This window comes from Python bivittatus, unplaced genomic scaffold (genome assembly GCF_059951505.1).
Source record: "Python bivittatus isolate LINGU-HERP-01145 unplaced genomic scaffold, Pbiv_v1 ctg000020_np1212, whole genome shotgun sequence".
NCBI lineage: Eukaryota > Metazoa > Chordata > Lepidosauria > Squamata > Pythonidae > Python > Python bivittatus.
In genome coordinates, this window is record NW_028277030.1 from 48,801,914 (window position 1) to 48,874,002 (window position 72,089).

General features: G+C 40.7%; 1 protein-coding gene across 7 annotated transcripts; it reads left to right on the plus strand.

Moving 5' to 3' along the window:
- Nucleotides 1-4,370: 4,370 nt before the first annotated feature.
- Nucleotides 4,371-33,323, plus strand: LOC148217054 (uncharacterized). 7 transcript variants are annotated; one of them, XR_015795744.1, is made up of 9 exons: nucleotides 4,371-4,475; nucleotides 8,266-8,351; nucleotides 15,802-16,139; nucleotides 18,323-18,590; nucleotides 18,943-19,048; nucleotides 22,574-22,622; nucleotides 26,439-26,696; nucleotides 27,694-27,762; nucleotides 28,545-33,323. XR_015795744.1 is itself a non-coding variant. In XM_088138351.1 (7 exons), exons 4-7 carry the CDS (start codon nucleotides 18,503-18,505, stop codon nucleotides 26,549-26,551), a joined length of 330 nt encoding a protein of 109 aa, XP_087994477.1. In that variant the 5' UTR covers nucleotides 4,371-4,475; nucleotides 8,266-8,351; nucleotides 15,802-16,139; nucleotides 18,323-18,502; the 3' UTR covers nucleotides 26,552-33,323. The 7 variants fall into 7 exon arrangements, 1 of the variants encoding a protein (XP_087994477.1); XR_015795742.1 differs by having other exon boundaries at nucleotides 26,439-27,762; XR_015795743.1 differs by having other exon boundaries at nucleotides 27,694-33,323.
- The last annotated feature ends 38,766 nt before the right edge of the window (nucleotides 33,324-72,089 follow it).

Here is a 72,089-nt window from a genome sequence, read left to right on the forward strand (position 1 = left end):
GTTGCCCAATGCTTTAAAGCCATAGCCTGCCCATTTCTGCAATGCTGTCTTGAGGTTTTGCCATTGTACCACATCATTTTCTCTGGCATCAGTCACATCATTTAAATAGCACTGGGTCACTGGCTCTTGTAGCACTTGGTCCATGGCTCTCTCCTTAAGTGCTAGGGCAGATACTACTCCAAAAATAAATCTGTTCTAATTATATAACTCCTTGTATATATTTATAGTAAGTGTCAGCCCTACAAGCTAGGCTTAATGAGAAAAAAGACAGAGCAAGACTTTCTGGAATGTTGCTTTATTGTTATGGGATACAATAAGAGAATCTTGAAAGCCTGCCAGAGTATCCCTGTGAATATCTCTACAGTATTCAAAGAGAATCAAGGTGGAGTTATTCTGAATTTCTTTCTCACCCCTTCTTTCCTAGGACTGAATTGTCATTTACTTAACAATTCTTGCATTCCTTCTTCAAGATTATTTTTGTATTCCTCTACAGTAAGAAACACCTTTGAATCTTCCTCTTCTTCCATCTGTGAATGAGATCTATTTTGCTGAAGTGTTGTCCCAGTGAGGCTAGCAAAAATGTCCCCAATTCTTAGCAAGAGGTATTTGTCAACATGTAATACAGGATTAATGGTCACTTTAAAGTCACCACAAACAGTTTTGTCCTCTTTAGGTACTGGAACCTGAGGTCTATCCTTAAAAAAAAAAAAAAATCCTTACTTCCATCCAATCAAGTTTCTACCTTTTTGTGTATGGCATATGGAACAGGATGTGCTTTGTGAAACTTGAGTGTAGCATTTCTGGGTTTACCTTTCAGAACTCTCATGTTTTCTGTGCTATTTCATTTGTTTAGGAGGAGGAACTGTTGCATTTTTGCCCATGCCTCTCTCTCCTTCTGAGTCCCTCTTTTTGTCTTTTTCTGAGTTTGATTGACACATGACATTAGCAATATCTGTGTGCAAAGATAGCGAGGGTAGGATGGCTTCTGGCAGGATGTTTACCCATAACAGCTTCAGAGGTGTGCTTTTCCTCTAGAGACTTTAATTTTTATCTTAGAAGCATGTAAGAGTCCTAACCAGTAAACAGGCATTGTTTCTTCCAAGAAATGGTGTCATTTCAGGTCTGGCTGATGCAACCAAGATGGTTTATGAGTTGTTTTTTTTAGTGTTCCTTGTGTTTGGCCCAATTAGGAAGGCTTGATGAATGGCCTTTTTCTAATATGTATCCTGACAGATCTAAATGAATTCCCTCTCATTGCTCGCACTAAAAGGTATTTTAAAAACTACAGCATCGCAAAATTGATCCTTCTTTCTCCCAGCCTGCAGGTCTTTTGGACTTGTTGGAGTGTTCAGGCACTGGATGCTTTCAGTGCAGGCACAAGATTGTACTGCAGATTGAATTTGCATAACTTGACATCAGTAGAATTTGAAATTTGAATTTTATAAGAAGCAGATTGTATTTATGATACCGGTGACATACTTCTCCAATAGTAAACTTTCCTTCATATTACAATATCCTTTGTACTGATTCAAGTTTTATTGAGACTCAATAATATATTGTTTAATTGATCAAGTTCTATCTAAATCAACTGTTTGTTGTTTGTGAGCCGCCTAGAGTTGTGCTGTAAGATAGGTGGCCATACAAATCTTTCAAACAAATGAACAAACAAACAAACAAATAAAGGAATCTTTACAGTATTCAAACAGAGTCAAAGTGGAGTTATTCTGAATTTCTTACAGAGATTTAAATGTAACGTAATGTAATTTCTTAAAGAGATTTAAATGTATTATTTCTCAGTGTTGCAGGAATATGGAACTTTGCCATCAAGAGCGGGGAGAAACAGTAGGAAGAATGAGAGAAAAGAAGAGGATTCTAGAGGTTGCTCCAACAGGATTATTGGAGCAAACTCATTTCTCTCCTTTTTCCTACTGTTTCTTCCCCTTCCTGAAGGCATGCAAAATCTATTATTTCACATTTACCATTCCAATCCAGATTTATCATTACAGTAGTCAGAGTTGGGTGGTTATCTCAAACAGCAAATAATTGGTAGTGTGAAGTGGACAGTGGTGGCATCTCGCCCCCTGGTTGTTTCTCTGTTTTGGAGGACAGGACTGAGTACCATGTAGCCTGCCCTGTGTTTCAAGACTAATCTGCTGTCTTATATGAGGTAGAAGATGCTGATGTACAACCCAAATGGAATGTGGGAAGGAGTGCCATTTTATCCTGAACCTTATCCAAAAAAGACATCAGAGTTGCTCCATCTGGGCTGTACCTGTTCTTTCCATAGGCCCATATGATACTAACTTCCTGTAAATGGTCAAAGGTTTGAGTAGGTTTTTGTTTTTTGTTGCTGTTAGTCAGCTGTTATCATTGTAATTCAATTTTATTTATAAGATGCCTTGGAAGGATTTGTCACTGGAAAAGCAGAATGGAAATAATAGGAACCAACAAACAACTAGAAGGCATTATTCAGCTCAGTTTTCAGTCACTTTTCTTTAACGGGGTAATTTCTGTTGGTAAAGGAGCTTGAAAAATGTCTGAGTTATAACAAGTTCATCTGAACTGAATGAAATAATGGAGAAAAGATGGGGAAAAAATCTTCAAAACAGCAAGATACAGTATCAGCTGAGGCTGGATTATGGGCAGACTAGGTGTAGTATCCACTGTAGCAATCTGATGACTATATTCATTTATGTTTTGAAGAAAAGCTAGTGGAAGCTGCCAATCTGAATGAAGGAACAACAGGGAGCGAGCACATCTTAACCTTTTTTCCAGAAGCTATTTTCCAAATTCAAATTATCCTTCTAAATGAAAAAGAAGTAATAGTTAAGTTTAAGAAGACTGTCTTGGCATGAGAATGTTGCAGAGATCTTGGTAGTACTTATAGTCTCAGTGTGGAGCTGACACATTCCTTGGTGTTCATCAAGCTCCCTGCATAAATTTATTTTTTAATCTTCTTTGAATTTACAAAAGAATAGAACGTTAGTATGTTTGAAAGCAAAGAATCACCTTCCATCTGCATTTTTGATGATGATGATGATGATGATGATGATGATGATGATGATGATGATGTTGTTGTTGTTGTTGTTTTGGTATGGGTGCCATGCCAAAAATACCTTGGATGGTACTTAGAAAATCTGCACATTGACAAAATTTCCATCTGTCAACTACAAAAGGCCACACTGCCTGGATCTGCACATATACTATGTCGATACATTACAACATCCTAGATTCTTGGGAAGAACTTGATATGAATGAAGGCCAACTCCAGCTAAAGAACTGGCAGCTGTGATTTCACGATGTTGTTTCTATTATTATTGCCCAGTAAGAAAGTGGAGGCTTCCTGCTTATTATTTTGGTCAACATTTTCTCTCCAACCTGATCTTCTCCAGATTGTTTTGACTACAACACTATGAGACCTTATTAGCATAGTCAAACATCAGAGATGATGGGAGTTGTAGTCTAAAAATCTGGAGGTTGGGGAAGCTGTTTTAGAGAAAGCCAGCCCGCCCTGAATAAGCGTTCTTCAGAATTACTGACCATATGAAAGCAGTGCATACTAAAGCTATTTTGAAAAATGAAACTTTAATTAATTCTCATTTTTTATAGCCTTTTCATCCAACATTATTCCAGACTAATCTGGAAACCTTGTTTCTAGAAGTACAATTAGGCATGGGATATATAGGATTACTCCCACGTGCTATGAGAACGATGGCACAGGTCAGGTGCAACTGGATTGTTACAACTAATGACTCATAACATATTGTGAAGGGAAATTTTATGTTCTATATGCCTCTTACATGCTCCTATCTAGGTCAGTGATGATTCCTGCATATCTCTGCCTTTGCTTACTGGTTATCTAGCCACATTAGTCTTAATTGCTTCACCATCTTCCCCAAGTAATGCCACGAATCATGATGTATAAATTCTCAGAATTGTAACCTTTGTAACAGCAATAAATGGTCTTTGATTCACAAACAGCATATCTCCATCAACAGCAACATTCTCAAGAATACTGATATGAATGTTCAAATGGCATTCACACTTTTCAAAGGCTAAATACCTGCATTACAGAATGTTCTGTTTCTGGATACAGGAATGCTCAGATTACCCTCATCTGTACTCCTTATCAACTATGAAACAATTCTTTGTCAATTGTCAAATATATGTACGTACTCATCTTCAAGCTCTGTTAAGTGTATATAAGAACTCTGTGGAGCAATCTCTAACATTCTTTGCTCTGAACTGCGAGAGGCCAGTGACTTATTGCTACATACGAGCTTTAAAAAAAAAAAAAAGTTGGATCCTCTCCAATTGGCATGTTCTTAGGTGAGTTTTTCACCACAACATATTCAGTGTGTTTCAGTCAGATTGTCAGAACAGGCTGCTTGCCTCCAGTCCTAGGAAGCAATTTCTCAGGAGCTAGAATTGAAGATCTGGCTGAAGGCCAACGTTTGAATTACTGTAGGGCAGAGGTAGGTGAGAAGCACTATTATGCCTTGTCAGAGATCAGCTGTTGTTTTAGATGGTTATTGAGTAACTATGATTTGGATAGAATTAGGGGGAGGCAAGATGAAGCTTGTGGTTTTACTTAATCTACTTTTCTTTTTTATTTAAAAAAAACTGCATGAAAATAAATTAGATAACAGAATTTAATGTGAAACAGTGTTATTTACAAACATTCATTAAGCATAAGTCATGCTATGTAAATTTAACATGATGAGCAAAATATAATTCTCTGGACTTATTGTAATAACATTGTTTTTATATAGGTAAAATGTCTGCATTAGGTAGGAATAACAATATATAAAGTTCACATTGGAAATGTTTGGAAATCAAACAAGCAGTGCAAATTCAGAACATATGGGCAGGCTCAAATGAGTTTAGAATCTGATAAACCTTTTTCCTTCCAGCTCCTTATATTTCCAGTTAATCTAAAATAACCATCTATTTTTATTGGACAGCCTTGCTTTTATAATTGCAAATAGCTCTGACAAGATTGCTTGAGGCATGTACTGTATTGTCATTAGGATTCTGTATTGCAACAGGGCTATTGCAGAAGATACAAAGAAATGCTTCCAGATTAAAATTTCTATACAAAATAAACACTTTGGCAATCTCAAGTGTTTGTCATACACAACAGTAGTAACCATTTCCTTTTGAGTATATTCATGATTGCCTTTCCATGAATATTTTTCCCCTTCTACTTCCAGACTGGATTGCTCTGAAGGGGCTGATGCCTACTGATATTTATTATAGAGTGTGGATCATTGGGAATTTGCTGGTGTTCTTCTGCTGAAAAATTTGAAATAGCTCTTTAGCAGGAAAAAGGTTAATGTTGTCAAGTTACTTTTCCAATTTTCCTTCTTTGCTTTGGTTTATTTTATCCAGGCAGAAGGCCTGGCTCACTTTCAATAAGTTCAAAGGAAAATGGCTCCCCACATGGCCCATTGGTGTGGCCCATTCCCACTGTTTCCTTTGCCAACATAAGAAGTTTCCTTTGCTCCTCCCCCATTTTCTTTCCACTTATAGGCTTAGTCTGGAAATTCCCAGACTCATCACTGCTGGTAGAGACCCAAGGAACTTATGTGGCAAGGAGAAGTTATTTCTAGCTTTAATTGGTGTGTTACTTCCATCTTTTTCTGAGGCATGTGAGTGATAACTGGGTCACTGCAGTTCACGCATTGCTAAACTCATGTTTAGATTAGATTAGCCAGCAAGCTTCAGCTGGTAAAGGTAAAGCCTGCCTCCAAGAGCCAGCATTTGACCCTTTTGGCTTCATAGATGCAGTTCAAGCCTTACAAAATGCTGTAGCTACAAGGTGAAGTGGAATGTCTTTTTCTGGCACACATTTCCCCAGGGCTGAGGCAGCTGCCTGACCTCAGAGCTACAGCACCTGCTATAAGGAGACTCTGAAAATCATGATAATCACTAGATGGCTGCAAAGAGCCAGCATTTGCTCTCTTTGCTGCCATCTAGTGGCTATTTGAATGTTAGCAGCTCAGTTTTTATTCTTCATTTCACTTATCAATCAAGCATGTTTATACACACACACTGTGTGTGTGTGTGTATTTGTTCATTCATTCCATGCTCCCAGACAAGTCAGCCTGCACTGATTAACAACAGTCCAGTCAATAATAGTAACCATACAATTAATACAGAGGCAAAAGTAGCAAATACCATCAAACAAAAATATTCAGTAAAACTCATCTGCTGTCATAAAAAAGCCATGACATCACCATAAAAATCCAAGGGACAAGCCAAAGCTTATGAATCTCTGTGGCAATATGGTCAGCCTGTCAATGTTGGCATTTAAAGACAGGAACTATTTGGAAACAAATTATTTAGTGGAATGCCTTTCCTGTTCCAGACTGGAAGGATTGCTAAGGAGGGCTTTCTGATTTTACCATGACCTGCAGAGGATATGCTGCCCATCTGGGGGAGATAGGCGGTATATACAGTACTGTGCAAAAGTTTTAGGCAGGCGTAAAAAAATGCTGTAAAGTAAGAATGCTTTCAAAAATATATATTGTAATTGTTTATGTTTATCAATTTACAAAATGCAAAGTGAGCAAACAGAAGAGAAATCTAAATCAAATCAATATTTGGTGTGACTGCCCTTTGGCTTCAAACCAGCATCAATTCTTACACTTGCACACTTTGTACACTTGCACAAAGTCAGGGGATCTTGTAGGATTAGAGTTAGGTGTATGATTAACCAATTATACCAAGCAGGTGCTAATGATAATCAATTTCATATACAGGTTGAAACACAGTCATTAACTGAAACAGAAACAGCTGTGTAGGTGGCTTAAAACTGGGTGAAGAACAGCCAAACTCTGCTACTAAGGTGAGGTTGTGGAAGACAGTTTCATGTCACAGGTCTTCCACCATGGCAAGACTGAGCATGGCAACATGACACAAGGTAGTTATACTGCATCAGCAAGGTCTCTCCCAGGCAAAAATTTCAAAGCAGACTGGGGTTTCAAGATGTGCTGTTCAAGCTCTTTTGAAGAAGCACAAAGAAATGGGCAACACTGAGGATCATAGATGCAGTGGTTGGCCAAGGAAACTTAATACAGCAGATGGAAGACACATCATGCTTACTTCCCTTTGACATTGGAAGATGTCCAACAGCGGCATCAGCACAGAACTGGTGGAAACCAGTGGGACCCAGGTACACCCATCTATTGTCCAGAGAAGTCTGGCCAGAAGTGGTCTTCATGGAAGAATTGGGCCAAAAAGCCATACCTCCAATGTGGAAACAAGGTTAAGTGACTCAACTATTCATGAAAACATAGGAACTGGCAGAAAAATGGCAGCAGGTGCTCTGGACTAATGAGTCAAAATTTGAAAGATTTGGCTGTAGCAGGAGGCAGTTTGTTTGCCAAAGGGCTGGACAGCAGTACAATAATGAGTGTCTGCAGGCAACAGTGAAGCATGGTGGAAGTTCTTTGCAAGTTTGAGGCTGCATTTTTGCAAATGGAGTTGGAGATTTGGTCAGGATCAAAGGTGTCCTCAGTGCTGAGAAAAACAGGCAGATACTTATCCATCATGCCGTACCATCAGGGAGGCATGTGATTGGCCCCAAATTTATTCTGCAGCAGGACAATGACCCCAAACATACAGCCAATGTCATTAAGAACTATCTTCAGCGTCAAGAAGAACAAGGAGTCCTGGAAGTGATAGTTTGGCCCCCACAGAGCCCTGATCTCAACATATCGAGTCTGTCTGGGATTACATGAAGAGACAGAAGGATTTGAGGCAGCCTACATCCACAGGAGATCTGTGGTTAGTTCTCCAAGATGTTTGGAACAACCTACCTGCCGAGTTCCTTCAAAAACTGTGTGCAAATGTACCTAGAAGAATTGATGCTGTTTTGAAGGCAAAGGGTAGTCACCCCAAATATTGATTTGATTTGGATTTCTCTTCTGTTTGCTCACTTTGCATTTTGTAAATTGATAAACATAATTACAATATATATTTTTGAAAGCATTCTTACTTTACAGCATTTTTTCACACCTGCCTAAAACTTTTGCACAGTACTGTAAATTTAATCAATCAATCAATCAATCACCTGCAATGGGCCTTCTTTGTGATGCGCCCTCGCCTTTCAAATGCTCTCCTTTTCAGGAATGTTGGAGCTCCAAAATGTGGTGTCTCTTAGATATCTGCTAACACTTTTGTTTTCATCTAGTTTTTTTCTTTAAGGTTACTTAGTTTTTCATTGTTAATTTGTTTTGTGTTTTAATTGTCTTGATACAGCATCCATGACAATCCGGGCAATCAACATGGTGGTTCCATCTCCAGCATTCTGAAGCACTGCTGCTGCTCTTCAGCCCTGCTTCCAGGTACTGTAACTGTGACAAGCTTCATCCCCATAGCAAGGACCTTCCCTTTTGCAAAGTCCTCTCTGCCAGTATGGATCTAACTTTCTGAACAGCTAAAGAAAGAGTGAGTCTTCTCTCCCTCTTTCCATCTGCAGGCACTTCAGCCAATCTACTGTAACCACTGGTATATGGCAACACCAATCCATGATGCAAGAAATGTTGCAGCTGTTCTTTTTTTTTTTTACCCTCTTTCTTTAAAAACAGCATCAGCAACAACATGCTTTTAGACTGGAGTTCCAGGGATGCTTAACAGGTCTCTGGGAATATAAAAGCCAGCAAAGTGTCACAAGAACTGAGCCAGCACAGACCTTAAGGTAGCACTGCTATGATTTATATAAGCCAGTTACTTTTTATGCATTACTATATATATCCAAGAAAGGGCAAGTTATTCAATGGTGAGTAAATAAACTGAAGCATAGATGCAGTCTAGAGAGAAACAAGGAAAATAATTTCTCAAACTATATTTATCCAGTGAAGAAAGTTTTTTAATGGGGCAGATTCAGGAGGAAAAAAGGGTATACATACGTTGCCCCCACCATTATGCTAGATGATGATGTCATCAGCTGCAAGACAAAAACCCTGTAAAATGAAGCTTAGTTGGCAGGCAGAGTATGTTTTGTTATCAATTCTTAGCAAGGATTGCAAATTTACTGTGCGTAGTGAGATTGCTTTGTTTCAGACAGTTGTTTAAAGTTGATATAATTGTGCAGAAGAGGGATGATGTGTCAAGTTTTTCTGGGACGGAGATATGCCTCTTCCTGTGTACTAGGAAGGTGGATTAATTTACTTGTCAGTTGTGAAGAAGGAAAGGGGGTAGAAATGATATATATGAAATCAAAATCATTACCTGTTAAACAGTATTCTTATTAATTGTAACTGTAATAATGGTTTGCTGTATTGCTGCTCTATGTGTTTTTACTTGAGAACTCTAGCATGCTTGTACTTTGGGGGAAAATAATGTCTAAATCAAGACATGTGATTGAAATACTCTTTTGATGCTAGTGTTCCTGAACCTAGTAAATTAAGCCGTTTCACCAGCACAATTCTAATGTTATAAAGATAATAATAAGCTGGAGATAGAAGATCTTTGTATTTCCCAATTTTTTTCTAATTCTTTCTCATTGATCATTCTAACAGAGATCAAGCAAATGTGGACAAAGAAAATAGTAATGAGGCCAATGTTAGTGTGTTTGGTACCATACTAAAAGATTTAAAAAACACTTAGACACAATAGGAATGGATAGCATCTCAACCCATCAATTACAAATTTGCACACTTGGAATAGTGCATGTGTTCTATCCATCTGTATTTGTTCAGAAGCCCCCCATATGAAACTCAAGAAGGAAAAGGAAAAAAAACAAAGGGTTTCTTTTCTTCTGTCTCGTTGACAACTGTTATTAATTTTCCCAAATTCTAAAGAATGTGGTTTCATATAAAAATGGCCCTCAGTCATCCACTAGGTTATGTATTTGGTTATTACTTCAGAGCAGATGAGATGTCATCTGAATATGGAGGACAGTGTCATCTATTCCTTGCCATAGTCAGACCCTTTTCTGGTCAAATGGCATATCATGAGCATCTTTGTAAGGTCAGCAGATCCTATAAGATGGTATGTTCCAGTTGTCTGTCAATTCTGAGGATTTTCAGGAAATGCTTGAGGATTTTCCCAATGATTTAACAGGCAGTTCTATCTGCACTAGGTTGATATCTGGTATTAGAAGGTGAGTAGAGCACCTGATGAGATGGCTCCTGCAAGGTCTGTTCCCAGCTGCCAATCATGAATGGTTCTCAGAGGAGCTATAGAAGATGAAGGAACATAAGACTAAAACTGAATATGTTCAACCACTGGAAAGTGCCACTGTCCCACAGTGGTGATAAGAGAGGTGAAGCATGTGATTTTTTTCTTCTGTATAGTGTCCACAGGCTGATGGTTCTATTTAGGGAGTCCCTTTTGGGGAAAGACAGGTGGGACATAATGCCTCAGTAAGTGTTGTGTTGGATCCATGTGCCTCCTAATTCCTTTGGATAGGATGTGTATGGCTGAATTTGGCAGGCAGTTAATGCCTCTCTACGGAAGGGCGAGTTGCCACCTGATTTGAAAGAAGTAGAGGTGCACCCTTTGCTGAAGAAGCCAACTCACCTCTGCCATATTGGACAATTCTACCCAATCTTCATATTGCTTAAAAAGTGATGGGAATGAGCTAAATAGGATCCTAGAAGAAGCAGATCACATTAATCCTTTCCAGTCAGGATTCAGGTTCACTTATGGGAGAGAAACAGCATTAGCTGTTCTGGTGGATGAACTTCATCAGGACCAGGATAAGGAAAGTATGTCTTCTCCTACTCCTATTATACCTTCTGATGGCATTTGATATTATTGACCATGGTACCTTTTTGGATTGCCTGCAAGAACTGGGGTTGGAGATACTGTTTTGTGGTAGTTCCACTCCTACCTGTATGGGTGGTTTCAGTCAATATTTATGGGGGAAGTGCAACTGAGGTTATGGTTGATCTGAGCAGAGTCACATTCCCTCTGAAGGAACAGGTCTGTAACTTTGTGGTTTTCCTGGACTCATGACTGCTTCATGAACAGCAGTTAGAGTCTATGCCCAGAGACTGCCTTTGCCCAGCCACAGCTGGTATATCAGTTATGACCCTACCAGGACCAGGAACTCTTGGTCACGTGATTAGACTACTGCAATTCACTGTATACCACCCAGAGTTGGTTGGTTAAGGTGGTGTAGAATTATTGTAAAATAAAAAAAAAAATGGCAGAAAAGTTGGAATAGGATTTCAACTTAAGAAATTGTGGGGTTAATTTTCTGTTGCTAAGCAATGCTCCTTTTCCAAAATGTTAGGTCTCTTCTTAAAATGTAACAGCAGCCTACTTTACAATATCCTTGTTGGATGAACAGATCCCAGATAAAAGAAGCACTTTGGAACATTGCACAGAAGAGTTAATTACTGTGGAAGAAAGAGGTCAAATGAACTAGGTGACATGCTGGATGTAGGTCAATCTGGTGTCATATGGTTTTTGGTTTTTCAAGATGAAGACCATATGGGCAGATATGATATCCTATTTCCTCTAATATTAAGAGATAATCACAAGATTCTACTCCAACACAGAGAAATAACAAATTATAAAAGGACATTTGCTTAATGTTATCAATGCTGTAATCATAACAATTCTGCTACTAAACATGAAAGAGAGAGCCACAGAATATGTAGAATGCAGAGTTCCTGTGTTTAAGATAAGCTTTTATTTTATAACTGCTTTCTTTATTGAAATAAAATGCAATTTTCTTGGGGTGAGCGAGGGGGAAGACATTTTGATGCCTTGCCCAAGGAGAGTTTAGATAAGATGGGAGGTGGGGAAAGGAGGATGAGAGCCTTTTAAAAGGAAAAATAGAAAGATGGAATCGGGGATTTTTTTAAAAAAACCTGCTACAGGCATTTTTAAACAGAGGAGGCATTTTATATAATTTTGTTTGTTTTTCATCATAAACCTACAGTTGCTGACATGCACTAGGAAATACAGCTGCAAGTTCTCATTGACTACTTTGTTTAGTTAGGCTTATCCTACTGAGGTTGCAAGAATCTGGATGACCACTGCAGCAAAGATAGACAGAAGACTAACTCTTGGCTGCAATATAGTGACCATTTGGATTTTGCAGCCCAGATATGGTAACCCTAAATGATCACATTGCATCTTGAGTTTTTCCCAAGGAGCTCAACGATCCAGGAGGTTATGATGAGATATATTGGCTTTATTTAACATAATATGTTTACCGATTGTTAAGTGAGTCATGGTGAGCTCAATTTTCTGAATTGTTATGACACACAAATCCATAACTAGGCAAAGAGGTTGGGCCTGCATAATATGCTAGGCTAAAATATGATTGGTAATTTGTGGTTCAGGGTGAGATGTGAATGTAACTCTGGAATCCCAGGCTGAACTGTACTGCCAAACAGGGATATCAATCCCAATATTGCCAACCCATGTAAAATATTGTTATGGGATTGGGGTTGATTGAGATGAGCAAAGGATCCCTTCTCCCTTTGTAATTGTTGGGACTGGGATTTCTATAAGGCTCCCTTTCCTGCATCAATAATTCCCAATATGTGAAAAATGGTGCTTGGGTTTAATGTCCAAATGGACACAGGTCACTCAACCTGACACCTGCTAGGTGGATCAGCCTGTAATTCACATTATGCACTGCAATGGTCATGTAAGCTGATAATTATGAAAGTTGTAGTCCAACAATTCCAGAGGGTACCAGGCTGGGGAGGCTGCGGTAACTGCATAACTATATATATAAAAATACTACAAATATATCAGTATACTCTCTTCTTGTTGGCTTTTTCTGTCATTAATTCCTAAGTTGCCTGTAGTGGGTAGGCAGTATTTATTTTGAAATGGGTGGAAAGAATAGAAAGGGCGCTTTGCTCACTCACCAATTGACCTTTAAGAAACAAGTGTGTTGACTTCATGTATCTTCAGAGTTTGGGGTGCTGATTTTCCCATGCAAATTGGGGCAGGCAGGAAGGCCTGTGGAGATGGATTGGTTTACTCTTGCCTGCTAGTCTTCACTGGCAGTAGCTTTTCAGGGTCTCTTACAGAGGCTTTTCCCTTTCTACTTCTACCCAAGCTGACATCCTTGGAGAATAACCCAATTTTTCTGCATCCTCTTTGAAATCCCTTCTCTTTTATCCCTTCAGTTATCTCATGTAATCCTCCCAGAAAATCTGCTTTAACCATCAAAGCCTTGTTGTCTATCACAGCCTGACAAAGCATACTGGCTCTCAGAAACGTTTAAGGACTTCGCATACAGCCATTTGCAGAAAGGCATATGAATGCCAAACTAGTTGCTTTTTAAATCTAGCTTAGGGCTGGATCAAGATTTCCTAGGTTCATAGTTCCTGGTGAATTTATACTGAAGAATATTGTTACTGTATTCATACACTTGTACCTCATTCTGTTTTTATGTAATTGTTTTCGGAATGGAAAATTTTCAGTCTCATTCATGCAGCTTTTTTTTTTTTTTTTTGGTGCTGTTAAACCCAAGATTATTGTGTTCCAGAACATGTTACTTCCAACAAAATGAAACAAGCATGAATGATTAAAGGTTGGACAGCAAAGGTTATTTTATCTGCTGATGAAGTAGAATCATTGACCTAGAATTCAAGTAATATCTCTGAAACAGTTTCTAAAGCTTGCAGTACACTGTTCCATTAAGACCTTGCATTTACAGTAAAAGTAAAATAAATGCATTATGTTAAATGTTTTATATACAAGCCAAAGGAGATTCTTAATCCTGTGATCAGGACAAAGAAGCACTGAAGAAAACCCCAGGGTAGTAAAAGCATGTATACAGTCTCTTACCTGATGCAGTTCTTTGTTTATTAAGAGTACTGTACTCTTAAGTTAAGATCCAGCTGATGGAGCCCAAAGTACACTGACCTTGTCAGGATTTATCTTCATTTCACTGGACCTCATCCAAGCCAAGTAGTCTTCCTGTGCTTTTATAACTTTACCTGATTTTGATGAAAAAGAGAGGGAATTAGAAAATGGCTGGTGTGGGTCTTCCGGGCTGTGTGGCCGTGTTCTGGAAGTTTTGTTTCCTAACGTTTCGCCAGCACCTGTGACCGGCATCTTCAGAGAGCAGGAGCACAGACAGGAGCAGTTCTCTCTGTGCCTAGGATGATGTGACCCTTTTGTGGGTATTTATAGAGATCTGGGGGGGGGGAAGGGGGGGATTGGGGGGGGGTTACTGAGTGGCTGCTTGTTTTGGTGTCAGAATCTGTGTGTATCTTCCTGGGAATTAGGCAGGGTTTTTTCTTCTATTGAATTGTTAACGAGGGGCTGCTGGGGGTGATTACCAAGTTCATTGTGTGAACTGTTCACATGTCCTGGTGGTTGAGCTGAGTCCATTGACCTTTTGCAGGCTGTATTTTTCAGGATTGGTAGCCAGGTTTTGTTGATTTTTAGACTCTCCTCTTTTTTATTGAAACTGTGCTGGTGTTTGTGAATCTCAATGGCTTCCCGGTATAGCCTGGTATAGTGGCTGTTGGTGTTGTCCAGTATCTCTGTGTTTTCAAATAGGATTTTGTGTCCAGTGTGCTTGAGAGCATGTTCAGCTACTGTAGATTTTTCTGGTTGCTGTAGTCTGCAGTGCCTTTCGTGTTCTTTTATCCTGGTATGGATGCTGCGTTTTGTGGTCCCAATGGGTGGTATGCGGTATACTCCTGCAGCGGTGAGGGGATCCCTTTTGTCTTTTGCTGATTTTAGCACTTCTTGTACTTTTCTGGTGGGTCTGAAGATTGTTTGGAAATTGTGTTTTTCCATCAGTTTTCCCGTGGATACCAGGATAAAGGAACACGAAAGACACTGCAGACTACAGCAACCAGAAAAATCTACAGTAGCTGAACATGCTCTCAAGCACACTGGACACAAAATCCTATTTGAAAACACAGAGATACTGGACAACACCAACAGCCACTATACCAGGCTATACCGGGAAGCCATTGAGATTCACAAACACCAGCACAGTTTCAATAAAAAAGAGGAGAGTCTAAAAATCAACAAAACCTGGCTACCAATCCTGAAAAATACAGCCTGCAAAAGGTCAACGGACTCAGCTCAACCACCAGGACGTGTGAACAGTTCACACAATGAACTTGCTAATTACCCCCAGCAGCCCCTCGTTAACAATTCAATAGAAGAAAAAACCCTGCCTAATTCCCAGGAAGATACACACAGATTCTGACACCAAAACAAGCAGCCACTCAGTAACGCCCCCCACCCCCCCACCCCCCGATCTCTATAAATACCCACAAAAGGGTCACCTCATCCTGGGCACAGAGAGAACTGCTCCTGTCTGTGCTCCTGCACTCTGAAGATGCTGGTCACAGATGCTGGCGAAACGTTAGGAAACATAACTTCCAGAACATGGCCACACAGCCCAGAAGACCCACACCAGCCATCGTATGCTGGCCGTGAAAGCCTTCGGAATTAGAAAACATTATTACATGGTGGAACTTAGTAATTATTTTTTTCATCAAAATCAGGTCAAGAACCATCAGCATCATAATAGTACTTGACCTCCATATCATGGAGATAACAAATATCATGGGGGACAACAGAGATCCCTGCACAACAGAGCTATTTCAGGGCCAATCAGAATTCCCAGGCATAACTGTTTGGAACTCACCTCAGAGCTAGGAGTGGGAACAACTATGAAACTTTTCCTCCAGATCCCATCCCACAGATCCACTGCAGAATGATTGTATAGCCAAGGATATGAGAAGGTGCCAATATGTTGTTCTTCCTCCCCTGCTGCTACAGAACTCAGTTTGACAGAGCAGTGAGCAGAGATGTTTGCCTCCACAATCCATTTCCTTTCTCCCACAGGGACTTATTTCAGCCATGGCAGTTCTCCATTGACCATGAGTGCCAGAACAGAGATGTATTGGTGGGAGAAGAAGGCAGATGCCATGCTGGGCCTTGCGTTTGCATCTGGAATGGTGGAGATCTTGACTGTCATTACCCCCTTTCTTCAGTCTCAATATAGAAGAAACACCCAGGAGACTGCAGAGAGAAATGTACTGCCAGTCAGGTGTGGAGCAAACTTAGAAAGAGAAAGAAGGCTTATTTTTCAGCTCATTGAGAAGCACAATGGCAGGCCACTATTTCCCCTTCCATACCATGGAGAAGTGGCAAGCCCGGGAGGGTAGACCAGCCACCCTCAGGTAAGGTGATTTCATCAGTCTTTTCACTTCTGCATCTACTGACTTCATGGAGTGATTACATCTCGGTGATCTATTCAATCCAATTGCAATCAACATTAACTGTGTGGGTTTGTCACACAGTGCCAAAAACCAGGGATTTTTTAATACTTACCAGTAATGCCATTTTAGTACCCTGGTGTGAAGGTTCTGCATTCGAGCAGGCACAAGGTTAATTAAGTATATTTACTGCAGAGCATTTGGAAGCCGTATTTTCAAAGACATTCTACATTCAACAGCATAAATCTCCAGGATTCAGTCCAGGGACTCTTCCTTCCACCTTTCTGAGTCAATGGCCCTGGTTTACCAAATGGCCTTCTCTGGTGGGAGAACCAGAGATTCTCTTCTCACCTGGGCAATTTACACAGATGGCAGAGGTGTTGCACCTTGTACATGCTGCTACCTGCAGATACAGGACATAGATTTTGGAAAGGCACTTTTGCACTAGTACTCTCAACTAATTAACATGAAGACTTAATTTGTTCAGGAGTTCCAGGACAAACATCCCCATCCAAGGTGCTCATTACACATTGCAGAAAACATACACATGTGCACTGTTACTATAAGGTTACCACAGCCCTGAGGTTGCAATTCATCACTGCTCTCTATTACAGAGTCCATTCAGCTACTGCAAACTGATAGAGGCTTGAGACATCAGTCTCCACAGTTTTGAAACAATGTGGTACACCCAGAATTGTCTCTGTTGGGAGTTCATGTTGCTGTCAGGTCAAAATTCAAACAGGGATCTATATACCCACCTTGGGCACAGGTGTGTTGAACTTTGTTGTAGGCTGCCAGTCGTGTGTAGTAAGGAAGGACTTTTGTGATGGAGTTGTTCATAGTGCTGTTAACTGTTATTTCCTTTTCAGTGTGCCAACATTTCCTCTAGTTACCCTTAATTTAGTGTATGGCACAGAGAATCATGCTGCTGGGGTGCATAGACATGTTCACCTCAAAAAATGGAGCAACTTTCCACATGTCTTGCACCACCCTGAGTGTTCTCTGACAGAAGATGCATGATTACAATAAGCTCCAATGCATTCCTTTCATGATATAGTAATTTTATTAAAAAATACAATTAAAAAGATAAAAACTAATACAAACTAAAAAAATAAAAGAATAATAAAAAAATAGAAAGTGCAGAAAAGAAAAAAACAGAAAAATAGAAAAGAAAGATAAAATAAGAATATAGTAAAGAAAAAGAAAAGAAATATATAAAGAAATGACTTTCCCTTTCATCACAAGTATAAACAATTTTAGTAACTTATCACCTTCTCTTAAAATAAAACAAATGATCTCTTCTTCCCATATCCCATCTCTTATCTATAAACAAATCCTTAAAGCCTTGTTGTTTCAGTCCTGGTCAGCAAAAATCCATTAAGGGTTACCAGAGATAGCAACATATCTATTTTAACTTTGATCAAATAAACCAACTTTATATTTATTTATCATTTATTCAGGACTATATTTATATTGTTTTTTTAATTGATTTTATCCTTTCTGTAAACCACCCAGAGTCATTTTTTAATGAGATGGGTGGTGACAAATTTGATATATAAATAATAAATAAATAAATAAATGTTCCTTCCTTTTACTTTTAACAATCTTGATCTTTAGTTCCTTCAAATAATATCCTAGAACTTGATTTCTTTCTATTTTTTCTTTGTCCCTTCTCACAAAATTCTTCAAAGCTTTAACAAGCCTTTTTTGTAAATCCAATATAGGAAAATTATCCAGGTCACTCTCTTGGTTTGCTATTTGTATATCCCTTTTAATTATTAAAACATCAGCTGGCTTCTTTTGTCCAGTGTAGCATCTTTTTCCATATCATTCTTATAGCCTATCATTTTTAAATCCAGTTTCAGATCAGTCTCAATCTTCTCAGATATAACTTGTTCCTCTTCCATAACAACTTTTAAACATAGCCTATCTATAGAGGCAGACTCTTTCTAACTCTTAAAATTAACTTCTGACTCCATTGTTCAAGAATATCCTTCAATATGTCCAGTGTTAAAATATTTTGCTTCATTCCATATTAGTAAGTCAAATTTGTGTGTTCTTCTCCTTTAATTGTAATCTTTCGTTCCTTTTAGTTCCCTCTAGTGTCCAACGTTCAAAGTCTCATCCTATCATTTTTTTTTTTTTAGAGAATTCAAAACAAAAGCATTTTCCAAGGAAGAAATGGCAGACTGAAGACAGCTCCAATAAAAGAATGAAGAGCTAGTGAGAAGACCGGCTCTTCATAATTCCTCTCCAGGCAAGGAGAGGACTTGAGATTGCCCACAAGTGCTCCAGACAGTTAGTTCCTACAAGGAGACCACAAGACAATGGTTTCTGGTGGGTTTAGAGCTCTGGGAGATGAGGGAATAACCATCTTTCTGAAACCGTGGTCAGCGCCTTCAAAAAGGATACTGGGTTTGTATACTTCCTTTTCTAATCACTTTTGGATATTGCTTGTTAACTGCTTTTAGGTTCCTATTAGGAATCTTTGTTTTGTTTTACAGCATTGGGTGAGTTTCCTTCAATCCTTAGTGAAAGATGTTTTAAATACAAGTTTAAGAACTTAAAAAAATTCTTTTGGAATAAACAGCAAAAGGGTGATTAGAACTTTGATTTTGGAAAGTTACAAACAGACTTAAGGGTCCAGATGGATTTGAAATAAGATTTTGGAATTAATTGTAAGAATCCTTCCCATGGGAAAATGCTTTTGTTTTGAATTCTCTTAATAAGTTCCAATGCATTCCTAACCACTGTGCAAAATCCACAGGCCACCAATGTCAGGGCAGAAGGCAGATAAAGATGCTATCCTTGTCTTTGCCTGAGGGAGCAGATGATCAGGCAGGAGAGGTCCTGCCAGAATCACACCCAATGAGGTAACAGCCAGTTGGTTTTTGAGCCATTAGCACCTGTTTGGTTGCAAGCCCAGCATATTAATCAAAAGCAGCAGTATGGTTGGAAGTAAGTGTTGTATGCTATATGCCCTTCAGACACAGCTGTAGACCTTGGCATCTATTGCTGTGCAATCTGCATGTGATAAGTAATAATTCCATGTCCCAGCAGGGGTGAAAGGAGAGAAGGCGAGTTCTCCACCACAGTTGTAATTTTCTTCTTTGGAGGAGACACAGGCATTGACGTCTGCTGTAGATAACAGGTCACCAGCTGCAGTCTTCCATACTCCTGAAAGCTCCCCAGGAATCAGGCACTATTGGCAGTTCCCAGGGCAAAGTAAGGCAGCAACATGTCCTTCCACAGGCATTCTTTTGCTACATGCTGTGAATCCCCACACAAGGCACTTTTCAAATATTCTGGAGACATATCCTCCACCCAAGGCACCAGTTTACCATACCTTTTCACTTGGCAAATTTAAGCTGGGAGGAGCAATGTAGAGCCCATGAGAACTGTGCATTCATTCTCAGTCTTTTGAATAATTTCAAATAGGAGTCAAACACACTCATATCTAAGGCAACTTTTAAACTGGGCAAGAAAGACAGGAGGACCAGTGGTGGGAAGAGTTTGCCATCTTTGGGTGCCTTGTCTCCAGTATTCCCAGTAGGGCAAAGCAGCAGAACTCTGGATGCTGGTCTCTGCTGGTCTCTGGAGGACCACAGGGTGTCAGTCCTCCAAAACACCAAGCATTAATGGCTTCTATCTTTGTTTTACTCACTCCACATTTGGCATGTACAAAAGGCACCTAAAAAGTAGGAGAAAGGGGGCTTCACCATTCTGCCCTGGGCTAGCCCCTTCAGCTGTACCAAAAGTGACAAAATCAAATCAAATCAAATCATATCAAATCTTTATTATGGTCAAATATCAGCATAAGGAGAGTGGGGTACAGTCAATTAAAAAGCATAGAAAATACATCAGAGTCTAAATAATAGTAATAATAATAATAATAATAATAATAATAATAATAATAATAATAATAGCTAAAAGGTATAAAACAGAAAGTATATATCTAAAAGGAACCTACAAGGAGGGGTAGGAGAATTAGATGGGTGTAGGGGAGCATAAAGGTTAGTATATGGCAGTCTATATCTTTCAAATTACAGAGCACTCTAATATAACAAACTAGATGCTCATTAAGACTAGTGTATGACACAGGTCATCTTCTGATGAATTTTAATAGTTGCTGCGCAGAACCTGGCAACATTATATGCTGTAGCAGGGTTGGTATCTGAAAGCAGTAGGGAGGCATAGAATTGTCCTGTGTGCCCTCTGGGCATTTATGCAATAATGGCGAGTTGAGGCTAGTCCAAATGTAATACAGACACTGGAGAAGCACATGCTCTGTTGTTGCTGTGTGTCCAGAGTCACAGAGGCATTGTCTGTCTGGATGAGGAATCTTCCTGTATTAGCCTTCAAGGATAGCTGAGGGGAGGGCATGACATTGTGCCACAGTAAAGGCCCTCCAGTGGTTAGGTACTTTGAGTTTAGTTAAGTATGTCATAGGGGAGGCAGAGTACCTGTTGGATTCACTGGCAATAAAGGTTGGGGACCTGGCTAGATCCCACTGGGGCTCTGTGCCTACTACACACTGTTTGATGAGTGCTTTGGCCTGATCATATCCCATGCTGAGTAGAAGACCTGGAGAGAAGCCCAAGGATGAGATTTTAGTTGCTACTGCCTGTTTCCACATGGACTGAAAATCATCCCTCATAGTTAATGGGGCAATGCCAAGGAGAAAAAAGGATAGTCTGAACCAATAGCTGAGTATGGTCACCCACATTCTAGCCTCCACTTTTATGAGGCCTATCTCTAGTTGCATGGTGGCATTAGAGACACATTTTGGGACCTGAAGGGCCAGTCTTAAAAATTTGGATCGTAGAAGTTCTAATGGTGCAAAATTGGAGAAGGGGCCCAGCTGGGACCATAAAGAAGTTGTAAAAGTGACAAAGGAAGACATTTCCTGGGTTGTCCAGGCAGAGGAAATGAAGTCCAAATTCCTCAAGTTAAAAGAAATTGAGAAATCAGAAGTCAAAAAGAAGGACTGGAGAAAAGCCAAAATTAGCCCTCTGAGATTCTTTGGAATAATTGACTATGACAGGAGTTAAAGGCAGGACACTTAAGAAACCACCAGTTGAGAGAAGGCAGAAGGTCTCTAGGCATGTTTTCCCCAAATATTGACATAACAGGAATATGTTGCAGCTTTAAACTGGCAAGTCAGTATTTTGAGCACCCTAAAATGAACATGCTGCAAGATTGAGAACTGTAATTATTAAATTTGCATCCAGTGAAATGGGTCATCAAACCCAAAGACATTTTGTTCAAGTTTTGATCTGAGTTATTTGTATGCACTGGAGCATAGGTTAGTAGAAACCATGTTGACTGAACTAGGAAAACGCACTCAGCATACAGTATGCAGAATTCCAAGTGAAATTACACAATCCATCTTCCTTTTTTTGACCTCTTTTTGTACAGTGAGAGCTGTATATTATCTCATGGGAATGCAGAACCAGAGACTGCACAGAGTAGCAGAGGGCTCAGACAGACACAGAAGACTGGTTTATCCTACCCAAGCCTATCCAAGTTCTTCCCACCCTCCCCGTATCCACAATGCCAAACTTCTAGCACTTTGCTAATATTTGATATCTTGCAATATATTTAACTAAATGGAGTTTGGGGAGGGAGGCTGGGAAGAAAAGCAATGGGTCATGTCATCCACTTTGGGCTGTTTTTTGTCACCAGCACCTGGCAAGTTTCTGATCCTAACCAACATTAGGACCTTAGCCATTTTCACTAGTCAGTTTCCAGGCAATGGGGTGTGTATTGCTTAATATTTCAGGCCCAAAGATGGATTTAGCAATTATTCTCTTTGGAAACTCATCGGCTATATGCTCAATTTTATATATTTTTTGGCAGTTTTTGATTTAAGATAAAAGGAAAAGTGCTGGTGTGTGTGTGTGTGTGTGTGTGTGTGTGTGTATCAGAAGCTGTACGTTCAAGGCTTGCTTGATGCTTTGATGTCCTTTCCGCTAATTGTTCATATGAAGAGTTTGTTACTTTGCTGCACCTCCACTAACCCTCACTACGCCATCTGCCTTGATCTTCAGCTCCTCTCATCTTCAAATGAATCCTATAATCAAAAGCAATAAAGTGGAAGAAGCAGAAGAATGATCTGCAATTGATCCCTTCTATAGGGTTGGAAGGACAATGTATTCAAAACAGTGGTTCTTCCTTGAACAGATGCTTTGATATCTAAAGCAGGAGAACATATATCTGCAGTCACATGATTGCCTTCACAATGTGTTTTTTTCAGTGGTGTTGCAAAATTATTCTCTTTGTGGAATTGAAGGCTGAGTGAAAAAGACATGATGGTCAGATCTAAATCTGGGCCCTCCAAAAGGGCGTGCTCTGTAAAGATATTCTATTAATGAATCATAATTATTCTTATTTTCTAGATTTACAATGCTGCAAAGATTACAAAAGATCAGGATTGTCAGCATACAGGTAGGAGTGTGTGTGTGTGTGCGTGTGCATGAGTGAGCGAGAAAGGGGGGGTTGAAAAGCAAGAAATAAAACATGCCTGAAAGATTATACAAGAAGGTCATATCTGTATATAACATGAAAAGGTCAAAAGCTGCTAGAATCGCAAACCAATTAGGAACGTTTAACCCCTCAATAATGTAGACTCTGTCAGTCCTGTCCTTGCACATTTCCCTTGTAACGTTGGAGATTAGAAGTTTAAAGGAGGGGGACTTACAAACAGAGCAGCCAATTTGTGTCTGAGATCTTTAGACAAGGACATCTTTCCAGCCCTCATTGCTACAAGAGATTGTCCCTTTTTTCCATGACAGTTTGGGTATTCTATAAATAGGAAGATTTTGAGATGGGTATATGCCTCCATCTCCTACAAAGCTATCTCCTTGTGCATTCTGAAATGGTAAAGTCACAGGTCTACCCAAACCTGTCAAGCAGTTTGATAAACTACTTGTGACATTTAGTGGAGGGTGGTTCTTTCCTTAATCTCTGGAACTTGCTGTTATTTTTTTTTAACCCAATTCCTTCTAAAATCCAGAATGAATTTTGCATTTGTGCGTGTGTGAGTGAGCGAGCAAGAAAGGGTTTTTTTGGGATCATTTCTCCTATTGCATAGGGTTTTGTGTGAACATTCTTCACCATAGTAGCTGAAGCTTTTTTATTGCCCACCAGTTTAATACTAAATTTAGGAGAAGACAGGACACCTCTGAAAGCTTTCTAAAACCATATACAAGAACCAAAGTAACATAGTGGTTAGAGCACTGACCTCTCTAAAAGCCCCAGTGCATAATGATTTTCCCCAGCTTTGCTCCTGACCACTGACTACATAATACTGATTATGTAGAAACCAGCACTGCTCTTTTTCAAACTTGTAAAACTCTGGTTTTTCACTTTTACAAAACCAGGGCTTTCATTCCTTCCCTTGATTTGGTGCCAGATGAAACTCACAGGTCCATCCTATGTTTGTGAGCCTTGGTACGCCCACATGCTCCCCCAGCTACCTTCCAATCCACCTGGTTAAAGCAAAAGACCTTGCTGGGGAATGTGGCTGTGCCAGCATGAAGACTGCTTCTCTCTGCTGGGTCCATGACACTGCCTTCATTTCATTCCCAGCCCATAAGTGAGACAGGTCGAAATTGTCCTTAGCTGTACCTTAGTGTTATAGTAGTACTTTCCTCCTCTTTCTGATACTGCCCAAGGCGACCTGAAGATGTGTAAAACCTGTTAGTCTTTGGCATTCATTACCTTGTAGGGAACTCAGATGACTGGCAATGACTGGAGAGGAACAAAGACAATAAAGGCAGGATAATGATCAGCAGTGGGAGTAACACATTTCTTGTTGGGATAGTTTTCAAAGATGGGTGGATAACATTTCAACTCAGCAGTGTGGAAAGGCCCTATGTGAGGGTGTATATATGTAGAAAGGAAGCTATGTACTCATTTGCGTTATAGAAAGGAAAGAGGGAGGGACTTTGCACTAACAATTCGAAGAGCCCTGGAGCCCTCCTTTGGGGGGAGGAGCAGCACATTCAGCAATTTTCAGATTAGAAGCAGGGAGAGCGAGCACTAATTAGCTTGCATTTTCTCACCTATCAGCTGGATTAATTGGAGCAATGATTGAAGCTGCTGCCCTCCGCTAGCTGGAGAGTTGCGAGCATACGGACCACAGCATGTTGAATGGGTTTTTGATTTGCATATGGGGGGACAATGGAGGATATGAATGTTATTTTTAAGTATATCGGGAGCTGTTTTCAAGTGGAACTGTTGGTGATGTGACACTGCTTTAGGGAGACTAGTGTTCAAATCCCTTCCATCAGGATGACTGGTGATGCATTGCAAGTTACTCTCTTTCGGCTGACACTCTTGCATGGGGTTGTTGTGAAAGTAATTGTGAAGGGAGGGAGGACAACTGTACCCACCATCCTGAGCTTTTTTATGGATGGGTAATAAATGCAGTAAAAGTAGAGTCTCTTCCTAGGGCTGAGAGAGAGTGACTGGCCCAAGGTCACCCAGCTGGCTTTGTGCCTAGGTAGGACTTGAGATCACAGTCTCCCAGTTTCTAGCCTGATGCCTTAACCACTACACCAAACTGGCTCTCAAGAGCCCATACATCCTTGGAATTTCATGTCCCTCCTTCAATTTCCCCTAACATTTCCCAGCAAAGATCCTGTAGCTTGAGAATCACTGCTTTAGGGGGGAAAAAAAATCAACTGACAAAAGCAATTTCCTTTGTTTCTAGACTTCATTTCTTTTCCCCCATATTTAAAACAGAAAGAGGAGGTAATCTCAGGCTGCACTAACAATTTTCAGAGTTATAAAAGTAAGCAAAAAATAAAACGAAAGGGGCTTTATTGAAGAAATCTTATGCTTTTTTTAAAAAAGAAAATTAGATCATTTTTTCTCTGTGAATTATTTCCAGGGTCATTTTTTATTCAACCACTAGAGTGCAAACTTCTTCTTTTTATCACACTGTAATTTATACTAGAAAGAAGCAGCAGAAAAGGTAGCACTTCCCTTATATGCCTCATGCCTGAAAAGCTAAAAAAATGAGAGAGTGAGTAATGGATGACCTAGAAAATAAAAAGAAAAAATGGTGTGTTTTTAAATAGGACAGTCTAATTTTCAGCAGAAAGGAGAGAAAAGTAAACAGGTAATTTAGCTTTGCATTTAATCACCAGAATACGCATGAAATGGAAAGAGCATTCTGCAGTCATCTTGATCTCTCCATATTGCTCAATGGCCAAGGAGCTTGTGGATAGCAACAGAGCTTCTTCAAGCGTCCCCTAAATGAGGGGAGGCACTTAGTGGTGCTCAGAAGACCTCACGGTTTGCCAGCAAATGTTCTTTGTGGGGAGGAGGGGAGGTACAGCTCTCCTTTCTGAACCACTTCCCAACCTCAAATAACTGAAGAGCAAAGATGCTTATTAGGTGACATGGAATGTTTGAACAAAGGTTCAGAATACTGTCAGTCATAATAAATCACAGACAATAACACTGGAATTTTAGGGAGGAGAAAGATGTTAACCCAATAACAGGCGCAGGGGGGAGGATGCATATTTCCCTATATATTTGGAACTGGAATGCTTTAGAGTGGTTTTTTAAGGTTTTCCTAAGTAAATTGCCTAAGGTATAATAAATATATAATATATTCAATATAATGACATTGCCTAAAATATATTGAATATATAATACGTTCAATAAGCAAGCAGACACTGATTGTCAGGATATAGATCAGTTACGTTGTGATATCTACTTCCCTAGATACAGACATAAGACATGCTGTGTCTTTATATTAGTATTAGCTCCTATAGATGTACATGAAAGGGTGCTATTATATTGTTGCATTTTTCTCTATAAAACCTTTGTAACGAAGATGTTCTCCATGAAAAAAACAATTTTTGGGTATTGGTATCTCAAAACAGAGAGCAGTAAGTAATAGTTTTAAAAATAGCTCTCCTTGGGCACAAATCAGAGAATACAGATTAGGAAAAAATATGACAGCAGGTTCAAGATAGCATATTTGAACTGCTAGAAGATCTCCTAGCAGTGGGAAATGGAACTATTCCTATCAGCAGAAAAAAGATAATTGTGCAATTACAATTTCTGACAGCTATTTAAAGAAGTGACATAATAATGGCAATATATGGCACAGCATGTGGGACAAATCCTGTTGAAATTGATGAGCAATCAAAGTATCCCACAGAATTTTGCAATTCATTAGAGATTTTACTTCTGCCACAATAGCATTGTTGCGGGCTTCACTTGTTCTTTCTAACATTTCTTCAGTTTTTTACATGGTTTCCTGAATGTAGTTAAAACCATATCACCACACCCAAGAAAGAGACATCAACAAACTGGGACAACCCAGAAGTTTGCAGTGGTACCTCAGAATTGAATGAGAAAGAGAGTCAGAGGAAGAGAAGATACTCTTGAAGACAGCTTAATAATGGAAGGGAAACAAGCAAACCATGATGATGGAAAAATGACAAAATTGACATTGTGACCCCCCACCCTTTCATACTTGTGCCCCAACATCTGTTGCAGGTATGTACATCACGTGACATTTATGCTGTGCCATTGCAATGCACATTTCATTATTTGCCCCTCCCTCCCTCCCTCCTGCTTCTCCATGAGGGGAAATATCCAAAAAGAAGACAGTGAACAATGAAGAGTGGCTGGAACTCTGAAAAGGAAGCCCAGGACTACAATTTTGTCTCAGCCCCCCACGTGTTTTGGTCTGATGTCTCTTCTCTCCTACAGGACCCCATACATACAAGTTTGCAGGATTAATCCAACTGATGCCATGGACACCAATGTGTATACTGCTGGGCACAGGGCCCACCTGGTGGTTTGAAATGTTCTTTTAATGAGGAAAGTGAAATAGGGAGCTAGCATGCCTCAAGGCAAAGCAGCAATCTCCAGCAACATCTTTTTTTACACAATATCTCTAGGTCCCTCACAGGCCTGAAGGGAAGGGTAAAGGGGCAAGAAGAGCAACCTTAGCAGTCTGCCATGTGGCACATGGATATTTTGTACTGGCCACACCCATGGTCAGCCCTACAAGGTAGACCAGACTCAGAACTCCTTTTATTGTAACAGAATCATGCAAGTCTGAATGTGTTTTCCCCTCCCTCACTTTATCTTCATGTGAACTAGGGAGAGCCTTGTCCGAGACATTTTCTCTAATTAGTTTCTTGGAATGGGCACTCAAGCCCCACTTATCTGACCGTTGCCTAGGTAGCAGCTCTTCCTCCCGTCCTTCAAGGCCATCTACATCATTCTGAGCAGCCATTTTTAATAGGACTATACTCTGTCCACAATAGCTGTTTTGTGGTTCGCAGTATGTATGCCAATTGCCAGCCCTTCAAGGTAGGCAAGGCCAAGAAACAGGAATTCTGGAATATTCTTCATTGTTGTACAGGTATGGTAGAATAAAAGAATTTTGAAAGCTTGTCAGAGTTTTTCTCTACTGCATCTTATACCAAACAAAATTAAGGCAGGGTTATTCTGAGTTTCTTTCTCATGCTTTCCACTTTCTCAGGACTGAAAAAGAAGACCTTTCTGGAATACCCCCCTTGACAGCTTGGTCATTCCTTCTCCATTCCCAAAGGTATTGTAGGTTTCCACTTCTTCACCCCAGCCCCCGAAGATTGCTTTACTGTACTTTTTTTTTTTTCAAAATACAAAATATTGACAGAATACCTAAATACACTAAAAACAATCCACAACTAAATAAAACAATCTTTAAACATAAAGAAAAAGTAATAGAAACTGAAAAAGAAAAGTAATGGATCAAAAGTATCTGCTAGCAATATATTTAACTTTAGTCAGAAAGAAATCCATGTGAGAATGTATTGGTAATAACTGGCTCAGAGATGCCATGTTTATGGCTGTGGAATTCTGTGGAGAAGGTCAAAGGATGATGAAACAGACATCACATGGGATTTCAGAATAGACAGCAGTGTTTTAACGTATTTTCTAACCTTTCAAAATCCACAGATATCAAATCCTAATTTGTTCCCTGATGCAAAAGTCCCTATACTATGTCTCATGCTGTCAGTATAAAATCTAAGCCGTCAAATTAATCCCAATGAGAAAAAAAGGAGATAGCTGTTAAGAATAAACTCTCATCTATGGATGAAGACTTTTACAATGTATTACTTTGTTGGTGATCTCCTTTCCAGCTCTCGTCCTGAAAGTAATCCTGTTTGATAATCATTAAAAGATACATATGACAAGAGAAGTTCATAACCTTATTGAATGTAGCTGGCAGTGGGTTGAATAGCATGCACGTAGCAATGAGTTTAATGGCATTAATTTCAACTGTCTTTTACTCTGGCTCTTAGCAATCAATGTATCATGCATTTAAAGTGCTTTCCCTTTTGTGACCAGGCTGCAAAGCAGAAGAGATGACATGAAACAATATTCTACAGAAGTTTACTTGGAAGTAAATACTATTGACTTCAGCAGAGTAGACTTATGGAGTACCCAACATGCTTAGGAGAGAGCCAATGTGGTGTAGTAGTTCATGCACCAGCCTAGAAACCAGTGACCATGAGTTCTAGTCCCACCTTAGGCACAAAGCCAGCTGGGTGACGTTGGGCCAGTCACCTTCTCTCAGCCCTAGGAAGGAGGCCAGGGCAAACCACTTCTGAAAAACCTTGCTAAGAAAACTGCAGGGACTTGTCCAGGCAGTTGCCAAGAGCCAAAAACTGAATCAAAGGCACCAAACAAACAAACCTTGCTTACGTATTGTATATAGCCTCAGGATGTTTTATGTATAAGTTGTACATCAGTATATGGCACAGCTATACAATTGGTATTGTCTCTTTTTCTGCTAACATTTAATCCAGTATCTTAAAATTGATGTGGGGCACAAAGCGCTTATACTGTATAGAAAGAATTTATTTAACACACACATGTACAACATACCTGTGCTTTTCTACCGCCCTGCTTCGAAAGATTCAGGACAGTTTACAATACTGTTGCACAGCCTTTATACAAAGAGTTTGGGGCAGCTGCCTTATGTGCGGTCAGATGGTTTGTTGGCGTCGCTATACACTTGCATATGTGTGCAGAGCAGCCAACAAGGAAAATATAGCTATTCCCATTTTTAACATAACTTGGCAAGGGAAGAAAATCTACGGCCGAGCTACAGCACTGAGCATACAAAATAAAGGCACAATACAAGTCTTTTAAATAAATTGATAAATGAATAAAACCAGGCCAACTTTTCTGCCTTCCTGTCCTGTGTTTTGCTGCTGCTGCTGCTGCTTCTTTAACAGATTTAGACCTGTCTGTTAGATCACTTTAATGAATTTTTTAATGTACTTTTGTTTGTGGTTCTGGTCTGTGACTGTAATAAAGATGATTTGACTTAGACCACTTTCTCAGTGATGAGATGGTATTATTTGGGGTCACATATCTAATAAAAACAAATTTTATTAACAAACTCTATTTAATCTCAAAATGCTAGGGAATTCTGACAAATCAGCCATCTATGGACACACACAAACAAAACCCATCTACATACTATTTAAAAATCAAGGAAGGAAACAATCCTCCCCAGTAGCCACACCCAGATAAGCAGGAAACATCACTTGATAAACAATCTGGGAGGAAACAATATTGTAACCCAGGAACTGTCAAGGAAGGAAGTGCATCCCCACCAAGATTGGCATGGCAAGCTACTATAAACGGACAAACAGCAGATTTCATTCTTCCCATGCACTGATGATTTTACCTAGCCTGGTAACAAAATGTCTGCAGGAAAGCAACCAAGTTCACAGAACACCAAGAACCCAACAATTCAATCCTAAGCTACATTTATTCTCTAATATAGGATCTATTAACATTTCTTAGGATTGGATCAGGATCTAGTCATATCAGGAGTAGACTCATTGAAGGTAATGCGACTGTGGCAGGGTGAGTTGTGCTGATGGATGTTGGATGATGCAATGGTCTCCAAGTTTTTTTTGTTGAGGGCCAAAATCAGGCTCAGTGTCACACAGATACTGAGAACCTTTGTGTCTGAGGAAAACATCCCAGATGCAGGCATATCTGCTTTCTAGCTGTAAAACAGATGTGTCAGCCCTTTGAGGTTGTCTGGATAAGGAAACAGAGTCCACAATAAGACTGATTGATTAAACATGTGCCATTAAGTTGGTGTCGAGTCTTAGTGGCTGCATGGATAGATCTACTCCATGATGATCAGTCCCTAACCTGGTCCTTCAGGTCTTTGAACTGCACTGCACTTTGTTGAGACAGGCTACGTCAACAGAATCTTTCAAGTCTGACTGTGTTTCCCTCAAGGCCATCTCCATGGTTCTCTGCAAGAAGCATTAAGTAATAGAAGAGGAGGTTGCATTCCTGGAGTTGTTTTTGTGCAGTGTGCACTGGCAATACTGTGTATCTGCAGTTGGAGACCCAGCAGAAGCAAGCAGAACCAGAGAGAGTGACTTAATATGTTTTTCTGTGGCATAGATTTTATGACATTTTGTAACATTAGAAAATCATTAATTATTATTTTACCCTAAGGTAGATTTAGAAATCTGTTTGACATTTGATTAATATGTGACATATCTTTTTTTAAATATTATTTTATTGTATTATAAGATGCAAGTAGTACTAAATACCACTGTATCCAAATAGTATAATATGTGACATATCTTGATAGTTTCACCCTTTTCTGTTTCTTTGTTTTGTTTCTGTAGTCATTCATGTATTTGTTTCCTGTTTTTCTTTTGTACAGGTAGTCCCCAGTTTAAGAACAAATTCTGTTCCCAAGGTCTGTCTTTGTCGAATTTGTATGTAAGCCAGAACAGTATTATTGTATATTAATGTATAAGTAGTATTGTGTAATGAACTTGAACCATTGTGTATTTAACTCGAATCTTCAAATTTTTCTACAGTAGGCTCCGCTCTTAACCATGAGTTGTCCTTAAACTGGGCATTCTTAACCCAGGGACTACCTGTATTTTGTAATTTTTCTACTTCTTTCTGCAAAACTTGTTAAAAAAAAGGACCTGAGAGAGTGATCTGTTGGGTGAACCGATTGGTGAGAAGGGCTGCAATTGTTGGACAACAAATCAGTGGCCAGTGAGGACAGCTTGACAAATGTGCTAAAATCCAAAAAGCCCAGAAAAGAGTTATCTTTCTCTCTTCCCATTCTACTCCCAGGGACAGAAGTGAGTTCAGAAGTGAAAGCACAGAAAGATGTTGTAGGAGGGAGGGAACCAGATAAGACAGTGTACAAAGCTCCATTTGCAACTGAAGCTCTATTTGAAATTGAAATAATATATATTATAAATATATTAAGCTCAGGCCACTGTATAGATTAAACATCACTATAAATCGAGAAGAACTGTGTGTGCATATCTAGAAAGTTCCTGAACCTTTTCCCCACCTTCCAACAGGGACTTCAATTAGTAATTACAGTGAGAAGAATTTCAAATTAAATGTCCTCCAGAATGCTACTTTTCCATCCAGTTTAGGCACAACTCACTAAGAATGCCGAAAGTCAAGTCACTCTGAGACACAGAGACAATACGTCCATAGATTAATAGTAAACTAATTTTCTGAGGGTGGATCTTTCTGTAGCCAAAGCAGCTGTAGTCATGCACAGAAAGAAGATGTCAGCAGACTAGAGGGAATCCAGGGCATAAGGGACTATGAAACATCTTTAAATGAGGGAAACTGAAGAGATCAGGGCTGCCTCAAACAGCTCTGCAACTGAAGCGGGATACAGAAAACATGAAAAGCTGAAGAAATTGGAGCAGCCTGGTCGAGGGGATGGCTGGTTGGTTGGAAGCCTGGACCACTTTATACCACAACATTTTGTTTTATTTTCCATTTGTACTCTCAAGATTTGCCTAAGATAACGCATTTGCTCAAAAAACTGGCTGTAGCACACATGATGCAGGAAAGGCCTAAAGATCTCTCTCATCTGAAATGGTAAAGAAAATGAAATTGTTTCCTCAAATACCTCCTGGGTTGCCTGGACAGCAAGTTATCAATATGCTGGAAGAACTGAATCAGGCAAAGTGCATCTTCAATGGAGTTGTCAGTGGGTATGAAATGACTTTTCAAGGTCTTAATTGCATAGCTCCAAAGCTCTTTTTCTACAAGCTGCTTCTAGTTCCAGACCAACTACAACCTGTGATGTAGTTCATATCTTCTCAACAAAAAGATAAATACTTAATCATGAAAGTAATTATCACTTTGCATCTTCTTGTTTTTATTTTCCTCTGATCTCATTGTCTAAAATTCCTTAGTACTTGCAAGTGTTTTATATATCTCCGACTCTAACCCAGAATAACATTTCCAGGACTTGATGAAATGAGCTCTTCTCCATTTAGGCTTATGCTTCTATCATGGTTACTCTAAGTAATGATGGTATTGCTCTTTAAACTGCCACAAAGCACTTTGGCTGACCTTGACCATTCTCTGCTCTTGCCTTGCATTATATGAACCCAGTCATTGCATACATATTCCCATATTCTGATAAAATGATTCCAATAAATCTGGTTACAATATAAAAATATTCTAATCAGACTAATTTATGGAATTGCCAATAATTCACGTTGTGAGAAGGCAGGGAGAAGTGAGGGCCTCAAACGAACCATGTTTGCTAGGGGAGAACGCTGTGCATCATGGGGCAGCCTTGGGGGGGGGGCGGCAGGAGGGAGGAAATACTGTAGGCAGAAGGCACGTTCTCACCAGAGTGAAGAGAAACGGCAGGGGGTGGCTGTTGGGTCAAGTGGGCATTAGGAAGTGTGTATTGCGCTGATTGAATTAGGAAAGTGGAATGTCTGCGGTTTTGCGGTTAATTAGCGGCGCTCCGGGGCGGTAAAAAGAGGTGAGATTGTGAGCCAAGCCCTCTTAGGAGGGGGAGGACAGATAGGGGGTATAAAAACCTGTCAGACCTTGTTTCGGGGTTCCTCCATTGCTGCGGGAGGGACCCACCTTTGCAAATGTGCCTAATTAAAAAACTTCTGTCTACTGGACAACCGAACCCGTGTCTGTCATTTTCTGACAAAATTGGCGAGCCAGGCAGGAGTCCTCGACGTGGACTGGACTGTGGGGAACCGGTGAGTAATCAGCCGTAACACCCCGTTGAGGTGTCTCCCGTTTTCCCTGGAGTCAGGTCCGGGACGAGACTCCAATCGCCAGTCAGACAGAAGTGAAGAGGAAGTCGGCCGACGAGACGACCTCCGGGAGGTCTGGTGAGTACAGCCTGCCCATAATCTTGGGGAGATTAGCATGGTTACGAGGCATTGGACGCCGCAAGGGGACAGAAGAGTCCGGGACCTTCTGTAAGGTGGGAAACGTAGTCAGGAAGGATGGGTAAGGCGCAGAGTAAGAGTGTAAGGCCAGGGGCCAGTGGGAAAAACGCAGTAGGGGGAATCCCCATGGATTCTCCATTAGGACAATTGTTGCAACAATGGGAGACACCCTGGTTGTGTCCATTCACCAGGGGTCTGGAGAAACCGACCATGATAACTTTGTGCACTAAAGAATGGCCAAAATATCCACTAGTGGACCCCGAATTCCCCTACCATTGGGATGCTCTTGGAATCCCCAGTAATTACTGGGTGACCCAACTAAAAAACTACATTGTGGAGCATAAATTGTTAACCCAGGAACCCTATGTGGAAGTCTGGTTCCATGTTCATTGGGAGGGGCCTCGACCCAAGTTAGCCAAAATCTTTGTCCAAAAAGAACAGGAGGATGAGGAGGACCTCTGGCTGACTGGACCCCAATGGGGGCCGCCACCTCCTCCTCCTCCTCCTCCTCCTCTTCCTACCGCTCCCCCTCCAGCACCCCCAGCCTATCCCGGGCTGCGGAAAGAGCTGGACCAGCTGAACCAAGACATTCAGAACTTGCCCTTTATTCTAAGGTCGGCCAGTGCCTTTCCCGTCCGGGAGGTCCCGAACGGAACGAACGCAAAGGGGGTGGCCGTCACCAGTTACGTAACGGTTCCCATCAAACCCAGTGAGTTGAGGGAATTAAAAAGGACCCTCCCTCGTATGCAAGAGAACGCCCATACCGCCGCCGAACAATTGGAACTTTTTCTCGGCCCGGTGGAATACTCCTGGGGGGAACTCTTTACCTCCCACCTCTATACGCCAGAAGAGAGGGGCCAGATTCGGCGAGCCGCGCTCGGGGCTTGGGAGCGAAGGAATGCAAACATCCTGAATGCCCCGGCCGCGGATACTAAATTCCCTCTGGCAGACCCAAATTGGGATCCCAATAATGCCGCACATCAGCAGAACATGAGAGACATGAAAGAGGTGATTTTGGAGGGCATCCGAACAGCAGTGCCCCAGGGGAAGAATTTGACCAAGGCTTTTGAGGTAACCCAGGGGAAGGATGAATCGCCCGGAGATTTTTGTGAGAGGATCTGGGTTGGCCCGACCAAATTCTCGGGCGTGACTCCGGACACCCCAGCCTTTGAGACCTTGTTAAAAATGCAGTTTGTCACCAAAGCATGGCCAGACATTCAGAAGAAGATACAAAAACAGGAGGGTTGGACCGAACAGGGGATAGGGGAACTCCTAAGGATTGCTCAACAGACCTATGTGGGGAGGGAGGAGGCGAAGACCAGGCAGAAAACTCAAATGATGATAGCAGCCGTTCAGGCGGCGGCCAAGAATGAGATGAAGGGGGAGGGACTGAGGGAGGCGTGACCTTCTCCCCATCTGGTCCGGGGACCTTGGCCCCGGAGAGGTGGCGTCGACCCCAGAAGGGAGAGGTGGACTGGGGATAGGCAAGGTTGTTTCCGCTGCGGACGGGTAGGACACTTTGCTCGGGACTGTCAGGTGGATCGCCCCACGGGTGAGAGGAGTTTCCCCCTGTACGACTAGGGGGGTCATGGTTCCCCAACCGGGACCCACAGGGAACCCTTGGTAAACATCACAGTGGGTCCCACCGGCGAGGAACGGCAGTTCCTCGTGGACACCGGAGCCTCTCGAACATCGCTGTGCCAACCAATCCCAGGGATTGCGAAATCCCGGGGTGTGTCGGTATCGGTGATGGGGGTGGGAGGCTCTCCGGTCAAGGCAGATGTACTGGAGGGAGTAAGATTGGAGTGGAATGGGAAGGAGGTAACTGCAGATGTGTTACTGATCCCACAGGTGGGAGTGAACCTGCTGGGAAGGGATCTAATGGGTAGTCTAGGGGTGGAGTTGTGGAATGTGGAACAGGCAGAAAGGATGTGTTTGTTGCGTGAGGCGGACTTGGAGGTTGTGAACCCTAAGGTATGGGCGGGGGGGGCGGGTCGGTTTCGCATCGCCCCAATTAGCATCCCCTTGAAACCGGGGGTGGCGGGTTTGCGGCAAGCCCAATACCCGCTGTCCCGGGATGGGAGGCACGGGCTGAAGCCCATCATAGATGGGGTGAGGCGGCAAGGGCTGTTGGAACCAGCTATGTCCCCCTTCAACTCCCCTATCTTAGCTGTGAAGAAGAAGGACAATAGTTACAGGCTGGTGCAGGATCTGAGGAGGGTCAATGATTTGGTCTTGGCCCAGACCCCGGTAGTGCCTGACCCCTACACTTTGATGGGGAAGATCCCTCCTGGGGACCGGTGGTTCACAGTGATAGACTTGAAGGATGCTTTTTGGTCATGCCCTCTGGCAGAGGAAAGTAGGGATCTGTTCGCCTTTGAGTGGGAAGATGCGGAGACTGGGAGGAAGCAACAACTGAGGTGGACGGTGCTGCCCCAGGGGTACACCGAGAGCCCCCTCTTGTTTGGACAGGCATTGGAAGAGAAACTCCAGGGGTTCCGGGCCCTCGGGGGTTCTCGGGTGCTGCAGTATGTGGATGATTTGTTGGTGTCTGGAGAGAAGGAGGTAAAGGTGAGAGAAGACTCAGTGGCTTTATTGAACTGGTTGGCTGAGGAAGGATTGAAGGTGTCAAAAGGGAAGGTCCAATTTGTGGAAAGGGAGGTCAAGTATTTAGGACATGTACTCTGGAAGGGCAAGAAGTTGATTGATCCTTCTCGGATACAGGGGATAATGCAGTTGAAGCCCCCTCATACTAAAACGGAGGTGCGGCGGTTTCTGGGTCTAGTAGGATATTGCCGGCTATGGATAGATGAGTACATGAGCAAGGCTCAGTTTCTGTATGAGAAGTTAAAAGGATCATCTGACAGGGTAGAATGGACAGATGGGGACACAGAGAAGTGGGGAGAATTACGAAGGAGCCTGGTGATGGCCCCGGCTCTGGCTCTACCGAACCTGGCCCTCCCCTTTCACCTGTACGTTACAGCCCATGGGGGAACCGCCATTGGAGTGCTGACTCAGAGACGGGTTGGGAATTATCAACCAGTGGCCTTCCTGAGCAAAGCCCTAGAACCGGTGGTGAGGGGATGGCCGACTTGTGTGCAGGCAGTGGCTGCCGCTGCTGTGCTAGTGACAGAAGGGAAAAAACTCACTTTTGGGAGCCCCGTGATTGTCCATTCACCCCATCAGATCTTAAGTGTGCTTAGTCAGCAGGCGGCTGCTTGGATGACAGAAGGAAGGATGTTGAAATATGAGACAGTTCTCCGGATAAGTCCTGATGTGGTGGTAGGAACAGACAGGAATTTGAACCCAGCGGAGTTTCTTGTGGGGGAGTGGAAAGAATGGGAGCCGGCAGAGTACGAGTGCTCCACCCTTTGTCTGCAGCTGCAGACAAAGACCCGGGAGGACCTGCAGGAGGTCCCACTGGAGGAGGGTGAGGTCTGGTTTGTGGATGGGTCTAGCCGAGTAGAGCAGGGACAAAGGAAGTCAGGGTATGCGATAGTGACGGCAGAGGGAGAGACAGTAGAGAAGGGGGCACTACCAGCGGACTGGTCGGCCCAGCTGTGTGAAGTGCATGCTTTGAAACGGGCACTAGAGTTGGGAAAGGGAGTGTCCCTCACCATTTACACAGACTTGCGATACGCCTGGGGAGTAGTGCACACTTTCGGGAAAATTTGGCTGGAACGGGGTATTGAAGCAACATCTCACCAAACTGGGATTGGAAACAGGGCTACCTTGGACAAAGACACTCCCGGTTGCCCTGCTTCGAATGCGGACAGCCCCTCGCAAGGATGTGGGGGTCTCCCCGTTCGAGCTGATGATGGGAAGACCTTTCCTGGCTCCAATGGGAGAGCCTATCTCCGAGCTAAAGGATGCCTTCCTAAGAAAGTATCTCTTGGTACTGTCACAATCTCTCTTGTCTTTAAGAAAACAGGGACTCCTCGCTCAACGGCCCCCCTTGCTGGAAGACCAACACCCCCACAAGCCAGGGGATTGGGTCCTGATAAAGACGTGGAAGGATGAGAAGCTGAAACCGTCTTGGGAGGGACCATACCAAGTTCTCCTGACAACTGAATCAGCGGTTCGGACTCGACAGGGGGGTTGGACCCACTACCATCGGGTTAAGCGAGCTCCCAACCCCCGACCGTGGACTGCCCAACCGGGAGACGGACTCAAAGTAAAACTTAAAAGGAACTGAACTAAGGCAGGGGAGGAGATGACCAACATAAAGGCTTACATCCAGGTTATTCTGTTACTGTATGTCACTGCTTAGATGCTCTACAGCACAGCTCTAACAACAATTTTTTTGTAGAATTGGCACAGACAGCTTTGAACAGCTCAACTTTTTGTGTGGGGCAACTCTTGACTGTGAATGGTGTCACTTCCACCTGTTTCTTTGGAATGCCCATCAGCTCGGAAGCATTGAAGAATGTTACTCAGATAGCGAATATTAATATCACTGGGGATGATCCCCCATTGGGGGGGATGTTCTATCATTTTGGGTCTTCTCCCACACCAAGACCCTGGACTAATCAACGGCAAATGGCTCTAAATCTCTTGGGGATAACCAATGTAACTCAATGTGTATATTTCAACAATACCCAGACCCGTACCCATCCATTGCCCTCAAAAGGTCCTGCTTTCACTTGTGGAGGGGTCTATAACATCCCTTACGCTTCAACCCCTCTATACCTACCTAAAGATTTCTTTTTGTTATGTGGACATGAAGCTTATACCTATGTTCCAGCCTATAGTTCAGGGGGCCCTTGCGCCGTAGGGTGCCTGACCTCTCTATATGCCCTGCCTCCAATGCAAGCGCACCCATCAAAAGAAAAAAGAAAAAAAAGAAAAAGGGAGCTGCCATCTGATTGTGAGAGTGATGTGACACTCTTGTCTGAAACAGAAGCCATGGCTCTGGCCCTCTCCTTATTAGGGGTTCCTGCACTAAGCGGAAGAACTTATCTGGACCTAAGGAAGGTGGCCTGCCTCCTGGCTAAAAGTGTCAACCTTACATCCTCTCTCATTGCAGCTCTCACTGAAGAAGTCACTGAGATCAGGAGGGCGGTCATTCAAAATCGGATAGCTATAGACTATCTCCTATTAAGGGCAGGACAAGGCTGTGAATCTTTTCAAGGTCTTTGTTGCTTTAACCTAACCAACAATGAGAATTATATTGAAGCAAAACTAGCCAAGTTGAAGACCTTAGCCTCTCGCATATCCGAGGATCCAGAGGGATGGAATTGGTCGTGGCTCACTAGTTGGTTACCTAACTTTGCTTGGTTAAAACAACTTTCTGTGCTAGCTATTGGCTTCATTGCCTTACTGGTCCTAGTATGTTACTTAATGCAATGCCTCCCTGCTTGTGGGAATTACCTGTCCCAGTGTGTGAAGCCCCGGGTCCGGGACGAGGGAGAAATCCTGTTAGCCAGGTTTGAGGCCCAACAGAGGCGTGAAAAGAAAAAGGGGGGATTGTGAGAAGGCAGGGAGAAGTGAGGCCCTCAAACGAACCATGTTTGCTAGGGGAGAATGCTGTGCATCATGGGGCAGCCTTGGGGGGGGGTGGCAGGAGGGAGGAAATACTGTAGGCAGAAGGCACATTCGCACCAGAGTGAAGAGAAACGGCAGGGGGCGGCTGTTGGGTCAAGTGGGGATTAGGAAGTGTGTATTGCGCTGATTGAATTAGGAAAGTGGAATGTCTGCGGTTTTGCGGTTAATTAGCGGCGCTCCGGGGCGGTAAAAAAAGGTGAGATTGTGAGCCAAGCCCTCTTAGGAGGGGGAGGACAGATAGGGGGTATAAAAACCTATCAGACCTTGTTTCGGGGTTCCTCCATTGCTGCGGGAGGGATCCACCTTTGCAAACGTGCCTAATTAAAAAACTTCTGTCTACTGGACAACTGAACCCGTGTCTGTCGTTTTCTGACAACGTCACTTATTCTGACTACAGTATTTGAATGTTTAGGTTGGCATGGCTGACACAGCCAGGTCTGAGTGTTTAGTCATGAAGATTTGTTAAAACCTTCAGTATAAGTACGTCACTGAAGCCTTTATTGCCTGATTTTAAAATATATATATAATCAGAACACTGATCTCCCCCCAAAAAACTCTTTCTTACAGCAGAAAGTTATTGGATGTCCATTGAGCAAGAAAGAGAAGATTTTAAAATAAGAAAGTTTGAACTAAAAATAGTCACAGGGCACGGTAAGAGAAACAATATACATTTCCATAGCAGCTGCACAGCCAAACTCCTTTGTGCAGCGATTAATTGCACAGTCCAAATGGTGTCAGTATAAATTCAGTCCAGGCAGCTGGTAAGCAGGTTGCAACCACCTCTGCATACAGTCTAACCAGCACATCAAAGTTTCAAGGTATGGTTTACCTGCTCAGCCAGTGTCCCCAAGAAAAGTTGCTTGGAATGCTGACACCAGCCTGAGACCTAGACCGTCATCAGAGTCAGGGAAGGATATCCCTGTGTTACACATTTTTTATGATGCGAGGAAGAGGAAAAAGCCCTGTATCCATCTCAAATCATGTTCATTATTCACTGGACAGGATGGATGATTTCTATGTGATTCATTTATTTTTTATCAGCCCACATTGATTTATTCCATTTACCAGTATTTGTTTCCAAGGAGTTCCTGGTTCTCTCTCTTCCCTTTGGTTGGATTGAGAAATGATGAGGTCAGCCAGGGACATTCATGGCTGAGTGTGGTTTGAACTTGGTCTCTTATTCTGGTCTAGTATTCTAACTCTTCACTGCACTCTCATTTGTGCCGTCTCAGTTACAATGAACTCTTTCAAAGCAGACTTGGTGAACTATTTGGCTTGAACAGGGAATTAAAGCTGATTTTTCTCTCTGGCACAGTTTTCCTCACTAAGTGAGATGATTCCGTTTTTTAAAAATAATACTTTTATTAGAGATTACAATTAGAAAAAGTAAAAGCTAATAGAAACTACAAAAAGTATAAGAATAAAAAGAAAAAAATAGTGTGGAAAAAAAATTAATCTTGATTTTTAATCTTTTCAAATAATGTCCTAGAACTTGATTTCTTTTCATTTTTTCTTTGTCCCTTCTCAAAAAATCCTTCAAAACTTTAACAGATCTCTTTTGTACATCCAGTAAAAAAAGGTTATTTAAACCACTCTTCTAATTTGATATTTGTATGTTCCCTTTAAGTGTTAAGACATCAACTGGTTTTATTTGTATGTCCAGTATATTATCTTTTTCCATATCATTCTTGTAACTTCTCATATTTAAATCAACATTCAAAACAGTTTCAGTCTTATCTGGTATAGCTTGTTCCTCTCTTGTGACATCATTAACACACCATCTATCTATGGTGTCAGACATTCTTAAAATTAATTTCTGAGTCCATTGTTCAAAAATATCCTTCAAAACATCCAATGGAGTATTTTGCTCCATTCTTTGTTAATGAGTCAAATTTAAATATTCTCCTTTAATTGTAATCTTTAGTTTCTTCTAGTTCCGTCTAGTGTCCAACCTTCAATGTCCCATCCTATCATGTTTTTTTTCTCAAAGAACCCAGACAATGATAGTTTCCCACAGGAAGAATTTTTATAATTAATTTCAATTTTTTTATTCCAAATCCATCTGGACTCTTAGTCCATTTTTAACTTTCCAAAATCAATACACTAAATATCCGTTTTCTGTTTATTCTAAAAAGTAATATTTTTCTGAGTCCTTAAAGTCATATTTAAAACTTCTCTTTCACTAAGGAGGAGGAAACTCATCCAGTGAATGCGATGAAAACTTGCTGTTCCAAAGGTTCTTAATATTTCAAGAGAGGTAAATAATAATTCCAAATGTGATTAAGAAATGGGGCTTGGTCGAGCTTCCTGTCCATAAAAATTGCATTATGACTGTGCGCTTAGATGGAATCCCTCGACTCCCAGCTACTCAACTCATAAACTGACTATAAAAACCTCAGTTCCTGTGCTCACAAGGAACGGCTGTCCAGAGTATGCGTGGCAATCTCACAATCTCTCCTTTCTCCAGAGAGATTTCACCAGCCGGAATCCTGCATCTGGCCACCACTTTCTACCGCGAACACTGTCCCACTTCAGCAGGGACGTCTAGCTCGCCATGGCCTCAGCAGAATTGTCCCCAAATGAGGAGATTCCAATGATCTGCAGTCAACTTCCTGTCTTAGAATTAGAGGGTTCAAAGTCCAATATACCTGGAGGCAGCAGGCTGGGGAAGACTGCTGGTTGTTGAATGGTGTAGCTTTTCAAGAGGAACATATAGCCAACACTTGGATGCCTCCACTGCAATCATCCTGTCACCTACATTTCATCAATCACCTGCCTATTTTACTGTTTGGAAAACAGGACCTTTACATTACATCCTTTCCTTCTTCCTGTCACTATATGCTAAACAATCACTTATGTATAGCTATTGAGATTAACCAGCAGAGGAATGGTATATAAGAGAGCATAAGGGAGGGATGGGGTGAGAGAAAGAAAGTTGCTCATAATCTTCCATCTATAGTACTGTGTTCCATGTCTGTGCATCTTGGCTGTGTATTTGTCCCTCTTGTTTTTCTGAACCCCTTGGTGGTGGTGGTGGTGGTGGTGGGGATATAGCCTCTGTAGAAAGCTGAGAGGAAGATTGTCAACTGCATTTGGAGTCTGAAATATTTTGGGCCTCATTGACATTAATTCTTCATTTGGCTCTTTGCAATATGGATCACACAGGGAAGCCTTCTCCAATACTGCATCCCTCAGATGTGTTGGACTATATTGATGATGGTTATGTGAGCTGTAGACTAACACATCTAGCAGACACGATAAGGTGTGGCATGGAAAATTAACTTTCAACCCCTCAGCCACTTTGTGATATCAGAGCTCACTACAGCTCACTTCATCAAATGAACACATTACACATTAACTCATTATAATTGTTAATTGATAAGGTACTTCTAATCTGTCTCACATGTAACCTGCATCTCCATAACCTGTTTTCTGTTTCCCCTCCTTTCCCCCCACCTGATCCCACTTTAAATCCTTCATCAGTCTACCCACTCCACTGGATCTGATGAAGTGAGCTGTAGCTCATGAAAACTGATGCCTTTTAATACAAATTGTTAGTCTGAAAAGTACTTCCAAACTCCTCCTTGTTTTTAGGCTACTGTAGACTAACACAGCTCTCCTCATAAAATTTCTACAATGAGACGACAGATAGAAGCTGTAAACTTACTTTGTCTCCAAAAATACCTCCAGGGCACTTTTCTTAGATTCTATCTTTGCAGGTGAATTGTTCAATTCTCAGAACCATCTCCAGTCATCTTCATTCTTTTCCTGAGGACCGTGGCCATTTATTTAGAGTTCCAGACAGCTGAACTCAACTGATCAACAGCAGTCCTTCCCTGTTCTCACTTGTCTGCATCTTTATGGGCTTTCCAAGTCCCAGAGCTTTGAAATCTATATTTGCCCCCAGGCTACAGTAGTAACCAGATTATATTTCAAACATTGTATTTCCCCATGTGCCTTGAGGGTAATGTTTTTAGATCTTGTGGGGAATAGATAACAATGCAAAATCTGCGTTATGGGCTAAGGCCAACATTTGCTTCTACATGTACTGCAAAAGAACCTTTTCATTTCTGTTTTATCTGTGTTTTTCCTTTCATCTGATTGCAAAGTGTATTCACTTTCTTAATTCCATCCTGCATTTGAAATTAGGCATCTTACTTCCCTTATCTTGTTAAGAACTCTGAAGGTATGCTGTATGTTCTTTCTTCCTTGGCAAATTAGTTTTGTAGGACAGTTTTTGAATAAGGAAGAAAAAGATAGGTAAACTGGGGATTGTAAAAATGTCTGCCTTTTGCACCATAAAGTAAAGGGCTATCGTTTAGTAACAGTAATACCAGAATAGTATCCTAATACCTGAAGTCCTCCTCACCATCCCCAGGACAAATACAGTGGTGATTCTCCTCCATTCCTCAGTCCCCAAAGTCTTTGAAGAACAGCCAGGTCTTTGCTAACTTCCAAACTATTAAGAGGGGGAAGTTGCTCTCACCTCAGGGAGCAAGCTGTTCCACAAGGATTGATGATTCTCTGAGATTTTGGCCAACAATGTTAATTTTAATGCAATGCTGGGGATTCAAGGTTTCTGTTTTAGGGTGATGGATGCCTAGGCATTATATTGCTAACTCCTGCTGTATTATATCTAATAATATTTTCCACAGGTGGAAATTGCTGATAGATGTGCTACCTGCACCTTCCCCTTGTGCCCCATAAAGAACAGGGACCCCTCAAGCAGATTTGGGGGGGGAGAATAGGGGTGAGAAGAATGGGAACCTACATTGTTCGAGTGAACATTTACTTCCATAACATTAAATATAGACCCTTAGCTACCTGCTCAGAATGGAACAAAGAAAGGGCTTTGCTGATCAGCCTGAAATTAAAGGTTGGATTTATTTTCTTTTAGCTATTACATTTTCAACCCTAATTTCCCAGAACTCTGAATCATGTACTTTTCATTATTCACAGTTCTGCTATTGTCATGCCAATACAACTCCAGGAGCATTAGGTCTTTGCCCCTTTTATTTTACCATACAGTATTGAACACTAGGGGTCACTAAGGCATAGATACCAAGCAAGGAAGTTCCCTTATGTTCCTCTCTTTGTCTCTGCTCTGTTATCCTGATTGGAAGATTGAAACTATCATGCTCTCCCCACTGGGCTGCTTCTTACAGAAAGAATTGAACACTTGCTTCTTCTCTTTTTTACCCCTACCACAAAACCAAGCTCTGACATTCTGGCTTTTTATCAGAACATGTAACTTTCTTCATAAATCTTACTGTTGTTTTGGATAAGTATGTCTCTAATATTTTTTACAGGCTTGGTTCTTACACAAACACACAAATGTCTTTGCAAAATACTGAACTCAGGAAATGAAATGGAGGATTCCAACTAAGTTTACATCAAAATGTTCCTTGCAGGTAGGACCTTTGCTGCCCTGTTTTAACGCATACCTGTCAAGCTTTGCACTAGGGTTAGCTGTAAATTTTGGTTCTGACACTTAGTCCTTGATTCAGGAATTAGCTCACTCAGAAGAAGGCTCTCAAACACAAATCAGCTAAATTTGTCTCTTTATTGCAGACAAGAACAAAGCCATATTGTACAGAAAATTTGCCTCCTGCATTACCTTTAGTTAAAAATGTTACATATGTCTATGTTCCAGGGTTTAAATTCTAGGCTTTTCCTCCTACTTTTCCAAGTCAATGGACTTTTGACCATCCTCTTGATGGCCTTGAGAGACATCTGATCTTTGTTGACATAATGGTCTCTCCAGCCTAGGAACTGCTAGGCCCTGCCTTGCCAGATTCATTCCTGTTGATACAAAAGATACTATCACTATTTTTCTTATTATTCCTCATTTATATAGAAAACAGTGGCAAACAGATCTTCTGTATTCCTCTGACCTGAGGATTTCTCTCCATGGGATCCTGCTAGTACTTCTCTGAGCTTGTTGAAATTGGCTCTCCTGAAATCATGTCTGCATATATGTCTATGCTCCATTTTCCCTTTCGGTAGTATTTTGAAACCCAAAATGACGTGGTCACTTCTTATAAAGAGCCACAGAGATGAGCTTGGACAAACTTTGTGGTGACAATTGTAAAGACATGTATCAAGTCTGGGAAATTAGAAAGAAACTCAAACTGGCTCCACCTTAACTCCCTGGGGTATAAGGGAAGGGAGGGAAAACACAGTCAGGCTTTCAAGATTCTGTTACTATAGCCTATGTCAACAAAGTAGACTTCCAATATTTCTTGTGGAGTCCATTTCCTGACCTGGCCTACCGTTAATGACTGATACTTTCTCTCAAGATTCCCACTTCTTTTATCTCTTTAGCAAGCTCTTCCCTCTTGGTTAGGATCAGCTCTCAGATAGCCAATCCATTGACTCTCCTTCATTTTTTGGATAATAAAAGACTGAACAAAACTACTGTGGAAGTTTGGGGACCTTGCAGTCTAGGCTGAGTTGGTTTTCCATGAGATGCTTGCTTAGTTAAAGTCCCTTATTATTACTATGTCTATCCTCCCTGAAAATTCTGTAATCCTGCTCAGAAGGGCCTCATCTAGATCATGTGTCTGACTTATTGATCTATAGCACACTCCACAATAATACAATTGTTTCCTTTCCTTGTATTCTTACTGAAATGCTCTTGAGTGGTCCCTCATGCAATGCTTGTGGTATGTTCTGCCTGAAAACAACCAGTTTATGTTTTAATAAGCACAAATTAGTATTTGAAGAAAAAGTATGAAGATTGGAACCATTGGTGGTAACAGTTTGGACAAAGGAGGTGCTATAAGAGAAGCTGACAGAAAAAACAACTTTCCATAAGAAAGAAAATCAAACAGAGAAAGCCCACTGAACAAGAGTCACAACCAGGAACTAGAGACATAGAAGATGTTCTGCACTGCTGGAACAGAGAAATTTTTTTGAAAGTCTGATAGAAGAAACAGACTCTGAGCCTTCACGGAAAGAAAAAGAAGCATTGCTGAACTGGAAATAGGAAGCACGGAGGAATGTTTTTTTCCTACAAGAAAACATTTTTTTCTACAAGAAAACACATATGCAGCATTACTGTACAGTATAGCTTCTGTGAGGAATAGAAAAAATGTACACAGACCAGATCCACTTACTTGTGATGTGTGCATTATGCTAAAACAAAATATTAGAATATAATAGAATAGTTTCCAAGATATCAAATTTAATGACAATTATCCTGTGCTGCTAATCCACATGGAGGCAAATTATACTTAGATCATAAATACAGTACTGAGAATCAGTGACTGTTTCTCTTATTGGCTACCAGACATTAGTATTCCTATAACAGCTTTCCCCAAAGTTGTATCTTTCAGATGTCCTGGACTTCAACTCCCATCATCTCTTATCCAGCACTTTAATCTTTCCTTATTTTCCAAGTGCTCATTTGAATGCAATTTATGGGCAATTGTGAGTGATACATGAAGTTAAGTATATTGACCTCTTTTGAAGTGATAATTTAAAGCCACCCTATTGTGCCACACACACACACACACACACACCTTAATTTCTAAGCATACATTCATTTTGTTGAAGATTTAAAAAAACAACAACATTATTTTCTGGACTTCACATTTAGAGGCTATATGTTAAACAATAAAGAAGATAATTTTTCTCACCTGGAAAGCCGTTATATAATCCCCTTCTTTATCATCAGTACATACTGACAATAGAAATGATTTTAATACCCAGGTTTTAAGATGTATTCTGCTATTTCCTTTCCTTTCTATAATTGTATTTTAATTGCCTCTTTAGAAAATCCCATTACATTTTCCTTTCGATTTGAAATATATCTATTGCGGTTAATAAATATGATATAGTTCTCTGGTTCCAGCTTCAAGATCATTTTGTTGTGGCGCAAGAGATTTTGATTAATCTCCAAATTATTATTAATTTTTTTCAGTGTCTGCTGGGTTTATCTAAAACTTGCAGAACTGCTGCAGGCAGAGCTGACTAGAAAGAAATGAATGCACTTTGCTCTAGGTATGATAATTTAATCTTTGAAAAATACTTATTTTTACTTATTCAATAATTCATAAAAGATATTCTGTACAAATGCCAAAACATGGACATGGAAAATAGGGGGGAAATTCTCTGGTGTGTTTAGTTTTGTCTTTCTTCAAATAAAAGAAAATAAGTTACAACCCAGTGTTATCTGTTTAGTCTGTCATGGAAACTGCTCACAAGCCCAAAGTGAACATCATAGGACTAGCTGCTATAACACTGCATTAAAATAGTCAAGCAAGCTTTGCATTCAACAGAAATGGACACATTCATCTCAAGATGGATGGTGCAGGATTTTGAGCTGGAACCTGGAAACTTATGCACATGGCTGGGAACATTACAGCATGTACTAGGATAAATTAGTGCAGCTAGCAGTCCTGTCCTATTAAATTTTGGAAGCAGAGAAGCTCATTGTGACACTGTGCCTATAAGTTCATACCAAAAAGTGAGATTTATCTTTTCTAAGACACTCTTTAGAGAGATGATAGCTGCCTCCCAAAAACTACTGTAGACAGAAGTTATTCCCTCTTTAACCATGTTTTATAGAAAGAAAAAAGATGGAAGAAATGTTAAAGGAGGAAGAGAGTATAGCAGGGCCTTGCTGTCCCATAGAACTGCAGGAATGAGGCTGGGTGGATCCTATGATACTGTAAATGCCCCATTTTGAACCACCACAATTTACCTTCTCTACTCTGTTTGAGCTTACTGTACCTGACAACAGTGCTGCTGCCAATGAGGGAAGGCAGGTCAAGGGTTTGGGACTCAGTGATATTCAAGAAAGTGGTAGAGGCCACGGTGCTTGCAAACATGTCCAGAGTCAGCAAATGGATTGGCCTGAGCGTGCCACAGCCTTTAGGGGCTGACCCTGCTCTCTACAGCATTCTTTCCAGGGAGTTCCCTTCAACATCTGCTTACATCCATGTTAACTGATGCTTATTTTATTATTTTTCTTTTAAAGAAAGAAAAATAATCTTCCCTATCACGAAATAATGGTTATTTCCAGATAAATATTTTTCACATCAGGGGAGCAAAAGCAAGCTCCATTATTTTTCCATTCATGACAGTTCTGAGAGTTACTTTGCAATGTGGAAATGTGCATCCTCTGAATATTTTTTTAAAAATCAATCTTGGCAAAGCATCCTTTGATCTTTGCTTCCATTGGGAACATAGAAGCAATTATAAAGGATGGGATGGGGGTAGGGATGGAGGTTCATCATTCACACAGGTTTAAAATGGCTAAAATTGCATAACTGCATCACTGTCTGCAATACAAAACATCCTTGGGGATATGGGTGATTGTTGATGCACTGTGAACTTTACTGGCTGCTGTGACAATCTTTGGAAATCTTGCCTTCAGTCTCTAGGGCATTGTGTGTTCTGTGGGTCTTGTCTTTTCTTGGTATCAGACAATTATAAAGTTGCTGTACTCATGGAAAAGAAGCAACTGGCAGGTCTGCAGCATTTTGTGCCTGTATGAGTACTATAATCATGTTATTATGGCAATATAGTTTGTTTCATGTTATAGTCCTGATTGCTATTGTAGATTTTAATAGAAGGCATGTAGTTGGAATTGAACAAAGTACATCTGCTCTAGCATTGTGTTCCACAACCGATCAGACATATTCTTCCAAAAAGTCCCCAAACCAAATTTCTCTCCTTTTTGAGGGTCAAACTGGAGAAGATACAAACTGTATAAAGGGTGCAATCATACAGTCAGAACTGCCACTTGGAGGACAAGTTGAGGTCCCACTGATACTGTTTTGAACTGGTGTTATCCATGAAAGTAAAGTCCTATCTGGCTTCAGCTTGACTCCAAGGGACTTTGTGGACATATCCATGGAGTTGGCTTGCAACAATATGGAAATGGTTTGCAACTGCCTTTTTCTTGGATGTTCAACATCCTGGCCTAACCTACAGTTCCTGGTAGTCTCCCATATTGTTTAGTTCAGATCACAATAGGATGTCAGATTTTTCCTTTATCTCAGTGTGCATCTCCTTGTATTACTTTGGCTCTGAGTCTTGTGTGATGTTTTCTTATCCATTTTCATCACAACATGTTGAAAGATTCTAGAATTCTAATCCCAGCATGTGGCAGCAACTTAGATGATCTTGGCTGACCTTGAAAAAGCTAAGCAGAGTTGGCTTAGGTTGGATGGTAGATCACCAGGAAATCCCAGGCTATAGGCTAGATTGGAAGATTAAAAAACAAAACAAAACAGTCCAGAAGGCAAATGGCAAACTCCTTCACTATGTTACCAAGAAGGACGACTCTATGGTTGTGACCAAGGAGTCACCTGGAGATGAGCTTCACTCAAGGGAGACTTTATGTTTGTTTTTACTTCCATACAGATGCAAGCTTCATCCCTCCATCTCAGGAGCAGGGATGTCTGCAGGGTGAGGTAAAAAAAAGTCAAGATGGTGGCTGCAATGGTGTAACTGAAGCTCTGCCTGCAATGTATGTAAAAAACAGGCAGAACTTTGATTGCACTGTTGTGGTAGCCATCTTGATTTTTTTTTAACCATGCAAGATTTTCACTCAGTTGAGAGCTGTTTGGCTCAGCTTCCCAAACCTCAGTGTTGTGAGAACCCAGGAGTAGCACCAATCTCCAAGTGGTACAGTCCTTGCCTACAGAACAGTTCTCAGTATAGTTTGTATTTTATCATCCTATCTAATTTGGTACCATCGGCAAAGACTGTCTCGCTCTCCATCTCTGTTCTTAGATAATGAAAAAGTACTGAACTAAACATGATTTTTCCTATACAGATATTTGGGCCATTTGTGCTAATTTCTACTTCCTCTTCATTAATGATACAGGAGGGCTTGTTTCCTTGTTCCCTGCTAAATTTTGTTAAGAGTCTTTGACAAAAGTCAATGTATAAATATACATTTACACTGATATCTTCCAAGAAATCTCAAGACAGTTGGTGAAACAGAATGGACTCTTGGAAAATCCATGTTGATTTGTCCCTAGGAAGGCTTGTTCTTCTTGTTCTTCTGTATTCCAGGTTACATTGTATTTCCTACCAATTTAATGGGTGGGGGTGGCAAATTAGGCTGAAAAGCTTTTAATTTTCCTGAAAACCTTCCAGGTTCCTTTTCAAATGTACCATTACATTGCTACATTCTAGTTCTCTCCCATAGAAGTCTATGTAATGTTGCATGGTTTTTATAGAAGGCTCAACAAATCCACATTTGGGTGTTTTAAGAGTTTGGGGGTGAATGCCATTTGACCCTACTGACTCATTAATTTCTAATTTTCATCTTTTTACACTTTTTAAAAATTCTTGTCTCTGGAAAAAAAAAAAAGTCAGATACAGATTTCTCCCCTGGCATCTTTACTGGTGGAAACTGCAAAGAATTACAAAGAATTCTTTGTAAGCTTCTTGTCCTGCTTTAATATTCCTTTCATTTCTTTGGCTTCAAACTTTTGTTTCGCCTCCCTGGATAATTTCCTGCTCCTGATGTATTTTAATATTTGTTTATATGATTGTTTTGCTGGAGTTGGTTGTTTAATTTTCCTCAGGCAGGAATTAATATTTTTGCAAGGCTGCCTTTATTATTTTCAATGGTTTATTGGTCTAGGTGTGGGGGTGGGGGGGGGCAAGGGTGATAGATGACAACGCTTGCATGATGACATAATCCTGCAAATGCTGTGTCTGACTTATCTGCATCTGACCTCCTGGTGCCAAAATGCAATTGCAGCATTTGCAGGATAACAACTTTTGCTCATGTCTTTATTTTGGCATCATGTGATTTGTAATGGGTGCTGCTTGTTACCAGATGCTTTTCTTTCTTGTCTTTTATGGATTCCTTGAGCTGCTTTTTAGATATGCAGGATTGCTATTAGATCTGGTTTATTTTTTTCTCCCCCGTATTATAGATTTTACCTTAAGCCTCCATTCTAATGGTGTAACCAGCACATTTCTGCAGAAATATAACGGGCCCAACTCTGTATGGTTTGTTTTTAAATAATTTGAATGAATTTTGAGAATATTCCCTCTTCAAAAAACAATACTTTCAGAGGAGGCTTTTATTGTATAATCATCTTGGATTATTCATACAATTTTATGACAGACCTAGACAACAGTATCTTCTACTTAAAACCTGCTGTGCTTTCCTCTTTCCTCTTACCAAAAAAAAAAAAAAATCCACCAAAGAGGAAAGAACTGTGGTTGGACAATGCTTTTGATAGTATAGCTGTGCACTCTTGGTTTGGAAACCAGAAATGCAACTTCACTGAATTTTCTAAGCAGCCTTTAGCTCACGTTGATGCTGAACATAATGGTTGTGATTATTAGTCCAAAGTTTCTCAACAACAGTTAAGGTCCTGCCTGCTCTCACTATGAAAACAAAGGTCATGTGAATGTAAGATGATACTTCATTCTAAGCCATGTCCTTGGTTTATCCAGTCCAATACTTCTACATCTGGAACAGTAACTGTGCCCTCCCCCTCCAGGTCCCCATAATCCTTTGAAGTTGCCAGATTGGCTGGCACAGATGGAAGATGAAGTCCAGAACATCAGGGTCTGTCAGCACTTTGCCCAGGAACAGCAATGCATCTCTCTGTGGGAGGCCAAACATGTCCTCATAAGCCTAGCAGCCAAAGATTCATAGAAAAAACTCAGAGAGGGAGATTGCTGTTATTGTATGTACGAAACAAGCTCTTATAAGGATGATCAGCTATTGCCCAATATAGGAATCTAGCCATAGTTATGTCAGCTCCGGGGTTTAAACCATGTGTTTCTTTCTCCCACTTTTACATGGTAATGGGCTTTTTGCTACTTGTTTCTCGGCCTTGAATGCTAAGGGCATTGATACAGTATTTTGATAACCATTTTATCTGGTCTCCAACTTAATTTCAGCCTTCACAATTTGGGGGACACATCAGGTTAACTGTTTCTGCTCTACCCTGTAAAAGCTTTGCAAGTTCTTGGGTCTTCTCCCTGGAAACTGAACTGGAGGTGCCAGGAATAGAATCTGGGATCTTTTATATGCAAAACACACACTCCAGCCTTCCCCTCTTTCATTCACCCTGGCTAACTGTCCTATAACAGATGTCTGACTAATGCAGTTCTACCAAATTTGTGATGTTCTCATTCTGTATTTATTTTTTTCGTATAGCTAGATCTGTTCAATTTTTTGAACTTGTTTGAAGCTTCTTGAATAGTAAGAAGTTCCTCTTATTATTCTGTTCATCTTCATGTCCTTTTTTTTTTTTTTTGCTTGCAGTTCTCCCTATCACCATAATTTCTTTGTTCAAATGATTGGCCTGTCATTGCCCCTGGATGCTGTTATCAGTGTCTAATATTCAGGGGTTTTTTTCTCCAAAGGGATATATCCTGAACTGGATAGTTTTTGGCTCCAACAGTGTTCATCTGAAGGATTTGCAAGTTCCTTCATATTTTGAAACATATTTTCAGATGAGACATGACAGCATAGATTCAAAACTATTTTTTCCTTATTTTTTTTCCTGTATGTGTTCTGTTACTTTTAGTTAAAGATGTGTTTATTGAAAGAAAATGTTTGAAGGAGTGAGAAATGCAATTAGGGAATTTTTTTTAAAGAAACAAATATGTAACAATTGTCCGATTCCTGGAACAGAGTCATTCCTTTATGTAAAGTTTCTCAGAAATCCAGTACTTTTCCATTTATTCTTGATTTATAAATTCTGCATAAAGAAAGCAACTTTCATTGTCCTGTCTGTCTCTTTGTATCAACCTTCTATATTTCTAATTTTATGTCTCTACTTGGATCAGAATATTCTAGCTGACTGTACAATTATATGTGTAGTTAATGACATGAATGTGTAGAGGGCAGAGGGAATGACAGGAGGAAGAGCCACTACTAAGGCAACAGTCAGATAAGTGGGGCTTGAGCCCAGACCAAGAAACTAATTTGAGTAAATGTCTCCGACAAGCTCCTTCTTAGTTCACACAAAGATAAAGTGAGGGTGAGTGAACCACATTCAGACTTGCAGGATTGTGTTTCTATATCTGTTACAGTAAAAGTACTGTAGTCCTGACCTATATGGCATTGGTTTCTTAGTCTGGTCTACCTTGTGGGGCTGACAGAATGTCATGAGATATAATAAGTTGGCCTTCCCCAACCTAGCCCCTGCCAAATTTGTTGTACTTCAACTCCTATGAACAACAACCAAGTTGACTGAGAAATCCTGGTAGTTGAAATGCAGCTTGTCTGAAAGACTATTGGTCTTTTAAGTTGTGCTGAACTACAACTTTCATTTTTGTAGTTAACTTGATGGCTGAGGATGATGGGAATTGAACCAAATACCTTTGTAGGGCATTAGGTCAGGGAAGACTGACATATGGCATCTTATGTAGTGCAAATTGTTAAAACTGCATGTACAGATGAGTTAAACTGTGACATTCTGAGAATCCATTTCCAGCTATCCAGATAGTAAAAAATAAATAATGCCCTTTCATTTTTTTAAACTTGGGTTACTTCTTCTTCTGATTTTGTACTATTTCTCTACTGAATTTGACAAATAAGAAAAGGCAAGAAACTAGATGGACAATGAGTCAGAAATCAATCAGTATTGTTGGGGGTAGGAATGTTATTGTTGTCATGGCCATCCACCACTTCTTTATATAGTGTAGCTTAGTGATCTTCCTTGTTTTACAAGAGCATTCCTCCCTGAGACCAGATAAAAGAAGTGTTGGATGGGAAACGGTGAAATTCCAAGTAGGCTTAGTAGAAACCCTAATATGGCCAGAAGCAGACCAAAATGGAGGTGTTTCAATCTGGGGTCCTGGCGGAGATTATGACCCCCTCAGCTGACAGATGATCAATCTTTCATAGCACCATTGTGTAGACAGTGACAGAGGAGGAGCATTTGGACAGAACCTGGGAATAGCTTTATTCCTTCAACCAATACCTGACATCCTTGGGTACAAGGGCCCCAAATATCTCACCCTTACCTACCACTGACACCTATCCTGATCCAAACTGTACCAGGTTCCTGGAGTTAGCTACCATTATAATCTCCTGCAAAGCAAGGAGCTTTACTCAGGCAAAGTGATAAAATAAAATGGATGAATATTCAGAATATCCTTGAGGTCGTTCTCACATTTTATATCCTGGGAAACCCTTTGGCCAAGGAAAGGCACAACTTGAAGGCACCTTGTGCCAGGCCTTCCCAAATGGGGACTGGTGCACATTCTGCTGGAGCTGTAGCAACCCTGTCTCATAAATGGAGAATGCAGACCTACCTGGCTGAGACACTGGATACAAACATCCCTACCACTCCCACCAGTGACTTGTCTCAGTGTGCAAGGGAGGAGGTACAGGAGTGACAAAATGTGGTCCTCACCTGATTTACTTGGAATTAAATTCCATTGATTTCCACGGGAGAAACTGATGACCACTATGTAACCTATGCCTTTCCCATGAAAAGTTTCAATCGAAGATAAGGGTAAACTGTATGTTAAATTAGACTGTCTGTATTTGCTTTTCCTCTCTAGTGTGTTTTGTAATATTTTCTTTGAGAGATGCTTATATAAAAAAAAATTGAACCAGCACAGTTGGATATTTTTGCAATATTGAATCTGGAACTGTAATGTCAAGAAATTGCTAGAAGAAAGAAAACTTCAGATAAGGCAATTTGGCTTTTACCAGCAGTGAAGGGGGAAAAGGGATTGTCACAATGTTTTTATATGTTCATATAGAAATGTCTTAAAATGATCAGCTAAACATAATTTTTTAACATCTTTATTCCTCCAACATTGGCATTGTTTGTTATTAAAAATAGCAATTCCTTATTTTAATTTTCCCCTCAAAGTGTGCAGTTTTGAGAGAAATGTCTGCATGAAATGTAGAAACAAAATAACAGAAGCATAACTGAATTAAAGTTCAACAATATTTCTTTGTAGGTTTCTTATTTTATTTATGATCATCATTATTAGCAATAGTGGGATTTTAATTACAGTTAGAATTATGCTAAGCCTGTTTTGAATGATGTACAAAAATGTATCCTGCCAGATGCTTTAGACTTCAAAACTCATCAACTGCAGACAGCTTCAGCAATACCAGGAGTCTGCAGGAACTGCAGTCCAAGAAAACTTAAGGATATGAGGTTGCCTAACCCAGCTTCTTCCTGGTTATAATCTTTTACTAGCAGCCTAAGATCCCAAGAAATATGATCAGTCTGATGTGTCAGCTGTTCAGACTCCATTTCCCAGGAAGTAGTGTTGTTAATTATGGGCCGTACATAACATCACCACACTCATATTCTATAAGCTTGCCACTGAGTTATAGTGGAAATAATTGCTTTTGGATCTTGAAAAATCATAAGTCACATGTTTCCTATCTAAAACCTGATTGGAATATTTTGGGAATATCACTCTAAACCGTGGCTTATACCCAATGATAGCTAATACTTGCATCCAGATTGAGTTTCCATCTATAGTAGAAGTAAATTATGGTTTAGAGCAGCTTATTCATTTTTGTTTTCTGCTTAATCAGTGTTCATCTATTTAGGATTGTAATTTTCTAAAATATATACAGAAGCATTTCTAAATAGCCCTTCAGTCCAGAAAAGATCCCCCCTCAACTAACCTGTAGTACAATTTTTAATGTTCAGGAGCCACACTTAACTTTATTTGAGAGGCCAAAGATCACAGTGGTTATGGCAGCAATGAAAAATTGTGGGAGGAAGGGACAGGATTTTCTGTTTGGTTGGTGGTTTGTTGTTGTTTTTTTTTAAGATTTTGAGAAAAATTGGGAGGTCTTATTTTTTAAAACCCTATGTAGGAAATAATTTACAACCTATTGCATCACATTATTCCTCCATCCCCATCTGAAAATGGTGGAAAACCTGACATTGATTTGGGGCAATTAGTCAGAGGGGAATTCAATTTCTGCAATCTTTGAATCTCATATCTGTCCATCTCTAAAACAATGTTAAAATGTCATAGAGAGCAGAACAGAGAAAAAAACCCACAATCCTTTCAAAAAGATTGAGAAAAGAGGTGCCAATTTAAACTCCTTTGGAAGAGAGTTGCACCAATGAGTGAATTTAGACTTTGGGATGGTGAGACGGACAGCGTGCCTTCCAAATTCCAAAGCAAAATTGAAGCCATGGGGCATATGGGAAGTGGAGAGCTTTCAAATACTGTAACTCACTGACAAATTTGGCAGCAGGGCTTTATACAGCCTTGAATGGGGCTTAGAAATAAATTATTTACCAGTCTAGCTATGCAAGACTGGCCAGTCAGGTCAACATAAAATATGCTGGAAAATAATCTAGCGTTCACAAGTTGCATTGATTGGAGCTTCTGCCCCTCTTCAAGGCTAACCCAAGGTTGATTGTACTCTAAGGCAACTAAGAGACAGCTAAGAGCCAGGGAACACTGCTGCCTTCAGAAAGAAGTGCAGCTGGCAGACAAGTCTAGCAAGCAACCATGCTCCTGACTACAGTTGCCATCTTGACCTTCCAGAACCAATTCCAGGTCCAGAAATTTCCCATCTCGTGAAACTAATTTCTCAGAATGAGGCAAATCCATCAGAATAGAGAGTTCCCATAATCTCAGATTAGTTTATCTATACCCTATACCTACATACCTCTATCTTGTCTAGTTTGAAATAGGCACGCGGGCTTAAAAAGGTTGTGGACATATCCCCAGACCAGGAAGCCACCAAATCATAAAGATCAGACCACCACCCAAATAGACACAAATCCAGGTAATGCACTTCATCCTGAAACAACAGAGAGCTTAGTACACTTGCTGTTCCTCAGGTTTACTGGGCAATATGACCCTTCCTTCCTTCCTTCCTTCCTTCCTTCCTTCCTTCCTTCCTTCCTTCCTTCCTTCCTTCCTTCCTTCCTTCCTTCCTTCCTTCCTTCCTTCCTTCCTTCCTTCCTTCCCCATAGAGAGAATAGGGAATGGCCTTGAAAGACAGTGGGAAGATCTATTACCAAGGCAATAATCAGACAAGTGCAGCTTAAGTCCATTCCAAGAAACTAATTTGAGAAAAGGCTTCACATATGTCCCTCCCTAATTCACACAAAGCTAAAGTGAAGGAGGAGGAAAGCACATTCAGAGTTCTGTTACAATAGTTGTTACAAGAAAAGTAGTTCTGACCTACATGGCATTGCTTTCTTAGTCTGATCTACCCTGTAGGCTTGCCCTCCCTCCCTCCCTCCCTCCCTAAAATAATGGCTGGCAAAAAATGATACCTTGAGCTTAGAGCTGCCTGTCTCTTTCTTGTAAGTGATTATAAGCTTACTCAAGCTCAAAGGCATTCTGAAGAAAAAAAAAACATGGACAGAAATGGCTTTCTTTTTCAGTGTGCCATCATGACCCAATATGAAAAAGAAACGTACTTAATAAATCAGATTGGACCAACACCAAAGGTGGTATCTGGAAGTGCAAGAAACCCCAGGATACTGTGTTGGAGACCCAGCTTTTACAAGATCCGTTTCCTTTGAAACAGCAGTGGAAATGTATCATGCTTTTGTAACACTATTTGCTTACAAATATTGAACATTTTTTTCCTCCCCCAATATTGTCTTCCCACCCACCCCTTGCTTGACATCAACTCATTCTCTATCCAGAGCACAAGCTATCTTGGCCTATAGTTCATTAGCCATGAAGGGCAACATTTGCAACAAACCATCTTAACTCATTTACGTGCTTCGATGCAAATAAATGTTTCCTGCCAAAGAGCAGCTCATTTTATCTCTCCTGGAAAGAATGTTTTGATGATGTGTCATGAATAATATCTTTTCACAGCTGTATTTACTCCCTCAGCTTCATTTTCCTGAAGTGATTAACAGTTTTAGGAACTGAAAGAGGGGCGGGGGAGAAAAATCCAATAGACAACAACAACAGCAACAAAGACTACACATTTTGTTTTGTTCTGTAATAAGTGTTCCTTATTAATAAGGCGGGATGCTCCAGAGGAGATAAGCATTTCTTGCACAAGGAGGAAACTTTGCTGCCTGTATCTTGGCTTCATCTGCATTCATTATCATCCTCTGACAAGATCAAAGTCATGGCGGGTTGGGGGTGGGGGGTGACCAAAGCTGAATGGAAATTGGTCAGCCATTCAGTGCCTGACACAGGCAGTTCAGGGCGTGCTTCTTTACTGAACTGGAAAAAATGTGTGTGGGCACACATGAGTATACACGCATGCACACATACACACTCAGAATAGCTATTTGACTTTTGGAAAAAACTGTGCCCCAGCCTGTAAGAATTTTGCCTTTGGCTTGGCAAAGAATAAAACCAGATAATAACATGTGTGCCTAATATTGTAGAATGTTGTAAAACTCTTAGAGTCCACTGCTGCAGTGATAGGAAAAGATGAATTATTCAGAAGGCAAAGAATTGCTTCCCTGGAGCATTTTTCTGGGGTCTGTAAAAATCTAGCATTCTTTTCCAGCATTGTTTTTAATCCTGCTCCCTAAATTTGTTTTACAGCTCTCTTTGGAGATTGATTGATTGATGGATGGATTGCAAATCATCTCCGCAGGGAGACAGATCTTATCAACATGTTATCAATCTACCACAGACTTGGTGCTTAGAAACCGAGTGAGTCATCTGTGCCAGAAAAGAGGATCCAGGTCGTTCTTATGCTAATAGCAGAAAACTCCCTGCCCCACTTCCAGTTATAGCTTTTTATTACCAGTAGTTTCTTGGTTTGTTCATTTAAGTCTGTGGTGGAAGGGAAATCTCTTTTCTACTCCTGTGTCCTTTTGGAGTAGGCCAGCACACACATGGCATTCAAATCACTGGTCAAAGAGTGGGGCCAGTTTCTAGGACTATGAGAACATCACTATAAGAATAGCAATTTGGCTCAAAATCTCTCTTGCTTTTGAGTCACCTCCCTGCTGGGTTATTTGTGCTGAGAGTTTGTCCTTGAAGCTTCCAGTTTCAGCATGCAGTATGCAGGTGAGGATCAGTGGGAGGAGTCCCGTGGCAGAATAGTTTAAAGAGTTCTGAAAAAATAAGAGATCTCAGATCCCCTCTGTCCTCGCCCATTCTGCCTGGATGATGAGCATCTGGGGATCTTCGTGCCTAGTGCCCCATCACCGTAATTCCATATGTGCTTCTACTTTGAAAAGCAGAGAATTAGAATCAAGTCACTTTTTTTTGAAGACCAACAACTCTGAAATGCTAAAAAATGGTTTTATTGTATTTATTTACAGGGCAGTTCTATTAACCCATCCAACTGTTTTGAAAATATAAACTATTTTCCTCCCTTATAACCTCAGGTATACAGGAGGTAGCATCAAGGAGACTGATATTTATTTAAGAGAACCATCTCTCTCAGTCCCTTGTATTGGTTTCCAGTTTTGATCTCCCCCCTTTTTCAATTCTTCTGCAAAGTGATGTAGAACTCTGATGTACTTTGACTGTGACCTGAATTTCTTTTGTACCTTGTGTAAAGGAATGCAGAGATAACCTTGATGAAAGTTTGTAGGAGCTGTGAAAGGAAAATAAAATGCAACTCAGTCCTCAGAAAGGGGAAGGCATGAAAAAGAAACTCAGAATAACCCTGCCTTGATTCTCTTTGGTATAAGAGGGGGCAGAGGGAAACTCTGGCAGGCTTTCAAGGTTCTGTTACTATACCTGCAACGATAAAGGATTACAACAATTCTGTAATTCTGCAATACTATCTTCTCTGGACCACCTCTCCCTGATTACATCAGCCCGTCCCATTCAGTCTGGCAGAGAAGGCATGTTGTGGATACCATTTGCCAGGGACTTACATTTGGTAAGTCCCAGCAGGTGGGCCTTCTCTGCTGTGGCACCTGCCTTATGGAACATTCTCCCCCCTGAAGTCAGGTTAGCTCCATCCCTGTTAATGTTCCGGAAGTTGCTCAAAACCTGGTTATCTCACCAGGCCTGAGGGTCCCAGGGAACTGGAGACATTCTGAGATGGCTCCACTGTGGTTGATATTTTAGCTCTCTTTGTGTGACCTGTATATTTTAAAGTTTTTATAATATTTTCCTTTTTAATAATGCTTGTTTATATTTTTATAATGATTGTTTTTACGTATCTGTGGCTTTATTTGATTGTTGTACACTGCCCAGAGTCACTTTTTGTGAGATGGGCAGCTATATAAATGTGATAAGTAAGTAAATAAATAAGTAAATCTCTCTCTCTCTCTCTCTCTCTGACCTGGCCTGCCTTCAAGGATTGATACCTTGTGAGCTCCTGGGACTGTGCTTTGATTGGCTACAAAGTTTGGGCACTTCTTTAAATTCCTTCTGTCTTGATCTCATGCCAGCTGGACTCTGAGCCAACTTTTAAAAAATTCCGTCCATACTGGCATTCAAAAGCAGCTTGTAAGTGTTCAGTTTGGACTGCCAGCTACTGTACCCCTCTTGGACAATTGCCCTGGCACTGTGCCCTCTCAACTTTCTATGCCATGAAAACAATTGCTCATAACTTTCCTCTCTGTGGACAGGTCTTATGAGGTATATGCACGTATGTTTTGAAAAAAATCAATGCTGTTTACAGAGTTGAAGCATCAAACTGCATATATATATATGCAGGAACAGCATCTTGCATTAATATAAAATTTCCTTTCCTACATTTTCTCAGGGCTGGCTCTCTATTCTCTGTTGCAGCTATTATTATCACTGGTATTCCAGTAGGACAATGATTGTAGCTTTGATCTGACATGCAAAGGTTCACTGGTTCAAAACTTGACAGAAATCTATCTGTCTGTGTTTTAATTACTGTTTTTCTTTTCCTTAGCTACCCACTTTACTGTTTTTTTTAAACAAGTTCACTGGAGATCTCTTATCCGGGAATCTCCTTGCAGAAATAAGCACTTATATAATTAAAGGGAACCACACTCCTTTGCACTATCATCAGAGTGGGACTGATCCCAAGTGAACATTAGATTCCAACCAGTTTCTGTTTCCCTGTCGCTCTCTGCCATGTCCTATTTAACCCCTTGGTTGAGGTAATGACATTCTATCAGTATAAACATGTTGGCAGCAGCCTAATGTTAATGCAAGGATTGTGTTACCACACTTGACAGGCGCCTTCTCAGGGAATCCTTTCTTATACAGCATATACGATTCAGCTAAAGGATTGTGCTGCAGGAGACTGTCACTTCAGCACACAGTATTCCTTTTCTATCATATAGTTATATTCTATTTTTATTTGTTCGTTGCATTTATGTCCTGCCTTTTCTATGTGAGCTCAAGGTGGTACCCGTGAGGGTTTTCCCTAATTTTATCCTCATGAGATAGAGCGGGCTGAGAGTGAGACATCCAGCAACGTCCATAATTGTGGCTGGAGGTCACTCTGTGTCTCCCCAGCTGAGTTGGACAGTATACTATGGTTCTACTGCAGTGTAGGTCAACAAACAGTCCATACAAGATATGTCCATAATTTCTGTGAGAGATGGGGAAGACCATATTGGATGGTGAATCATGAAGAGTAGCAGGCTGGTGTCAACCTCTACTCATTTGCTTTCAGTCCACAATTGGCCCTGTCACTTGGGTAGTCGCTCTCCTCAGATAGTCCCTGTTAGCCCCGGAGGAAAACAAAGCAGGATATGAGAACTTTGTCATTAAAGAAGCCATCTAAGGTGAAATGTATGACTTATGATGAGAGAATAGGGAGGTGGTTAAGAATATCTAGCTGAGGCATCTATTTGAATGACATCAGAGAGGTCTGCTGCCCACTGTAGTTGATGAGGGCGAAGTTGCTTATTAATTTCCAGTTTTTACAATTTGCAACAGGGTGATATCAGCAGTCTGAATAATCAAGAATAAATAAGCAGCTTCATCCTGTCCACAACCTGCTATGACTATCTCAGTTCCAGCCAGAATTAGCAGAAATCCCAGATTTTTAAATAGCTGTAGAGTCAAAGAGTGCTTAGGTTAAACTGGAGGGCAGGGATGACAGATGACTATATTCCTAGGCATTTACAAGTGTCAAAAAATAAATTTTAAACAACTATTACATGTCTCCTGGTTACTTGAATCTACCTTTCTGGGAAATAAAGGAAAACATTTCTTTGTGAGCTGAGGCAGTACATCTTTTTTTCAAATATTACACCTGGAAAGTATTTGAGTAATGAATGCTTTGAGGACTATCCTTCTGAAAAAATGTCACTTTTTGCTATTAGTCCAAGAATTTGCATGTGACACAACGCTTTTAAGATAATTTTATTAATGCACTAGAATTACAGCTTTGGGAGCTCCTGCATGAACTACGGAATGTCATAATTAACTAATAATAAGTAATAATAATAGCAGCTTAGGATTTTCACAGAGGAGGACAAACTGAACCAAAAAGCCACAGGAAATTAGACAGGGTTAACAAATGACGCTGTCTATGCCTTTAATTATACTGGCATTTTAAATGAACAGAAATCATGCATTAATTGCTCTCCCCATGCATTTTGATTGAATAAATTTCAAGACATTAGTAAACAAAGTTACTCTATGCTGCATGACATAAATTTATGCATCAAGAGAGACTAAAAAATGGAAATAATATTCTTAGAGCTTTGTTACCTCAGTCACTTCATTTGAATACAGTTCTTAAATCACAGATTGTGAGATAAATGAGACAAGTTACTGTCTTCAGGCCTTAATGCGGGAAGCTTGGAAGGGGTCCAAGATGCTTTCTCCAGCTTTGCTCCTTCTACCATCAACCATTGGAGGCTGAGTGGGAAGCTCTGCAGTGAGGCCGTAATCCCATTTGGCTGAACCTAGTTACAGTTCTTTACCAAACTGGCAATTCCAGGCAGTCAGGTTCCGGGATGCTGCATTTTCCATACCATTTTCCTCCTATTCAACCGTCTTTGTTTGTTTGCACAAATATATCTGACTTAAGTGATGAAGCCTCTGATACTAATTGGTTATCGTTTTGTATCTAGGGTGATCTCCACTTTCCCCCAATAGTTCTAGCAAAGAGATCATGCCAAATGAGTAACAGTCATCTTTTTTAATCCTTAGCATTTGGACCAGTGTTTCTCAACCTTGGTGACCTGAAGATGTGTGGACTTCAGCTCCCAGAATTCCCCAGCCAGCATGCTGGCTGGGGAATTCTGGGAGCTGAAGTCTACACATCTTCAAGTTGCCAAGGTTGAGAAACACTGATTTAGGCTAAAGCAGATAAATTTTTGCTTCAGTGAAGATAGATCAAACTCAGTTCTGAGATGGGTTACTGGGACAGACTGAGATGGATTACTGGGACAGACTGAAGAATGCCTCATAATTTGTTTTGTAGAGTCTCCTGATCTTTTTTGATGTCATTTTCCCAATCTCCCAAAGCTTTACTATATACAACATTAAGCAGGGCGAATGGGATTCTGACTTTGTGAATGAGATGTATTAACTAGCCCCTCTAGACTAAAAGAACTATAGGAGTTTTGAGATTTATATGCCATGTGTTAAGGCAGTACTACAAAAATGTGTTGTCTCTTGAAAGAGAAAATGGGAGACTGTGTGAAATAACAGAAAAAATTGTGTTACCTCTAAATCCATTTCGATACACAAACACTGAGTTCTGTGATTGGCATAAATGAATGAAATTGTATGATTTTTCTTATTTGCAATTACTTATTATGCCATCATTAAGCATTTAATATAGCTTTGGTATGATATTTTAGTAGGCCTTGTCCGCATAATTTAATAGAGTGGATCTAATGTCATTTTTTTACACATGCATTTGCATTTGGTGACAAAAGATCCCTGTGGCCCTTGGTTTTTTTCACATTAAAGAAAAAGCAATTAGTCCACCATTATTCCATTAGTACTCCTTGTCATTCAAGGGCAATAGGTTGCCAAAGTATCTGCAGCTGTTTCAGTGCAACATCTGCCAGCATCTCAAAACAAGAAATGTCATGTTTTACATCATTTCCATTCAAAGCCAGCTCCTAGACATGTTGGAAGATTGCACAAATGTAATTTTTTTAATGCTTCCTTTGTAGCAAATTTCAATAGGATATTCTAAAGGTGAGCTAAGGAGTAACTCAGGTGTTGTCACTGCATTTACTCAATGAGCTTTTCTTCATTAGCCATCACATTGTCATTTGAATGGCCTTGCAACCCCAATTGTATCTCCTATTGCCATGATGCTGGTCTTGTCCTATGATTTAAGAACCCTTATCCTGCTTTTTTCTGTACCACAAAACACTCAATAGCTGCAAAACACTGAATAGAGTGGAAGCAATTCAGGATAGCATATTCCAGCAGCTCTTTCTACAAAGTGATGCACATTGAGGCAACCCTCCAACAAACCCTCCCTCCAAAACACTAGAAAAAAGACCTTGGGGTTACAATAGATAGCTGAGTAAAGAAGACAAGCTCAGTAGGCAACTCAGTTGCGAAAAAGGAAGGACCATACTAGGGACCATGGGGAAAGAGACTGAAAATAAAACTGCCAATAGCATGTCCACATCTGGAATATTGTATGGAGGTCTGGTTGCCACATCTGAGAAGATAATATAACAGAGCCAGGAAAAGTACAACAGAAGGCAACCAAAATGTTCAGGAGGCTGAAACACCTTCCTTGTGGAAAAATACCTGAGCTGAAGGACAATGAAGGGGAAGAGGCATGCCTCCATCTCCTGCTGGCCAGCATCCCAGAGGCATCTGGTTGGTCACTGGGAGAAACAAAATGCTGGACTAAGATGATCCGTGCCTGATCTAGCAGGGCTAGTCTGATGTTCTTCACAAGGGCTGGTTTCTGCTATGGGTCACTAGTGAGGAAAGACTCAAAGTGTAAAAGTAATGTGGGATGGCTCCTATGATTACATGCCTGTGTCCATGTTCCAGTGTAGGGATATGAAAATAGGCATCGATTGAAACTTGTTTGTTTGTTTGTTTGTTTGTTTTCCTGGGCAGAGGTGTTCAAGGGTGAAGAGTAGAAAAAAAAAGCCAAGACTGTTGACGGCAATGGCTGAAGGAAGGCAGGGGAGGGAGGAAAGGAAGGTGCTGGGAAGATTTGTTGATGAGCAGACATGGGTTGTGGCAATGGCTGAGGGAAAGAATGGAGGAAGGGAAGGACTGGGTGTGAGCAGACTGATGGGATGAATTGTGTTGGACATTGACAGCAGCTGTAGATGATAGCTGAGGGAAAGGAAGACATTTGCATGATTGGGGGTAAGGAGAGGCTGATGGGATATACCATGCTGGGTGCATCTGAGAGGAGAGGGTGTGACAGGACCAGCCTTTGCTCTACTCATCTTTTCTGGATACTTTTTCATCCGAACCTCAGAACAAACAAGGTGTTCTGGGTTTCAGTTTTGCCAAAATGTGGTTGACCTGAAATGGTTCAGTAGAACTTTCAGAACATGATGGTTTGTCCCAAGTTGGAAACAACCCTTTTTAAAAGAATGTTTGACGCATACCCTATTCTAGTTGTTTGAGGTGGCTCAAAAGTACAGGAAGAAAGAGCAAGTGATAAAAAACATCTCCCCCTTCTACCAGAGTCAATGTATGTGCAAACATTAGAGATAATCACTGTGGATTGCAAATCCCATAAGGCCTAACTAGAGTAGACAATGGTCAAGAATTAATGTAGTGGTAGTCCAAAATACAGGAAGGTCACTTTGTATTAAGTATGTCATCCTAAACTCTTTGAAGGAAGAATGGAATATTGAACTAAAAATAATTATGTAATGATATCATTATAACCATGTTGGTGTGCAGAAAAATGAAACAGCACAAGGGAAATTATGGGAGTATGTCTCAATAGCATCAGTCTGCAGCAGGATAATCTGGATCAGAGGTATCTGCAGGAAATGTGGTCATTGTTTTTTTGACACCCCCCCCCCCCACATTCCCCTGATTTAGTTAGCTGGCCAATAATATAATTCATCCTTGGATGCTATGACTACATACTTCTGAAAGTGTGGGGATTTCAACCCACAGCTGTTATGAGCATTTTCTAAGCAGCACAGAATAAAAATCTTTTAAATGAATTTGTAAACCCCCCAGTGAGTATAGCTGTTGGCCAGGCTACCTAGGAATTCTGAAAGTTTTAACGGGCAGTTTGCTTGAGAAGGACATTACATAGTACCATCTAATACTGCTTTTTAACCAACCCTTCATAACTAATACTCCTGTGTTTTAGGAAAAGGGAAATGTATTATGGCATTTTGAAAAGGGAGAGAGGTGTTACAGGTGGTCATAAGTAAAGCTCAGCGTTTGTAAATGGATATGCACATATGGTTTTATACTTCTCAATTAAAACAGTTGGGTACTCATTTTTATTTAATTAGTGACTCATCACTGTAGCTCCCAAAAAGGCATGGACCAACAGCTAGCTAGATTAAAAAAAAAAAAAACAGCTACAATTCTTTATCACGATTTGTAGTTAATAACACTTCCTTGGCATCTAACATCTGGAAGCATCTCAGAAGTGTGGGGGACATATATTTGGCCAATTCTTGATGTTCACAGCAAGCAGATAACATATTGTGTGTGTGTGTGAGAGAGAGTGAGTGAAGTGATGATTTCTTTTTAAAGACTGTGCAATAGTGGGCTGAGAATGACAACGGCAGTTTGTGTCCACCAACGCAGGAAACATGTGCAGGCCCTCATTTGTCTGTCATATTGTCTCACTGCAATACAATGTTCAAGAGATCATGATTCTACCCATGGCCTTTTGCACTCCATGAGGATTTCACAAGATATTTCTTGAATTTAGAGCAATCAGGAAATTGCTGACTACTTACCCACTTCTTGCTTGCTTGCCGTGGACCACCTGGATCTAAAAGGATTCTAAAAGCACGATTACAGGGTCAGCACCAAATAGTTGGAGATGTGCAGAATATATATATTTCTCGCATGATTTATATCCTATCCCAAAACAGTAGACTTGAGACTGCTCACATAAAGTGATCATACCGTAAAAATAATTAAAACAGAGGAAATAACCAAAAGTAAAGTGGCTCTATAAAGACAATGTAAGCTCCTAATACTTGATGTTAAGCATGGTCTTCAGTGCCTTTTAAAATGCTAAAAATGAAGGCCATCTGGATCCCAGGAGGAGCTGCCCAAAGAGAAGGCTTCCTTCTGGACTCCTGCTCCCCTGACATGCTGATGGGAAGGAATCTGAACATCTCCTTCAGCGCTATTTGCACAAACACGGCAGGCTGTAAGAGTACTCTAAGAATCATGGACCTAAGTTACACAGGGCTTTGCAGGTCAACCCCAGTACTTTGAAATGTATTTGGAAACATTTTTGTAACTAATGTAGTGCCTGCAACATAAGTTTCACAATGCTGAACGGGCTGTCACTCACCAGCAAGCAGGTTGCTGCATTCTGAACCGATGGGATTTTCAGGTACAGTACTTTTCAAAAGCAGCCTCAGATAGAGTGTATTGTAGAAACCCCATCTCAAGGTGATGAGAGCATAAGTAACACTCCAAGAGGGTTACAATGGGCAGAGCAGTTGAAACTGGGCAAAGGCACCCCAAGGCAGAGATTCTACCTGCTGATCAAACAGGAGCTGCAAGTTCAATAACCCTCCATCCCCAGCTTGCAGACCTTCAGCCTGCTTCTTCAGGTTGCTGGCATTCAGGCTCAGCATGCTTTGTCTCATCCAACCTCTCCTTGCCCCCAGGGACTAGGTGAGCACCCCTAGTATACCTCTTATTTGGTTCAGAATGGAGATATACAGCTGGGCATCACCAGGTTACTGATAAGAGGTGAGACCTCACCCTGAAGTGACAAAATTGCCCAGCAGAATCACAGGATATCACTAAGACCCCATAGGTACACCCCCCCCCCCCAATACTCTCACTCCAGGAGGTTTGTCTACCTCATGAGAGTAAAGTCCTTACAATCTATCCCCAACCTAAACTGAAGAGTACAGTATATCCTTGAGTCCTAAAGGGTCTTCCCCAAAAGAGGGCTCCCCGTAAAAGGAGGATATAGAATCTTTGGAAGTCACCAAAAGAAGGGTAAATACTCAACTAGACAATTCTAAGAAAAAGCCTAGCAGGCAATGGGTAGTGATGACACCACAACTCCTTTCTGAGAAGGCCTCCCATAGCCTGGGCCTTTAACCTCTGTGTCAATGGCAAAGGCAGTAGCTCCTGTTAGGTATAACCCTGGGTTTGTCAGGCTCCAGCAGATCATAAGGCAACAGGTATCTTCCTTCTTCAAACAGCAGCAGCAATGGTGTGCTACCACTGGTCAGGGATGGTGACAGGCTGCAGCAGCTCCACAGTTGCACTGCCAACTCCAGGCAATGGCAACCCACCACCAAGCAGGGATCTCTCTCTAGACAGCCAGAATAGAGGAAAGTGACTCCAAGTAAGATATTTGGCATTCCTTCCTGAGTTTTCAGTGTTTCTTCCTCCTCTCTTCCCCCTTCACACCTTTCATTCATTCCCTTCCCCTGCCTCACATTCACATCTAGGAACAACTAGCCTCTCAAAGAGACTGCCAAATTCCAGAGTTGGCAGAAAGTCACTTTCCTTGACTCCAGTCCCAAAGGCAATTCTTGGGTGCTTCACCTCAAGTGCTTGGCATGCCAAGGAGTTTGCCTGGTTCCAGGGTGATATTGCTCTTCAGATCCCATAATGGAAAAAAATAAATGATCCACCCTGTCATAATAGCATTGGGATCCATCCTGCTGAATCAGAACAAAAGTCCATCTAGCTCAGCTTCCTGCTTCCCAGAACAGCTGGCCAAGAAGCCCAGAAACAAGGATGGAGATCATCTCTCAAGACTTGGCTCCCCAGCAGCTGATTTTGAGGCATTTTAGGAGTATTTTTGGATCCATCAGCAGTATGGCCCCTTACTGGCATTGTTCATGATTCAGAAGCTTTCTTGAGTCTGATTCAGGGCATGTACCTCCCTCTCCCTTATTTCCCCAAATGATGAAAAGCCATTTTTTCCCTTTGAAATTTGCTACATTATTGGCATTGCTTTTATGTCAGGATCCTCTACTGTGCTCCTTCTGCAGGGAATTTTTGTCATGTTTCCTTGTCTCTTCTGCTCCTAATAATGCCATTTCTGTGTGCAACCAGAGGAAAGAAAGCATCTTAATCAATCTCTTCTCTCATCCATCACCTGAAGTTTAGTGTCTTGTTTATGGAAATTCCAGTATTCTGATGTTTGTATATGTATTGTTTATGATTGCACCACTTCAAAGTATTAGCATAATTCTTCCTAGTTTCCTTCCTCCAAGTCGGCAGCTATTTGGAAGAGTTTCTCTTGGAAGAGTTGTTATCATGCTGCATCATTACAGCAACTCAGAATGGATTCTGCATGCAGGCTCCTTGTGCTGTCATCTTGATTATAGAGGGGTGATGTTCAGAGAAATTTATTTACGTATTGTCGAATGCTTTCACGGCTGGCATACAATGGCTGGTGTGGGTCTTCCAGGCTGTGTGGCCGTGGTCTTGAAGTTTTGTTTCCTAACGTTTCGCCAGCACCTGTGACTGGCATCTTCAGAGTGCAGGAGCACAGACAGGAGCAGTTCTCTCTGTGCCCAGGGTGATGTGACCCTTTTTGTTTACATTTTTGTTTACAATTTATTTACATTTTTTACCATTCATTTCCCATCACCACCACTCTTGATACAGTAGCCTCTCAGAAAGGTCCCCCACCTTTTTTTTTGCAAGGTATCTGATAAGTACAGACAATAAATACATGGAGATGAATTCAGGACTGGTGGGGCGGGAGCAAGGGATATCAGCAAGATACAGGTAGTCCTCGATTTATGACCACAACTGGAACTGGAACTTCCACTGTTAAGTGATGTAGTCATTAAGTGACTTGCACCCGATTTTATGACCTTTTTGCTGCGATTGTTAAGCGGATCACATGGTTCTTAAATGAATCCGGCTTCCCCCATTGACTTTGCTTGTCAGAAGCCCCCTGGGAAGGTCACAAATGGTGATCACATCACCCTGGGATGCTTGCCATTACCATGCTGGTTGCCAAGTGCCCAAATTTTGATAATGTGATCGTGCCAATGGTGTGACGGTTGTAAGTGCAAGGACTGGTCGTAAGTCACTTTTTCAGCCCTGTTGTAACTTTGAATGCTCATTAAATGAATGGTTGTAAGTTGAGGACTACCCAGAGTTGAGCTGCCCAGAGTCCCCCATTGGGGGGAGATGGGCGGGGGACAAATTTAATAATAAATACATTTTATTTTAGTGGAGAAACTAATTATTTTGCAATTTTCATAGAAGATCACTCAATATATACGTGCACCTATTTCAAAACCAATAACAGTGATTTTTGTGAATTCATCAACTTTTTTTCTATCTGAAACTTAGCATAGATTTGAAAAAAGTAAAATCAGTTTGGCAATATTCCAAATTCATTTAAATGAGCATTGTGAAGGCTTTAGAAATGGACCTGCTGAGGATTCGGAAAACCTGTATTTTGTAACCTCAGCTTTCATATAGACATTCAACCTAATAACTGCTGATAGTCTTGCCCTCAAGGAATTCCTCTCCAAACCTATCTAAGCTAGTCTTCGCTATCATCTCTTTGTAACAAAGCATTCCATAAATGCAGTAGGCATTTAATACAGATAATGGAGCTGTGATTACTTACAAATACAACACATACACAAAGGCTTTCACTAGGCCCGTGCAAATCTTTGCCAGGGGAGAAGCATTTCATCATCATACTTCCAGTCAAATGAGTAGGTAGCCCAGCGGTACAAGAGTTCTGCTTGCTTATTGAAGAAGTCAAGTTCTTCTGGGGAGGAGGAATTGTCCTTTTTTAGACTAATCTTTGGTAAATCAACCTATAGCTTTGTCCTCAACCTATAGCTATGCATTTTAGGGGGAAATGGCAGTGACACCAGGACTGGAAAATCTTGTGCTTGAACATGGGAAAGAACACTGCATATGGAGCATGATGTTGGAGGCACTATTGGAAAAGCTGGCTCTCTCAAAAGTCTTGGAGATGCAATGTCCAGAAGAAGTACCAGTACAGATTGGATGAAAAAGGATAACTACGTACATCTGAAATAATTCTGAGGTTGAACTTGGCAAACTGTAATTTGATTCAAAACTGTGTTTCAAGAAAGGTCTGGGATAAGCTATGACAGACATATGCATGCTCTGCCATGAATAATAATATTTTAATGTTCAGAAAATCCATGAATCTGAAATTATCAGGGAATGGAAGTTTAATGAAATATGTTTCAGAATATTTCTCTATTCAGAAGACACTAAACAAACTAGTGAGAATCTTTTTGATGATTTCATCAAGCATTCATTAAACTATAAATATACAGTAAAATTAATCAAACTTCATGATGAAATTTCCCTTGGGAATGTACTTGCTGACTGGAGGCATACCAGCATGATTTGAACAATCCAAATGAAGGGAATTCTCTAATCAAGATAAAAGGGAGAAACATAGGGTGTTACTACTTTTATAGAAGAGAACTTATTAAAAAGGAATGTAGACTTTACAAAGCTAAACCTCATACAATAGAGAGATAAAGAGATGAATTGTCTTAAAATAGAAGTCAGCCCTGTGCAAGGATTGCAAAAACATGAGGTGCAGACAAAAAAACAATAATGATGTTAGCAAATAAATGCTTAACTAGTCATGATTTTGAAAGGAAAATAGATTTTTGCTGGATAATGGTGCATCAAGTCAGTATATCCACAACAAAGATGTGTTTATAAGCTCTGATGAACTTTACAAGAACAAGTTAATTTAGTAAATGAGACAATGGCAGATATATGTGGAAAAGGCAGTAATAAAGTGTTTATTTAGTTTAGAGAACAAGAATATAATATTTCAAGAAGCATTTAATGTACCTGAAGTAGATGCAAATTAATAAGTCTGTTGTTTTATGCAACTTGTCTATGCTTAAGGGTAGACTTTGTACTGTTACAAAAGACCAGAAGATCATGTTAAATGGAAAACATAATTTAATCTAATTTGCTGGAATTTATGCAATCTAAAGCAAACAAAATAGCAGCATGTCTGCCTGCATAGTAATAATTCTAAAGAAATGGCATAAAGATTTGATCACAGATGTGAGTGTGTTATTAAGAAAATAAAGGATGAGAGATTAGCAGTTGGACTGAATGTTAGTCCCTGCAAAAAGATAGGGAATCAAAGCGCAACTATTGTTTAAAAATAAAAGGA

Coding starts and splice junctions, on each gene's coding strand:
- LOC148217054 (XM_088138351.1), top strand. CDS start 18,503: ATGGTTTCTGGTGGGTTTAGAGCTCTGGGAGATGAGGGAATAACCATC. Junction 18,591..18,942: donor GCCTTCAAAAAGGATACTGG/GTTTGTATACTT, acceptor CAAAATCCACAG/GCCACCAATGTCAGGGCAGA. Junction 22,623..26,464: donor TCAGGATTGTCAGCATACAG/GTAGGAGTGTGT, acceptor TCCTGAATGTAG/TTAAAACCATATCACCACAC.